Below are 60,948 nucleotides of genomic sequence, written 5' to 3'. Positions count from 1 at the left end.
ACCCACTGAGACGTCCAAAAAATTGTTTCAATAACGTTCAACACGCGTCCAACGATGGACGTTTGTTGAACGGTTATTTGTACGTTGTCCAAATTGGTCCAACGAACGTCCTCCCAGTAAAGTTCAGCTGGAAATGAACTGGAATTCTGGCTGGTTCCAGTTCGTCCACGGGCTCCAGTGACACATCCTCTAAGAACGGTTGGCTTCAAAATCGTCCAATGAAGCCCAGTTAAACTCAGCCGGAAATGAACTGGAATTCTGGCTGGTTCCAGTACGTATTCCGACGCGTGACAAAACCGATTCTAACTAGAATCGGTTGCGTCACTGGAGCCGGAATACGGACTGGATCCAGCCAGAATTCCGGTTGATTTCCGGCTGAACTTAACTGGGAAGTGTTGTGAGCGTTGTGTGTGAGGGTTTATTAAAAGTCAAAACCTGTCAAAACTGTCAAACGCGATCTTTCTTCCATCTTCTTCAATAGGTTATAGAATAATGAACAAAGAGTTCTGTCTTTGTCAACCCCTACTTGAACTCGACAGATTGTGATGTGATTTTCTACGTTCATGTATTCCAAAACTGCAAATTTATCGAGTGAAATGGAAGCCCACTGATACCAGTTTAACCTGATAAAATACTCACTGAATTAATGGAGAAGTAAGTGTTTTCGTGTGTTAGCGACGGTGTTTTTGATGAATTGTTCAAAAAGAAAATTCCAGTGAAGTTAGCTAAGGTGTTTAGCACAGGGAACAGGAAGAGAGGAAAATGTCAAGCCGTGTACGCAAGCAGAACGAGCCGATGAAGGCTTTTGTTCCGGTGAGTTCGCTGCTGGTTCGAGGTACCGGATCGCTGCAGTGTGCCACTTCCGGCGGCGGTGGTATAGGTTCGAAATCCCTATCCGCTACTTTGTCACCTCCTATCAGACACATTTCCCCGGAGCATGCAGTCTCCGGAAATCGAAGTCCTGGAGCTCTTACGTATAAAGGTGAGTTTGATATTGATGACGGCATAATTTGCGGTTCTCACTAATTTGCAAATGTATGCCATTCACTGTACATCCACAAAACAATCACATAGCCCAATAGCGACCATTTGTGAAATATTAGCAAAAAATATTCACAAAATCATTTTTTTTCATAGCAAAAATTGATTGACACCTTCCTCCGTGGGCTTGACGGTGAGACTCAGTCTAGAAATCTTTATGCTTAGAGATTTGTATAGCGATCTGCGTGATTCTGGCAGTCCCTAGAATCGAGTAGCCCAACGGCGCGTGCTTTAAGTAGCGGATAGAAGCTAAGGGATACCCTGACGTCTGGCTGATTGAATTATTTTGCTTCCGACATTCAACTAGATCCAGACCGATGCAGTATCCTAGAGATTTTGGTTCATTGTATTTAAGCTAAAACGTATTTTGCACAACATATTATATTTAAGTTATATTTAAGTTTTTTGCACAACATATATTTAAGTTAAGTTCAAAAATAAGCAACTACACACTCTCGATTGGTGAATGAGAGGTGTAGAGTCGAGTGAGTGCTGAGTTTTTTGATCTTCGAACTTCATAATTATTAGTGATCGGCAAGGGATGGATGGCTTCCACTTCCGAACGGAAGAATGACATGATAAGTCTTCCGGGCGATGATCCATATAAGCTTGGACACGATGATCGATTCATGAGGGGAGAAAATCAATGGACTATCATCTATAAGAGATGACCAGACTTTGGGTGTTATCTCTTAACTCACTCGAATTGTCGCCCTGACTCCTGAAAGTGGTAACACTTATCACTAACGGACCAGATTCGCGGCGTGTATCTATGTATACATGTATATACAGTTCACCGTATTATCTTTTTCCACAAACTGGTTACATAGGCATATTGTTCTATCAATAAAAAGTAATTTTCACAATTGGTATGATCATGATTCGCAGGTTGGTCTCTTTTTAGATGGACCGCTCTCTGGTTAAATCTCCACTACTTTGACCACTAGCCAACTGAAACCATATGAACATCATTAATTCACTTCAAACCCTTCGTTAACAATTAATTTCATAACAAGATTAAAAAAGAGCTAGCTAGAAATACTTCGAACAAGAGAACGATAAAGGGAGAGACCAAAATAGGAGTCTACAGTACAGAGAAGTATCACCACACCACCAACATTATTAATCAAAATGAAAATGTAATATTGTCGTAATCGATCATGATCACATAAAACAAATATTTAGATCAATTATTATGAAAAAACATTTTTATTTATGAACAGCCAAGAGAGTACTGTTCGATCTACTTTTTCACCACATTCTGCAGCGCAATCTTTTGTCGAGCATACACCAAGTCCTTAACCCTACCCCAATCCATACCCTGATCCTCTCCCATGGCGTTTTGGTGGTCTGCATGGACCATTCTGCCATTACCCCTCCTATCATCGGCCTTGGACTGACTTGCGCTCTTATTGCCCCACCAAACGCTGCAAAATGAAAATGAAAAATTAATTGACATGTTCCTAAAGATCGTTGTAAACAAAAATATCGACGCACATAATTAGAGCATAAAAAGGCATGTTTTTTACTGTTATCAATACTACAGTCGTGATTCGCTGGTTGGACATTTTTTAACCGAACCGCTTTTTAGTTGGACCTCCGCTAGTCCAACTAATGTCGTTTTCGCTTGAGGCAGAAACTAACTCAGTTTTGGACCTAACTGCTGTCAAACCGTTTGTTTAAAGCTAGTTTCGAACCTAGGTTATGCGCCACTGAACTGAAAACCGAGTTGGGTTCCAACCTGAAATATATTTCGGTTTCGCTCACACCACCGCTGTTTTGCGAGAACCCAACTCAGTTCCATTAAAAACGTTTGTTTGAAGCAACTAACCTGGGTTAGTGTCTAAGTTCTCAATCGAAAACGACATAAAAAGCATCTGAACGCCAAAATCTCATGTCATATTATTGCTTATTGCATTGAAAGTTGGATTTTTGATGCACTTCGCTATCTCAGCAGCGATGCCAGATTCTCGCGACATTAAATCCGTAGATTTTCTCTGCACTCAACAAAGAAACAAAAGTATTCCAAATTAGGTTTTACACCAACCGGCATAACCCCACAAAATGATGAACTTCGTTTGACAATTCTCGGTGGTTTGTTTACATAGGAGTTACGTGAGTTCGAATGTGACAGATGAGCACCCGTTGCACTCGAACTCACGCAACTGACAAAGTAAACAAACCACCGAGAATTGTCAAACGTGAACTTCATTCAGCAAGAGTTCATTCGTGTCGTCATCTTGCAGAACTCAATAGTTTTTTTCACCCCATTTAGGGACTGTGTGCCCAAACTCAATTCCAAGTTTAAGTTATATTCATTAATGAATTGATATTTAGTACTCTACAAATGCTTCTTACTAGTAGGCAGCATTTTCAATACACAACAGCAGTAAAAAGCATTTTAAAATAGCAGTCCAACCGACTTATTCAAGACGCACTGTTAAGGCCTATTTCTAACCTAAAAATTAGCAATGCTGAAAAGCTTCTTAAAATTACATTACACAATGGATGAAAAGTATGTTTTTAGTCCATATTGTCCTTGTAAAGCTCCAAAATTTTTATTTTACAATATCTATAGAATTGTTCAGTCTAGTCGAGGGTTCTAACGTCGCTCATGTTGTTCGTTCAGGAACCATTCTTGTTAGTTCTACAGTAAGAATACAAGTTTTCAAAATATTTTTTATGCCAGTAATTGTGAGATATCGTGATATTAGTTCCGTTCCTTTGCACAACAAATCCGTATCGCACCTTCGAGCGTTATATGGAACAACAAATTTGAAATCCCATCGCTTGGTTTCAACCTATTTAATGTGAGATATCTCTCTGATTATTCTTTTTTAACCATCGTTATCTGCCCTTTTCGTTTCGTTTCACTTAATCGTACGCTGCCTGGAAATTCACAATCGGATGGTGAGTCCGCTTGTCGTATTTTCGAAATTTGTCCAAGATATATCGCAGAGTAAACGTCTGGTCCATCGTAAATCGTCTGTTTTGGTATTCACCGTCACCCGATTCAGCCAACGGGCGCAGTCTTTTAAACAGAACAGGGTATTCATAGGCGATATTGAGAATTGTTATGCGATATTGAGGATCATGCAGTGGATTGCTTCGTCCTGCTTGTCACTCCCAAGTTTTAGATGTTCGAACGGGATTCTGTTATTGCCATCTGGCCACTTATTCTTAATACTTATTGGTGATTGTGCTATCCCAAATTTTTGTTATATTGTTCGTTTATATGACGCTATTCAATGCGGAGCCATTGCATTTTATATATTAACAACAAATAAAGATAAAGATTTTTTCAATAGGCTAGTAGTATTTCCCTCGCGCGCAATTAACTATTCCGCGCGGAGCTTTTTTGTGGGGGGCATTTGTAGCAATGCAATATCATTCAGTTTGCTCCTTTGATCGTCACTTCGTCCATGCTAACAACGCAGCAGTTGCTTAGAATTTAACGGTCGGTTGGCTTTGTATGCTTCTTCGATTTGCTGACTACGGTCGTGAAACCTTCCGAAATGTCCGCTGTAAAAAATTACCAAGTTTGTCCGATTCTTTTCAAACTTTCAGACAATGCAATATAATCCATTAGTAAGTTTTTGGCATATTTATTTTATTCAACTACAACACCACAACCTTACGCTCGCACATTACGCTTGGCTCCCCTCATTAGTTTCTGTACAACATCTAGCTTCAGCTTCTCCTGTACGGAAACCCATTTTTTCTTCATGTCTTCCTCAGATTTGACCTCCTTGGGATGCTTCCATAGTGCCTGCTGTATTTTTCGATGTGCCTTAGTTCCGGTTCATTTCCTTGGGTACGAAAGTAGCCCCGTTGGCTTCGTAGCATTCCAGGACAACATTTGAATAGTGGCTCGAAGCTAGATCCGGCCAGAAGATCGTAGGACCCTCGGGTTATTTCAACAGAGGAAACAGACGCTTCTGAAGACACTCCTCGAGATAGATCTCCCCGTTTACAGTCACCAAATTTTTCCGTTCGTCACGATTTGGAGCCTTCTGCACTTTGTACTTTGTTTCTCCCGGCCTTTGGCTCTCTGAACCAAAGACTTGGGCAGATTCAACTTTTTAGGCACACCCTGACCGAAGCATTGGATTACGCTTAAACTCTTTCACTACACGCTTGTGATCCTGACCACTAATAGAACATCCATTCAGATTGCATTTCTCCTTTCATTCGATGCTCACAGTTTAGAAGTACCTTTTAATCATACGACTCACGGTTGATTGCACGATTCCCAATTGTTTTCCGATGTCCCGATGGATGTCGCAAAATGAATTCGCGACGTTGCTTTTCGTTCCAATTTTCGAAAAACTGACAGCTAATGACGCTGAATTACTGAATAAAACCTCGCCATCTTATCCCAACTAAATGACACTGACAGGTTTCGTGCTCGATTGGAATGACACTGACAGATAAATGGTAAACAAACGATTGACGTGACGAGTCTTTATCCAGAGGGATTCAGCGTCGTTCTGACAACGATAAAAACACAATGTAATAAATACTTTCTAAACTACTTCTTCTCACATTTTCAAGAGAAAACATCCCGATGTGTTGTGCAGCGTTTTTTTTTTCATGATGCAATTTGATGAATCTTTATCTACCATTTGCATCTTGTTTGGCGGTGCTATTTGTTGCTATAAAAGTACTGGATGTAATCGTTGATGATTCAATATAAGATTCTGATTTAGCTGTCGTTGCTGGTTGGACCACTGCTTGCGTTTTTGCTTTCGGCGTTGAAGTCGAGATTTTTTTTTGGTTATGGCCAAATTCAATGTATGCCCGCCACGATGGAGGGAATATTGCAGTTGTTTGCATCGTCCTTAGTTCGTTTGAGGCAGCGCGTTCATTCAGTTATTTTCGATTCAAATTCAACTTCATATATTACACAATTCACTTTTTCTCGAAAATGTAACAGATGTCACCTTCTGCTTTTAATTTCACAGAGCTCATATAAAACACATAATGTTTTGGTGGGTGAATGCATTAATATTGCCTCCGAGCTGAAGGCTTTAGATTCTACTTTAAACTTCAGTCAAGATACAGATTAAAGAATGAATAAGGCGTTGAAACTGAATCCTGGTTGCGGTTAATGCAGCAGAAATGGGCAACAAAAGAAAGATTTTATACCACTGTTTTCCATAGTTGTTCGTAGAATTGAAACGTAACAGTTTGTTGGTTATATGTGCCAGTTGGTTACATTTTCCAGGGTAACGAAGAAAGGAATGGAGTGTTCTATCTGCATTCTCACAACCCGGACAGCGTAGGAAATGGGGAACAAATTCCTGAACACATCTTTATCGGCAACAACTTCGGCGTCTTGCGACTTGAATCTACGGATAACGCCATCAGGAGACAAATCATGTAGTCTTCCGTCGATTGCACCGCCCTCCTTGTAGACGGGGACCTTAATCTTAACTTAATCCTGTTCATAAAGATATGTCATGCTGTTATTGTAGATAAATTGATCTAGTGAGGTACGAGGTATTTATACCAGAGCCAAATTTCGAACATGTTGAAGCTGAATGAGATTAACGTTGTATCTGGCAATACACATATTCCCTTTTAACGTGACGTTGGTTGCTGGACAGATTTAGATAACTCTAATTGCTTTAGTAATAAAAGTTTTTCATTCTCGTGTTGTTGATCGCTTTCACGTGTCATTCATGGCAAAGCTTTCCTCATTTTTGTTGTACCCTCATTCGTACGATGTGGACGCTCCTTTTTGACGTATAACCGCTGTGAGCATTCGCCTTCTAGTTTGGTCAAGTACAAATCCCACATACCACCAGAACATGGTCAGAGGCGACGTTCGTTTCTCAGAAGGTCCTGACGTCAATGACATCGGAGAAATACCCAGCTGATTTTGGATCGAGTTGTGCTTCTTAATAGCATTTCGCCTTAAAAAGTGCTACAGATATTCATATTTTCATCGGGCCGCGCCGAGGTTGGTCAACCAATATTTCCAACTATCAAAGACAACTGTCACGATACTCAGTGTCCTTTTCGCTTTTACCTGAACCAGCGCCAATCGATCGACAAATCAGCTGTCAGGCTACGTGCACGAATCAAATATAGGGTGATGTGCCTATTATGGCAGTAGAGCCTATTGTGACCCTATTTCGTACCCCTTGGTTTCGAACCAAGCATATGAGATAATGACAATATCGATTTGGCTAAAACAGGTGTGCAAAAAAAGCTCAAGTTATATTCTTTATTTGTTGTGAACATACGTATTCAGAACTATCCACTAAATCCAACTTTTAATTAAAACAAAATCACCTTATTGAAATATCTGCTGATCCGCCTCACTCGCGTAGTGAACCGAAACAGGACGCAACGGCGCTTAGCAAAATAAACACTTTCGAGCCAGCATTTACCGCCTCATATCTCGTTATTCCGGCACAAATATATTAAATATTGCACTGATACATACCTTTATTTTAGCTGGAGAACCTTTTTACGATTATTTCACTTTAAAAGCACTCGTCAAACACTAGAATAGGCCTAGTGTTGTAATAGGATAAAACTAAATACGGGGGTTCCTATTATTGGCATGTTTTGCTGATACACTACCACAATCAAAACCAACTTTTTGCATCCATCATACAGAAAAGAATCACCAGTGAGGCCAAACCAAAACATGAACTTGAAAACATAATGTTATGCAATTTCAGGTATAAGTAATCAATTATTTCAAGTTATTCAACTAATTGTTGATCGCAGATATTTTATTTTCATCTGCACATACAATTTGGATCGGGAGGAAGTAATGTGTGATGTGAACTTTATATTCCAGTTGTTAACTTTCGCATGGTTATTTCCTGCATGCGCAGTTCTGGGCGCTCTTCTACTAACAGCTGATGAGTTTCTTTCGTGTGCGTAATGTTTACGTTTGTTTTGATCGGTTGAAAAAAGCCATAATAATTCGTTTTACAAATCACGCGTTGGCGTCCATGATCTGGATATCTAGTTAGAATCGACGCAAATGAAATATGAGGCATTGCGTTTCAACTAGATTGTTTTTCGATGAGGTGGAAATCGGCACACCCATGAGGCGATAATTGGAACGTTCAGGTGGGAATAGATGCACAGAATAGAACATTTATTTTCATTTATGCTGAAAATTGAGACAATTCTGCCAAATAAGCATTATACAGATGTTTAAGAAACAGTACACTGATACTTTATTCTGAAAAAGGTTATAGGTAATATGGCTTCTTTTTAAGTTATTCAAAAAATAGTGCGACCCTCTCCATAATGGTGCCAAAATAGGCTCATCACCCTACGAATTAAAACAGTTATCAGGATCCAAGATATCGATTCAGAGAGGAGAAAACGTTGCTCGAATTCTATGAAATAAACAATTTATCATTTGCAGATGAGACTATAGATTAAATTCTATTCAATACGACTTTTACTGGATTTATTGATTTGAACTACATATAATTTTCCCGACTCATTATCGCCGAAATGCGGTATAACTTTTGGAAGGCGTTTTATAAAGCAGGGTCCATATTCTCGAGTTGAATTTTCGATCGCTGGTATTTATTATCGCACAACGTGGTTTTGCGGATTCTCCATTTTGTTAAGATGATTTTCCAATAGAAAAAATAACTGTCGATCATTGGCAACCTTCTTTAAAAGTACACTGAGTTAAATCCGTAGATTTCCGTAGAAAACATTGCATTTCCGTAGATGTTATCTACGGATCCGTAGATCCGTAGAAAACCTCCAAATCCGTAGATCTACGGAGATTTCCGTAGATCTGACATCGCTGTATCTCAGTTTTTTCACGGTTGCCAAATGAAATGATATGAAATCGACAAAAAATTAACTTTTTCCATCAATTTATTGTAAAAATCGAGATACTGGCAGCCATGCTAATCTTCCAGCTACTAAAAGTAAGAAGAAGTTTGTTTTTAACACTTTTCTATGTCAATAATAGGTCTGTTCCAGTACCAGGAGAAACTGGAAGTACTCCGGAGAAAATCGTTCCTGTACTCTCTTATTCTTTTTTCTTCTTCTAGTAGCAAACCGGAGTAAAAAGGAGCAAAGATTTTTTGCCCCTGTTTACTCCGGAGTGACTTCCGTGTACTGGAACAAACCTAATTTGTCAGGTCGAAAGAGTTGCACTTTTCGACACAGATCTTTCATTAGGGCCTAAGTCGCAATGTACTCAAATGGAGAAAAATCAGTTTCAATATTCGGCGAAGGTTTTCTAAATGTAGTTTTTATTGTAGGTATAAATTACTTTATGACCGTGTTTTTCCGGAAGCATTTTTCGTTAAACCTTATGACAATATAACAAAGAATTTAATTCCTATGTGCTTTTAGTGGGTAGAAACTAAAAAAATGCTTACGCCCAATTTGCATCCCAGTCGTGATTTCGCCCTTCAGCAACCACCATTTGCGGAAGGGCTAAACCGTGTACATAATTTTCAGAAGGGCGCGGTAAATGGGCTAAACTGACTCTGTCTTGCTGGGTAGGGCTGGGTAAATGGGCGAGCTTGACAGTATACTTTTTAATAGGGCTCCAGCAAATGGGCGCATAGAAACCCAATATAAAAGAAAGGGCGCGTGAATCTTTTCTTCAAATTTCATGAAAATATCGAAATATTCGAATGTTTATGTGCAACAACTATCGAGTAGTCATGATCATAGTAGATATTGCTCATCATTTATATGACAGAATCGCCGTTTATTCTTTTATTTGTGAATAATAACCGTACGCCCGCTTCTGTCTAAAAATGTAAGCTTGGCCTTTATATTCCATATGAGAAGAAGGGCCTAAGTCGAAATCTCGAAGAAAATGCATGTTTCGCCGTTTTGTTTTCTTTAATTATACATCGAACTAAAAACCATTTTAACTAATTTTCACCTCAATCTTGTTATTTTTGTTGCATAATGTCGTAATAGCGAAAACGCAGTTTGTTTACATTTGCGATTTAAGCCCTAATGAAAAATCTATGTCGTTTTGATCACACTTTTGATTCATCACCTTCATCACACTTTCATACTGTGCAGTTCGATTTGGTGGGAACGTGGCCAGATAGAATTCCTTAATATCGGTAGGGTCACTGAAAGTTTATCGGTAGTTATCGGAAGGCCGGGTTGTTGTCCCAAAAACGTAGTATTGACATAGAATTGTAAAATACTGACAACACAGATCTCAGACCAAATCCAACCCAAAAAATGAATGTTGAGTAGGATGTGTCCAAAATTAATAAAAATCGGTAGTTTTCGGTAGGAATAACCTGGGACGGGACCTGCGGATTCGTGTTTTCTTATTCTTTCTTTTTGTTTGTTATATCTTACTACTTCGAGGCACACACACTAATACTTGGTGTAGTTCAAGAAATGACATGACTTTTTTAAAGAACAAACAAGAATTGAACTTTCATTTTTTTTGTGAATCCATTATCATGAAGTGCAAGGTCAAAAATTGCGGTCGTAGTAAAGCGAAAAATCCGGAGATGACATTTCACCATTTTCCGGTGAATCCCGATTTGTGAAAACAGTGGGAGAAGTTCACAAGATTTGACGATCTTGAAATTAATGAAAGCACTATCATCTCCACTATCATTATTGATCTAATGATTAATTTATTGAAACATTTGAAAAAAAAAAGTTAGCATTTACTTAATTTCAAATAGAATACTCCCCATATTAATCACTCTGAGGACAGCCGGTTCAATCTGACATTTGCGTGCTGGATCAATTTGACACGCGTTTTTTTCTTTCCGCAGGTCCCGTCCCAGGGAATAACAAAATATCGGTAGTTTTGCCTTGGTCGTCTGTGAATCGGTAGGGAAGACCAAAATCGGTAGGACTACCGATAAATCGGTAGGTCTGGCCACCCTGGTGGGGACTGTGCAATAACTATGACAATCAAAATCTCATGTCATATTAACTTTGACAATCAATCTGACAATATTTAGAGCTAGGATAAGATTTGCCAGCTGGCTTCTTCTTATATTTTACTAATCCCTGTTGAAAACGACATACCTCCACTCGACCAATGTTGCCAAAATATTTGTTTTGTTTCGGTCGTATTGAGATATCTGACGTTTAAAATACGCACACCGAGATCTCGCATTTTTATACTACCGCCCTCCCCTTAAGCCCACAAGCGGTTTGTTTTCCTCCCAATTCGCAGTGCAAATGATTTGTTTTCCTCCCAATTTAAACGTCAAAACGGCACAATACTAACGCAGCTGGATAAGTCTATATTTGTTCTGATTAAAATATTCTATATTATGTACCAATTTCATGCTTCTGGAAAAATCAAAGATTTAGTCTTTATATCCACATTCAAACGATCATAACGTCTTATTCCATCGGAATACAGCAAAACAAAATAATATATATTCGTTGTTGGACATTACGAAAAATATCTTCATGCCTCTTCATTTTTGTAAGTTGCTTTCTGAGTCAAGTAACCTCTGCCACAAGAATAATCTTCTCTGTTCGGATTTATTTTAAACATTCTAAAACTACTTTTCTGCAAGGTTTAATTTTTGTTTTGGAGAAATGTATAGGTTTGTTCCAGTACTACATGTGATCGTTTCGGAGAAAACAGCAGTAGAAAATACACGCTCCTATTTACACCGATGATCGATTCAGTTGAAAACTGTAAAATCCAACTGTATCAATAATACCAAAGGAAGAACAAGAAGCGACTTCCGTTCTCCCTGTTTGCTCAGTTTTTCCAATTTACTCGGTACTGGAACAAAGACAATTTTTACATGAAGTTCAAAATATTTTCATACTTACGCTACATAGCCTGTTGATTTCGAAAAGAGGCATTTCCGCATTATTCCGCACACAGAACAGAATCCATGATAACCGCGCTACCTGATCTCTCGGGAACTTCAGTTCTGGATAATATGTTTGATTTCGATGTTATAGAAAAAAGCGGTATCTCGAGAAAACAAAAAAAATCAACACAGTTAACAATCGTCGTTTTATGTTTGATATCACAATATGACAACACTTCCAAGCAGCCCTTTAGTACTTTTAGTTTCCAAGCCGAAGGTTTGCCTATGTCACTTTCGTCCAATCACGAGCTGGTTCAGAATTGGTTCAAAAACAGGGGACAGAGCTGGCGGATCCTATCCTAGATTTAGAGATGTGAATAGTTGCATTTACACTACCACCCAGTCACCGTGGCAAGAAGAAAGTTGACAAAAGTTGAGCAAAGCGAAATTGACGCTGGCAGCAGGGTTGCCACTATATTTCAAAAAAAAAATCTGGCAGTTCAACTAAAAATGTCTGGCAAAATCTGGCACTTGACAGCGACCTCAAAGTCATCGAAATTTGGCATACATTTTAGTATTCATAGAATGCATCAATCGATTTTTGTAAAATTTGGGACATAATTACCCAAATTTCCAAAATGTGTATGTAATAGCTTCTAAAACTTAAAAATCTGGCAGAATGAGAGATTTGTCTTTTTGTTGGGAAGCTGCCAAAACCACTCACACTTAAAATCCATTACCTACCAGTAGGTAATTTTAATTTGCTGTCCTTATTTCACTGCCGGAAAACAAGGGATAGGGAATGATTTTTTTACTCAAAATTAATGGGATGAAGTTTAGTCGGCTTTGGGGAATATCTCATTATTTTTGGGTAAATTTAGACTCCCTCTCTTTCGTTTTTCGTTGGAGGAAGTAGGATGCACAGATTTAAAATTACCTACTGCTAGGTAATGCAAGTTTTCTGTGCTGGCTGTGCCAGATAAATCTGGCATAATGGCATCCCTGGCTGGCAGAGTTTTTGCGAGCATATTGCGCGATTTGTGCGAGAATTCTGGCAAAGAATCCGCTTAAATGCAACAACCGTTTCTGACAGAAGCGATTAAACCAACCGATACTGCTCACTTTTATCCAGAATCCAGCCAGGAATGTACGGTCAAGATCCCCACTGAGACGTCCAAAAAATTGTTTCAAAATCGTTCAACACGGGTCCAACGATGGACGTTCGTTGAACGGTTATTTGGACGATGTCAAAATTGGTCCAACGAATGTCCTTCATTGGACGATTTTGAAACCAACCGTTCTTAGAGGGTCTCTGTACGCTTCCTGCCACATCTTTGTCCGATGTTTTGCTCGACTCGAGCTAAATTCTTTCAGTGAGGAATTTCCAGGATCTTTGCACAGTTTATTTCCGAGTTATTCCAGGGTTTTGCTCGGTTCCTGTCAAAATTTGCCAGAAAACGCGAGCGAAACCGAGTTCGCCCTAGCTCAACTAACTCGACAGGATCGCGCAGAAATCTGACAGGGCTGCCAAACCAAGACTTACAGAAATCTAGCAGAGCGGTCTCTGCCAGAAAATTTGGTGACTGGGCAACATCCCCTTTGGAGAGTTTCTGACATTTTTCAGTCGGTCCAACTAGCGAATCAAATTCGTTAGTTGGACAAGGCTGTGGCCCAACCAGCGAATCACGACTGTATTGCTTACCCAATCTATTAGGCAATCCATGAGACGTTTCTGATCAGCTGATTATTTCTTGTTTACTTATTCTGACGTTACTCCGAGGGGTGCGATGTCCGACAATATCGTTGATTTGATCTAACATCAAACGAATCGGACTAACGAAAGTTGTTTGACGGACGAGTTTTTCTGTTCGCAGGAGTAGACTTGTTGACAGAACCCACCGATGAATTGTCAAACAAACGTCTAACGGATTGCCTAATAGTAAAAATATAACGGGAATGCTGCATTTTTTGTAGTTTCGCAAGCAATCAGGGTGATACTTTTTCAACTAATAGCTCAGGGGTATAACTTCGAGTCACGGCTTTTTCGAGAAATGGGCGATTTTTTTGGAAATGATTCTAAATGGTCTCTTAGAGAGCTGTATCGGTAGAGAGGAGCGCAAGTTAGTTTTCAGAAAGCTAGGGCCGCTTTAAAACGGTTGATCAAGCTTAGCAAGTCAGATTGTTACATTCACCCGAATGTCATTCGCCCGAATGTCATTTACCCGAATGTCATTAACCAGAATGGATCATTTACCCAAATGCCATGAACCCGATTAGACCACTTGCCCGAATGCCATTAACCCGAATACCGCATTCACTCAAACAAAATATAAAACCATATCCAACGGAAGGTAACGTTATGCTTATAAGACCATTTACCATTGCTTCAAAGGAAAACAAAATAACAATACTAGTGTCCAACAAACAAGCATGCTTCTATAACCATTCTCTCAGGTTTCGTTGCTTTGGTCAGTTCATGAAATGTCGGATATTGAATCGATTTTTCGGAGTTTTACAAACGATGAATTGCATATCGAACCATGTATCAGTGCCACTAAAAATCAAACATCTCCATGCACCCATCTTCATCATACTACAGCAACCGTTCGGTAACCGGACTAAGACAGCAGCCCAGTTAGCGAATGCCGCTCGCTAACTGGGCTGATCTGTAGAATCACCAGGGGCGATTTCGATGCTACAGAGAAATCGGAAATTGATGTTATGGTTACGAAGTCGATTAATTAATAGGTTACCGAATAATATCGACAAATACCTTTAAATGTTTACTGTTAAGAGGTGAATAAATCGGCGAATCACTAATTTACGATCACCTAATTGATTGAGATTTCCCGGTTGCTGTCGGCTGAGAGCAAAAGTTCACTCCACCAGGCTCCGATGCGTTTGGAATAAGATTCATTCGCGGCATCAACATCAACAGCCGTTTGTCAGAAACATAAGGGTTGATTCCTTCTTTCAAACATGAGCAGTTCTTTGAATTTGTATACCAAATATCCCTCGCAAATAAACTGAGGATCCACTCGTTTGCCCGGTTTACTCAAACTTAGGGGTTGATTCCTTCTTTCAAAAATACTCAGTTCTTTAAATTTGCATGCCAAATAAGTTCGCAGGCAAATTGTTGCCCGGTTTACTCAAACTTAGAGGTTGATTACTTATTTCAAACATGAGCAGCTCTTTGAATCTCTATACCAAATTGGTTCGCATGTGTACTAATGATCCACTCATTTGCCCGGTTTACTCAAACATATGGGTTGCCTCCTTCTTTCAAGGGCAGTTCTTTGAATCTATAAACCAAAGAGCTCTCGCAATCAAACAGTTGATCCACTCGTTTGCCCGGCTTACTCTAACGTCGGGTTTGACTCCTTCGTTCAAACATTTTTATGAATCTGTACTGAAATCGAAATGAATGCACAATATGACAGAAGCTTTTTTCGTGCCATAAACTCATTGACCTTTATTCGAAACGAACTTTAAGCCAAATGTCTGTCAAAGCATAGAATATTCACTTAGGCCAATGGTCTTAGGTCAAATGGCCAACAACCGACTTTGCTCGGAACGTTTTACATACACTGCATGCGGAACCAACAGCTTAAAGATCCAAAGAACTCGCGAAAAGACCTAAAACTGGAGACACTATTTAAATTATACAAACCAAATGATATAATTCACTGTTTAACAGGTATAGCTTTAGTGTTAATTGCGGTTGTATACCATTCCCCCGAAAGCCATTTCCCAGAAAGCCATTCCCCAGAATTCCCTTCCCCAGAATGTACCATTCCCCAGAAAGACATTTCCCATAGTGTACCAGTCCCTAGAAAACCATTATCCAGAATGTCCCATCCCCCAGAAAGTCATTCCCCAGAATGCCCCATTCCCCAGAAAAGTTACTGTTTTTATTCATTATTTGTGGTTAAGCCAAATATTTGCGCATACCTTATTACAGGAACTTATGCGGTGTTAAGCTGCTGAGGATGTACCGTTGAAAGCGGCGGCCTTTCGCAAGCAAACCTGTTATCCTCTCGTAAAACCGGTTTACTCGAACATAGGACTTGGTTCCTTCTTTCAAACATGAGCAGTTCTTTGAATTTGTACGCCAAGTAACTCTTGCACGCAAACTTGTGATCTTTTCGTCTGCCCGGTTTATTTAAACATATATGTTGATTCCTTCTCTGGAGCTTTCCTTGAATCCATATTAAAATCGAAATGCATGCATGTTTTGACAAATGGTTTCGTGGGTTTTTAGAGCATTTATCTTTCTTTTGTATTGGGAATGTTTCGCACGCAAATGTACGATTCACCCGATTTCTCGGTTTACTTAAACAGGTTGCACTAAATACATTCGATAGTATTTTCATACCTTACACCAAATGGTACTCTTACCACAGAGTTACAGACATAATACTCGACAACAATTATTCGGCAATGTTGAATTGAATATATTTTTAGTTGGGACTGTTATCGCATTTGCGATTATGGCGCCACTGACATATGCGCAAGTATCCGGGGATATACCAATTGTTCCTGGGCCTGAGGGTTAACTAATTTGTAAATGAGAGGTTGGAACCGTGTATAAAAGGTGTGGCTAGTATTTTGGCCGAATTGGTGCAGCTATATTTTTGCGAGGAGCAATCACTGCATCAGTTTCTTGACTTAGGTAATGTACAAAGTTTTGGTTTCCCAACAAAACCTTACTTATATAACTCTGTTTTATTCTTTTGGATCCTAGGATCTACCGCTTTCTATGGTTGTTGCCAAATGGTACTGAATTTTGCAATTTGTCCTATATGTATGATTATATTATTTGTATTTGTATTTATTAATTACTTCAACTGACCTTCATGGTCTTATTGAAAACTTATAATTAAAAAACGCTTTTAATCCACCTAACAGTGTGATGAGACATTTCTTATAACTCTTATCACTCTCTTCGGATAATATATCGTTTGAGAACATTTAGAACTTGATGCTTCGCGATGTTTTTGATAACACATACTACATGGGATAGTGGCAGGACTCAGAGAATCGCTCAAATCAGCATAGGACAACATCAGTGCTAGAAATCTCAAACCAAATCAATGGGAAAGCGAAAAAATGGCCCATAAAATAAAATATCTAAATTGTGGTGGGAAAACTGAATTTTCCTAAAGGGGTTACACATTGTACTGAGCCAAAAAAATCGATTTTTTTTGAATCGATTTGAAGTTTATACTTTACTCAAATTTCCAACGCGACTGAGAACTAAGAAATCAACGCTTTTTCTTGAAAAGGGCGATACTAGCGATACTTGTTTTTTTTTTTCCTATTTAAGAACTGTTTTTTACATCCTAGATTGCATGATTCAGTGATCGAAACCCAAAACTTCATAAAGTATTTGAAATTATTAAATTAAAATTTGTTTTTGCTATTGAAATTGACAAAATGATAGTATCGCCCCTTTGGCGATTGTTTACTTTTTCGATCCCACCTATCAGCATTGAAGTATCGCTCTTACGTTTTTTTTGCAATAACTACCGTTCTACACCACCGATTTCGTCCGTGTTTTTTCAATAGCGATCATTGTTACTATTTACAGCTGGTATCAGCTTGATAATCCTAAAAAAATACGAAAATAACAGTTTCGCCTCTAAACTGCTAGCAAAAAAGTATCGCCCTGTTTGTTTGCATGGAGCGTGGAGGACGAAACTTTAAATAAACAAACAAAAATACAGTTTCGCCCGTTGTATTTTTTGCTGTAGTTTAAGAAAGCAATATCGTAGAATCAAAATTTTTAGGTTAATTTGTTGCGTTTCAAAGCCCTCATTCGCATGTATGAAAAAAGTCTTATGTTTACATTTGTAAGTATCGCCCTTTTCCCAAAAAAGCGTTGAAATGAAATCGCAGTTCCTGATCTCGCGCTATCTCTGAAGTGCATGCGTGCATAGTTTCAAATTTTACTTCGACATCGACTTTTTCTAAAGGTGACTTCCCAGTAGTATCCTTGATTTGAATTATTATCGCTAATCCTAATGCCAAAGAACAAATAAAAACCTCTCGAAAACGAACCGTTTAGGAAAATCATCATCATTACTGGAATTTTCATTTTCACGAATCTTTTCGATAACCTTCCGTCACTTGCGTTAATGCACTGGGTGCACAGTGCTCTGAAAATCTAGCGAAATCGTCTTAGGGCACCAGCGGGTCTAATTCAGAGCTATCTGCGCGGCGAGTTAAATCTGTAAAGAATACTAAAAATTAATTTCTATTCCATAATTTTCAGTTCAGCAATTCGAGTGATCGTGCTCACCGCAAGCCATGAAAAATCGACTACAGCGATGGTCACTATTTATTAACAAATCACGTTTAAATAAAAAACTAAACTATTAAAAAATTCAAATAGTTTATAATTTTCACAAACTTTTTAGGAAAAATTGTTTAATAAGCTTTCGTAATATTGTGTAGGAAAAAAGCTGAAAATTTCAGTATTTTCTCTATCTGCAACATATAAACCCTTAAGTATACCAATTAATTGGTATACGAATTGGAATAGGTTCGCCAAATTTTGGAAGAAGTCTATAAAATAACTCCTTGAAAGCTACCTAACAATTGTTGTTGTTCGATGCAATAAAAAATCCCCAACAATGAAATGTACCTATTAATGTGAAACACAGTGAATAATACATACAATAAAGACCCATTTTTATCAGTCTCATGGCGTATTTTAGGCTGACAAATTGGGGACATTGACTAAATCGGGCAATTTTTTTTCTTTATAATAAACTGAAGCTGTTAAAATATTCTTCCCGTCCCTTGATGTAGTCTGATAACTATTTCTGATTATGATGAACTTTTTATTTTTGCATATTTCCATATTCATGATAAGGAAAACATGCGCAAGCAAGGATTTACTCGAATTCAGTCTTGTTCGTGTGCTAGAGCCCATCAAACATATGTTCATATTTGGCTGATAAAATCGGGGTATCAATGTATTATAATAGATATTCAGCATTCGAAGAAGTTTCTTGTGAACGAGTGTAGAACGGCTTTGTTTCTACTTACTTGAAGTCAGCGGCGTAGCCAGAAATTCGGTTTGGTGGGGGTTTGGTGAAAATCGATCAAACGGCATAATTCCGAAACCGTAATTTTTGAAGTTTTAAAATTATGCAGAATTAATTTTTCAGAAAATAGTAACAGAGTTCGTGTCTTTAGCGAATTTGTTGAGACTTTATTGTAGTCATGAATATAACCTGAGAAAATTCACCATAAATACTTCTTGGACGATATACCGTCAAAATTATTTTATCGAATGATGCGCTGTTTAACGTTTGTAAAACTCATCGTAGATACTAAACCTCCGAAATTGGCGGTTTCAAAATGATGCTATCTAGACCTTAAATTACTGTTTTCAAACATTTGACCTATACATACAATGTGTCATACAACAAAAATCAAATGCTCATCAAAATCGATCAGAACCTGAACGAGAACGAATGGAAATCGTCATTTTTCATAAATTTCTCTCTACATTCGGAAAGTGTTATCCTCGTTATTAATCATATTACGTTGTCGACTCAACTCGACGCATTCCCAAAATAAAAACCTGTTTTAATCCACCTAGTGGTGCAATTGTGCTTGTCTCATTTGTCCAGACTACGATTCCATGGCTGGTTATGTTCAATACAATGGTGGAAATGAATATTACATGTTCAGTACGATTTGCACATACATACAATGGATCGACATCCACGATCTTAAGATACTATGTGATACTGAAACATCGCTTGAAACCAGCGGCGGATTTTCAACTTGCTAAGAAATTTTAAACTAGTTTTAATTTTAAAGTAGCAACCCCTCACTGCATACTCCCTCCGGGCCTGTATGATTGACGATTTTTAGAGTGATTGCATAACCTTTCTATATGAGAAAGGCAAAAATGTACCAAAGTCCAAAAAAGTCAATTTTTGTCAAACATCTCAATGTTTCATGCATTTTAAAGTCATTTGGCATCAAAAATACAAATTTGATTTTGAAAATTTTTCATTTCAGTTTATATGGGAATTTGCTGTGTGATTGCACTCTTCAACTCATAACTCCAGAACCAGAAGTCCAATCAATAAAAAAATCAATAGCAGCCGATGGGAAGGTACCTTTCCTTTGAGACTAACTTTGTGCAAATTGGTCCAGCCATCTCTGAGAAACAGAGGTCACATTTTTTCCACATACACACACATACATACACACAGACATTTTCCGATCTCGACGAACTGAGTCGATTGGCATATGACACTCGGCCCTCCGGGTCGGGATTAGATTGACGAATTTCAGAGTGAATGAGAAAGGCAAAAACATTTTTAGCAAATGTTGAAAGTTATGCATTTTTTGGTGAGCAGTTCTATGTTTCATAGACATTAAATCAATTTTAAATTCGCTTCCTATTAAATAAAGACCCTTATTACAGTACATCTCTACAAAAACAAGACCAATTTGAAAATAAATCTGAGGATTATGATTGATTACAGAACTCTGGAATTTTCCATTGTAATATTTTTAGGCAGGAATTTGACTTAGACAACTGTGAAATCAAGACCAATAGATAAGTTACATATCAGGACCCCATTCGGATAATTTATCATTGCTTTTCATTTTCCGATATGTTCCAGATCGATCCGATGGTCATAAGTTAGAAAAATTGCAGTCAGAAGGTTCGCACAAATGAACATTTTTGCACTGATAAGTTATCAAGTTCCTTCCAGACAACTTGGAAGTGTTCGGTGATTATTTCTAGCGGTTGTAGATAGAAAAATGAAATACAAAATTCGATTTATCGAAATAATGTTTGGCTTATTTCAATGGATTATTACTATATTGAACAATAAATAGGCGACAAAGAGTAATCCACAAACAACAAACCATAACTTTTAAAGTATTCAAAATAGATATTTGAAGTCTTCAGTAAAGTTATTCGCAAAAGTAAGAGCTACAAATTTGTTGAAGGCATCATTTCGATATAATCACTCCCAAGAAAATTTGTGAAAATATCTCACTCATAGGGGGATTAATCAGCAAAAGCACAATACCAAAAGAAAGGGCATATTGTCTCCATTAAATTCTCCGAAGATACTATTGACCCAAAATAATCCGCTTTGGCGTTAATAATAGATTACATGTTTTTGGTCATATTTCTGGCAATGGGAAATGATAAAAATCTTTCGTCCGCATTTAATGTTAAATATCTCTTTTGATAATAGTCCGATTTCAACAATCCATAGCTTATTCGAAAGGTATTCGTTAAGGCTGTCTAAAACATATAAATTGGTAATCTATATTGTCAATTTCGGCAGATAATTCAAAAAAACTGCAAAGAACGCCATTTTTACGCATTCAAACCTTCATATCTTGGAAACTAAACATCAGAATCAAAAACAAATTAATAGCGTTCTTACTGTTTTTTAGCTCTTTCATTTAAAATTGGTTTGGATAAGATCGGTTCAGCCATTGCTGAGAAACACGAATTGTCCGGTACATACACACACAGACACACACACAGACTTTGTCCCAAATCGTCGAACTGAGTCGATTGGTATATAAGACTCGGCCCTCCGGGCCTCGGAAAAAATCTTGAAAGTTTGAGCCATTTCTATACATTTCTTTTATAAGAGATGTAAAACATTACATATTGAACATATAATTATTATAATTATGTATTCTATCGACATCATACAGGGTCACAATTTTATTATTTATTTTCTTTTAAGTTAAGCTACATTGTGATCAAATTTAGTACTTACGTTGGCGACTTTTATTACTCACTTATGCCATAGTCGAAACAATGTACAATGTGGGTTTGGGGCAACTTTTCTCTGGAGGAACCCTCACTGGGCTTCGGTGATGAGCCTAATAATTAATGCTCAACTTGCCCAACATAATAAACTGCAACGCGTAGTTTTTTAAGAAATTTCATCCACGCGAGCCACATCACCAAATACCTAAAAGTAGTTTAGATGCATTTTATAACTATTTCTTTCCGTGGTTAACATATTTTTATGTACTCAATAGTATAGATAATCTATACTTCCTACTTTATAGATCAATTTACTCTACCTTAACATTAACCATTCATACTAAAAATAATCTATATTTGTGCTCTAACTCCATCTATCTTTGCTTGACTTATTTTTCCTTTTATTATTATATCTTAAATTAGATTCATACTAACACTCACTAACACAATAAATTGCATATTCTCATACACACTCGCAATCTCTCCCATTCTAAACATACAAATGCTCGTGATCTTCGCGATAACACAAACCTGATCACAAACGCGAACATGCAATTGCAATCATCCACACATTCTAATTCCCGCGATGTTGCCAACTTTAAAATACTCCGGTAATTTAGTGAATGTTTTAGCACTTACAAATGTACAATCGCGGTCTCAAGCGTCAACCCACCGCTCGCGCGATCATGAATCACTCTCGTCCGGAATTCTTTACCCTCGATTCTAGCCTCATGCCTTCTGTTGCACCAATAAAAAATGACGCTTATATACACAAACACGTTCCATGGCGACACTACCGAGAACTCTAGTGATAAGGGAGAACTCACTCTCTTCTAGCATATGAACCCGTACACTGAAAATTATGTATCAGATTCACGGTCCGCGCAATCATCTAAATGCACACGAATATGCTAATGGGCATACGATTATAGAATTTATACACGAGAAGTCACATGCACGCGACAAACACGTTAATATACGAATTCTCGAGCCTTTCGCGATCATCCACGTAACTTATACCCGCGATCTCGCAAACATTATAACACCTCGGTGGTAAGGTGAATGTCTCAGCATCGGGGTGTTTTAAAACGCGGTCTCAAACGTGTACGTACAAAATCCTGCGCTCGCGCGATCATGAATCGGTCCCTTCCGGAAGTTTTTATCCTTGGTATCTGCAGACTAGGTTCATGCCTTCAATTGCACCAATTAAAAAAGAAAGCTCTCATATCCACTGGACAATACATTCAATGGTAACATGGCCGGGAAATCTAGTGGTATGGGGTAACTCACTCCTTGTCAGAATGTGATCCGTACACCGAAATCTAAATATCAGAATGCCGGTTCGCGTGATAATCCAAGAAAGCACGCGATTATGTCAATGGCCACAGGGTTACAAAATCGAATTTACACACGCGAAGTCACGTACACGCGAGCACACGCGACAAACACGCTAACATACGAAGGCTTAAGCCCTTCGCGATCATCTACCTACGCCTGCGATCGCGTAACCTTGATAACACTCCGGTAATAAGGTGAACGTTGAAGTTCTTACGAAGTTACAAACGCGGTCTCAAATGCGAACCCGCAAATGTCCGTGTTCGTTCATGTCGGGAAATCTTTGCCCTCCGTTCTAGCAACTTAAGTCCATACATTCAGTTGGACCGATCCAAAAAAATCAAAAAATGACTGGGAGCTCTAGTGATATGGAAGAACCCACTTTTTTCTAGAATCTGAACCGTACACCAGAAATCAAGTATCAGATTTACGGCCCGCACGCGATCATTCCAGGATACACGAGAATATGCGAAAGACACACGGTTATAAAATAGAATTTATACACGTTATTTATATAGTTACGTACATGCGACATACAAACGCACACGCGATTGAACACGTTAACGTACAAATACTCGAGCTCTTCGCGATGATACACGCGATCGCGATGTCTGCGCCCACACATATCTGAATTGTACAATGAATATAACATTCCGAATCGCGGCCCGCTGCAATTGGTCTTATGCAGTGTTTTAGTAGGTGACATTGCCTGTCTCGGAGCCCTTCCGAGAACCTAGCTCTACAGCCCCAGCAGGACAATTTTCGAAAAAAAGATACATTATAATGTACAAAAGTTTTGATCAATTCGCTACACCCAAATTTCTAAAACAAATCCGCAAAAAAGTGTTTTTTTTCACGCTGAAACTCTTTACCTCCCCCCACCATAATGCATATTAAATTATTTAATCCACTACCCATCCTTTTCAAAAAATTATAAACAAAATGGAACAAATTGAAAAAATGGTTTTTCTTCAAAAATTCGATTTTAATTGCGTCAGAAAAATATTTACCGTTAGAATTTTCTGGGAAAGATGAATTAAAGACTAGATAAATTAATAAGCTTTGTTTGGAGAAAAACACAATTAAAGTGTTCACAACAGTTTCAACCAAAATTGATTTATTTTATCAACTTCAGGAGGGAGATCTAGTTGGGCTGGTACTGAAGATTTATTCCTTAAATGTTCATGTTTCAATATATGTGAAATGAAAGAAATCAATTTTTTCGAGAAAAGAAAACTCCTATGCTTTCTTAACCATATTGTGCCTAGTAGGCTCAACGGAAAAAAAACAAGTGTGTAAATGTTTGATCATTTTTGTGCGACTTAATTTAAGAATGATTCCAATAGTTTTTCTGGTAAGAAGTTTTGTGAAAAAGCGCTGTGCAAAATTTCAAAGCGAGTGCTCCAGCAGATGTTGAGTTATGTAGTACACCGCAAAACTTATTCACAAACTTATTTATTATGCCTTCGGAGATTCGCTGTCACACGCTCAATTTGAAATTTTCAATGCAAAGATTAAGAAAAAGATCATTCAGATGGTGTATTAGTATATGTAAATTGAATGAATACACTAATGTGCTCTGTATCCCCAAAAGAATTGCTTTTAAAAAGTACCTCGTTTTGATGATGGTGTTTAAGGTTAAAATTCTACGTCCTTTGAATTATCCGCAATACGTCAGACATTTGCCTCAACTCAACCAATTTCTCAAAAAATAAATTCGAATCTAGACCGGATTTTCGTTTCAGCGACATTTTCAATTAGGTTCGATGTACCAATAGTCGTATACTACAAAACCAATAAAATTATATTTTCTGAGTAGAATTAACAAGGCTTAATTTTGTCAGGGCTGCAAAAAAAATCATTTAATTAAAAATGTTGGTTGCAAAAACTTGGAACCTCTTCCAGACATTACGAGTAAAACCCACACCCATAGGAGTAAGATCAACATTCCCTCTAAATTTGTAGCTGATTACGTAGTAAAGGAAAGACAATTCGTAAGCGTATTTTCATAAAAAACCTAAGGTATAGGATTATTTCATGGTATTGATATTCTCAAGTAATCCGTCATCATTGCAACCATCAATGTAATTTCATTCAGTAAGAGAAGATACATATCGTCGCTGTTGTGCTATCTTATGACAAGCGCCATTTTGCACATTTCGATTTTTAAAGTTTAAGATTGAATATTTAGAAAAACTTTCAAATGGTATAACCAATTCGAAGAAGACAATTGATGCTTCTATCTATTCTGTATTAGTCTCTCAAATATTACGAAGATCAGTAGACTATGCTGCGAGTTTTTACTATAAATGTAAACAAAAGTCACACTCACACGTGTCATAGGTGTGTATTGATGACAAAATTTGTACGACGTGTCATAAACGTGCATGGGAAATTTTCTATAGAAAAAAATCATCAATTATAAACTTTTATTCATATCTTTGGTTACATTTGGTCTATAAATAATCGGTGAAATGCATTTTGAAGGAAATGAGTCAGGGAATCTAGAAAAAATAGTTGTTTTTGGTTACAGTGTTGCCAAATATGCTACATTTCCAGTTTAAAACTTAAATGGCATTTTTCTCATAATTCATGTACTTTTGTTTTGAAAATGATTATGTGTTTCTCAGATAGTTATACATATAAAAACATGAAGATAATTTGAGCCAATCTCCAGACGCAGCCATTTGAAGCAAAAAATTACAAATATCACAGCGCGTTTCTCGCTATATCTCAGTAACCAAGCAGAATGTCAAAATTCTGAAAACGCCACTTTGTAGAGAATTGTTAGACAAGTAATGTGGCATATCTAACTCAGTTTACCCCAAAATGGCGTTTTTCATAAGATAGCACAACTGCGACGATATACCAACAAAACCTAACACCCAGATGAGCATGAACGTTGCTGTTGTATATTTTGCTTATTTGTATGACATTTGACATGTGCCCTCAAATGCTCTACACACCGAACAATATGTCGCAGTTAAAAATAAAAATCAACTTAATCTACCTAGCAGTGAGATGAGACATTTCTTACACATATCACTATCATTCATTAGTTTCCAGAGCTCGTTCATTAGTTTGCAGCTCTTAGTTTTGCACGAATAAAACCTCGAAAAAACTGAATAAATTATAAAAAATTAATAAAACGAACAAAATAAAAAATTAAGCAAAAAATCAAAAACTTTAAATTCATAAAATGAGTACAATAATTAATATAGGGTAAAGTGCCTATTTTCACCATACTAAGGGTGCATCACTAATTCATTAAATACTCGGCCTACAATCAACGGAAAGCGTACAAATTGGCATCAACAGCTTTGCTTCGTTGTTAAGAACCAAGATAATAACACAAATGCGCTGAAAGCAGTGAAATTCTCGTGTTTGAGTGCAACGAAAACTCGAATCGAACGCCCCTATTGTTGCGCTACTCTAACCAACGCCTTCAAATGGGTAGGGTAATAATAGAAACATGGCGAAAATAGGCTCATCACCCTAAATCAAATTAATAAAATACATCAATCAAATTAGATTAGCTCATTAAAAGAAAAATTAGGCAATATTTAAAAATAGAATAAATTATGTTGACTCCACAAAAAAAAATTAATGAAAAAATAAGTGAAATGACTGATCATGAAACTAATAAAAATAAAGAAATGAACAAAATGAAACGAATGAATCATATGAATCAAATGAATCAAATGGATCGAATGAATTTATTGAATCCAGTGAATCAAATGAATAAAATAGATAAAATGAATAAAATGAACGTTCAATTTGTTTTTGGAACTCAAAGTTGTCTTTTGGTCACATATTCCAGAAAAAAATAGTACAGTACACGTAGATACGCGAAATTTGAAATAGTAAAGTGAAACAATGTCACATGCGGTTTCAAGCTCCTTAAACAGAGAGCGACAAGGAGAGAATCCGTTTCGTGAATGAGACAGGTAGATATTTCAAAATTTTCATTTGTATTGAATTAAATAGTGTGAAGCTATGCTATGTCGATAGCATAAAAGTCGTTCAGTTAATTATAATGCAGTCTCTTTTCAGTCATCCTTATAGCTTGCATATTGTTTTGTTTGGAATTTTCGTTCAGGAAATATGGGTAAATGAGTACTATACGAACCAATACTATGAAAAAGAAATGGTTCAAATTTTAAGGATTTAGTTTGTTGGAAACGTAAGTGGTCGTTGAAAGTGTCACTGGACATAAAAACTGCTTTTGATGGATGGTCATGCTTGAAATTACAAGTAGAGGTGCGCGCCACGCCGCGCCAATGATTGCATGTAAAAATAGTAAGTACATCGGCGCGACGCCGATTTTTACCTGAAATCGGCGGCGCAGCGCACACTTCTAATTACAAGTCTTAAGTTTCTGCTAATAAATATGTTTCTAATTGCATTATCATGAAAACGGTACCTTTAGAATCATATGTTGCTGCACAGTAATATGCATCGCAAAAATGTAGTCAGATCAAACGTTTACTGTTATTCAACGCCTCCCTACTAATTGTGACTGCCATTGAAACATCAATTGAATTGTACTCAGTATAGAGCAAAAATGAACAACGAAAAGTTAGAAAAAAACATTGTACATCGAGAATGGGAAACTTCTTTTCCCGGATCTAATTCGTGGATAGTTTTGGGTTTTGATTTACTATTCTTCATAGTAGTTCATACCAATACAACGAATATATATTCTGAATAACAATATCACAAAAAAGGTGTTCTTTCTTTTCACATGACATGTTTGAGCATGTTTCATTCAAAATTCAATAGAGATACGAAGTTTAAACAACGCACGTGGAACGTCTCTTTTCAAAATTTTCATCTTCGAACATCCATATTACCCAGTTAAGTTAAATATTTTTCTAGATAGCCATGAATTTCCTTAATTATAGTGTATATAAAAGCTCTGGAAAGAAACTGAATTAAATTGGAGTTGATGTCGTATTCGATTTTGGTCGCCTGCCTACCCAAAGCTCAATGTTTCGGAAGGATATTCCATTCATCTTGCGGGTGTGAATATAGTTATAGTTTTCTCATAATACAAACATTTTGCAAATTTTCTCAGGACTACAAATATTTTATTTATCAAGTAGGATGTACTATTAATCTTGTTATCACGAGTGGCTCTCTCCTACAACAAAATGCAAAAAAACTATGTACAGGGTAACGACAGACCAAAAATAGTTTTGTCTTCTCAAACATCCTCAATAACATCGCACACATGGTTGGACATTAATAAATATTTCATATTAGCAGATGATCTTATCACATAACGTTGAAATGGATAAAGAACACGAGCACGAAGGAAGAAAGAGACAAAGAGAGTGAGAGAGTGTGAGCAAGTAAGAAAATGTGTGAGAGAGAGAGTGAGAGCGAGAGACTGAGAGCAAGTGAGCAAGTGAGAGAGTGAGATAATTAGAGAGAGAGGGGTAACGTGTGAGAAATGGCAAATGGTGGTTAGTGCTGTGACCTTATATTTATGAGTATATTATGCAATATATTTATTCCTTTACACCCTTATTATAAATAACGCAACTAGTAATTTTTGCGCCATGACCTGTATAACCTAAATCTTGCAAAAGAAACCAAATTTTCGCTAGAATTTTGTGATTCAAAAATACAGTTGCTCTCGGTAATGCTACGAGTATAATTATATGAGAAATCTTTTATCTCACTACTAGGTAGATTACTTAATGATCTATGAATTAATACACCCTCCATCATCCACCTCACGGTTGAATACAACGCCTAATCCAAGAGATAAATACATGAACTCTAGAAAAATTTCGCTATGAAGTCAATTCACACATTATATTGTCTTTGAAGAAAACTTACATATTATTTTTGGGAAATATTTTATATATTAATGAAATAATTCAAAGAATTCCTTGAATCACATAGATGTGTTTCCGAACCCCGATATTCGAAATCGGTTTAGTTTCTCCTCTAAAACAGCAGTAAAGCAATACTATGTATGTAATAGGGTGGGGCATTGTTAAATGGAAAAACGTAATCATAACAACATCAACCGAGCACAGCAATTTTTTGGTTCCTTTTAGGGTTCCAAATAATTGTGCAAAATTTGGGGTCGATTGGTTTTGACCCGGCGTATTGCGTTTGAAATTTGTATGGAAATTAGTATGGGAAAACCTTTTTTGCATTTTCAATTCTTTCAATTTCATAATTAAACGAGTGCAGTTTTCTATCATAAACGGTTTAAGCGTTATTGACATTTTAATGCGTCTTTCACGTTACACAATTTTCGCAGTGAGTTTTGAGGTTACCCGACAAAATTGAAGTTTTTTTTCCCGCTGGCTCCCAAATTTGCGTGAACATAGTTCTAAATTGAAGCTTGGAAATCTAGGAAGAGTTAACCATGTCACTTTCCTGAATTTTTTTTTCTTTCGATTTTATGGGGTATTTTCAATGATCTGTCACGTTACAACCAAAATCTGTCACGTTACAGCTGTTTATTTTTTATTGAAGGAAAGATATCTGGGTATTTACATGAAATTTCATGATTATTTTGAAATACATGTTGTTCTTGTCGAAAAAACGTGAATAACATGTAATGAAAAAATGTAATTTCACTAAGTAATACTTTATGTTATGAAAATTATGAAAATCTAAAATAACTTTAAAACGACTGTATTTTGAACAACTTTTCATGAGCATTTTGAATCGAATTGACATTTTGAAGTACATTCTATAAGTAAATTATTTAAAGTTATTGCAAATTAGACGAATTTTAAAAATATCTTTAAAGTTTTTGTTAAAAAATCTTCTATTGATTTTCTCCAGAACACAATAGAAGGGGAAACTGGCTAATTCGGACCAAGTAAGGGTTTATGAGCTATAGAACTGGAACGTGTCAACCGATTCACAAATAAATGTTTTTCTTGAAAGCCTGATCAATTGCGCATATTTTATTCTAAAGCAACTTTTGCGATCTTTTACCACATTTTGTATAAACGGGTCTGCGCAAAAGTATATGAAAGGTTCGAATTACCCCAACCCTGTTCCAATTCGGACCACCTATTTCTTATCGATTTTTCGCAATAGAAATGAATTCCTTTTTTAGCCTAAGTTATTCCTATTTGATTTTCACTAAATTTCGAATTATGAAATGAAAATTCTCTTTGATATGTAAAACTTTGTAGTAAATATACAAGAAAAAGTAAGAGCTCAGGCCAAATTACCTAAAACAGGTTATGAATATAACGTCGAAATCTGTCAACCGATTTGCGACAACTTATGTTTTCCTGAAAGCTCGACCGACTGCGCACATAAAAATGTCTGAATTGGACCAATTCATATTCTAGTATTCACACACCGATTAAACGAAAGCAGATGATAGTCTCGCCCAAAACAAGATATTAAATAAAAGATATTATCCGGCAGATCCAAAATTACGACAATTAACTGTTGTTGCCAAAAAATATCTTGTTGTGTTTATATAGAAAGGTTATGCAATCGCTCTAATAATCGTTAACCTAATCCCGGCCCGGAGGGCCGAATGTCATATGCCATTCGACTCAATTCGTCGAGATCGGAAAATGTCTGTGTGTGTGTATGTGGAAAAAAATGTCACCTCTGTTTTTCAGAGATGGCAGGACCGATTTGCACAAACTTAGTCTCAAATGAAAGGTACAACCATCGGCTCATGCTATTGATTTTGTTGTTGATTGGACTTCTGGTTCCGGAGTTACGGGTTGAAGAGTGCGACCACACAGCAAATTCCCATATAAACTGAAATGAAAAATTCTCAAAGGGGGGGAGTAAGGGAAAATTTTAAAATCGAATTTGTACTTTGGATGCCAAATGACTTTAAAATGCATAAAACTTTGAGATTTGATGCAATCTAGAAATTTTTTTGACAGAAATGGACTTTTTTGACTTTGGCACATTTTTGCCTTTCTCATATATCTCTTATGCAATCGCTCTAAAAATCATCAACCTAATCCCGGCCAAATTTTTTTGGCTTGTATAGGCTTAGTTAGAAGCATGCAGTAAGGGGGCTACTTTAAAATTATAACTAGTTTAAAATTTCTGAACGGATCTTCCTCCTTGATTCGCCGCTGGTTTCAAGCGATGTTTCAGTGTCGACAAATATTTAGTATCTCAAAATCGTCGATCCATTGTATGTGCTATGTGCAAAACGTACTGAATATGTAATATACGTTTCCAACATTGTATTGAACATAATGAGCCATGAAATCGTAGTTTGGACAAATGAGAAAGGCACAAATGCACCACTAGGTGGATTAAAACAGGTTTTTTTGGCTTACACATCATTAAAGCCTCTAGCGTACGCACACGAAAACTGAATTTTTTTTAATTTGCAATTATATTAAAAATAATTCTTTTGTATGTTTGATAGTTGTGAATAATTTATGAAAAGGGCGTATTTTCATTACTTAATATTTTTGTTGAAAGGAAATATCAAAATATTTTGTAAGATTTTTCTTAAGAGTATTTTCCTTTGAAATGACATTTAGTATCGTATTGTATTAGAAAATTTTAATTATGCCTGGCTGTACTATGAAATTTAAATGCATAGTTAAAGTTGTTAAAAATATTTTTTTCCGATAGTTTCCTCATAATGCAATTTCAGGTCGTGCCATAATCATGAACAAGTTTTAATAAATGAAAGGCATGAAACATTTTTTGGACTTGTAGTATTAGAAGATATATACATGCGGGAAAAATCAGTTAGGCTCAAAAAGCGATAAAAAAAAATTTCGTCTGTAGTTGCCATCTTCGGAGGCTTGACCATTTATATATCCACTGTTAGCCATAAGAAATAAAAAGTTTTATATCAATTACTATCCTTTTTTGATTCGACTGTTTATGTTTTTGAAAATAACGATTTTGTATGTCGATACAAAACAATGCTTCTGGTAGAGATTTTTTTTATCGAGGCGCACGAAATGGAGATTTCTGCAGCAGAAGGAAGTTTACCGGGTTGTGTTTCATTTGTCATAAATATTTTCGGAATTTTTGGAAAGTAGGTATTTCAATAATTCATGCGTTATTTTTTCCTGTTGCCACCGAATCAATGCTGAAAGTTATTGAGTGGCAGGCAACGAATTGACTAATTTCCACCCCGTTTCTTATAAAACTGACCAAATTTGTTTTATTTTCATAGTTGAACGTAGAAGAAAACAGATTGATCAGAATAGTAAAATCTATCTCGATCCTAAACCTAATAATTTTTATACTTTTGGAGGAATCGATTCTCCACAACCACTCAAATGAATAGTATTCCTTGTGTATCTCGTCAATGCAGCAAACATTTACTTCGGCTAATTGCCTGAAGAATTTCGAAAAGAGTGCGCGTCGAAGTCAAAATGCGGGGTTATTGAAACTGAAATATAATGGCAAATGTCAGTGTAAATACAATTTTACATTTTACACAATTTTGCGTTCCAAAAGGAGGACCCCTGAAATAATTGTACTTCCATCTGATTGCTCATTCTCTGGCGTTCCGATAACACACAGTATATGGAATAGTATGGAACCAGGGTAATTTGGCGGCTTTTCTGCTTTACATAGTTTTGTCTTTAGAAATAAAGACAATGCAATAAATACCTTGATAAAATTCAGAGATGTTACCAACAGTATGCCTTTTGCATACGTGTTCTTTTTAATGATCTGCCTTATTCAATGCGGTAAAAAATGAAAACTGAAAACACTGCCAACACAGCCCCCTACTGGTTTCCATTTTTTTTGCAAATTTTGCAAAGAAATTCTAAAAATCATGTTACTGCATTTTCACAAAATTTATGTATTGAAAAAGCTCGTTCATCAGGATGACTACAATTTTATTTCATTGAAACTACAGGACCCAACAATATTTTTTTCTTATCTGTAACAATAAAATGCCTAGCATTATGGTAACATAATTTCTTAGGTTCTCATGTACAAGCATATTTCCTTTTTTCGTGAACACCATGACGCCCAATTAGTTTCACATTTAGTTTAATTTTTTTGAACCATTTTGCATCGCTAAGCATTGAATCCCAATGTTACAAGTGCAGCTTCAATTCAACCTTTTCAACACATCCCCGGAGCATCACCATGCACACGGCGACAGCTATTTATCAATGAACGTATTTCAGCCGCAGCATCGAGGGTATGTATCGGTGTGTACGCGTGTACGTTCAGTAGCGAATACATTTAGTAGAAGGATGACTGCTAGGAAAATGTTACGTGCGCACACATACAAACGGAGGGTGCCGTCTAGTCGCAGTATTTATCGAGTGCAATAGAAAAAAAAAACAATATTTGCATGAGGTATGAACAACATAATTTTTATATCAGAGTTGGTTTCACTCTGTTTTGGAATCACCACAGGCTTATGTTAGAGAGGTGCGAACAAAAGGCCCCAGATACACATATCCATTCAACTATTCCTGGTCATAGTGTCCTTGATCTTCAAATGAATGCAATCACGACATCGGCTCGCTCTTGTTCTCTATTTTTATCCACTTGTTCCATGTTTCTCTTTTTTTCAAATATATAGGATGGATTGCGCATACGCTCTTACACGTATTTATTCTGCTCTCTTCTCGTTTGGAAATATCCTTGTTGGTCCCAGTATCCGGCGCTGTATACAGCTACTCTACAACCTAAAATATGCAGCCCTCTCCCATTTAAACTCTACTAGAGCGCCACCGGCATTACTATTATACAACCCAGCGTTGCTCACACCTTCCATCATCGCTACTGTGATGACATTCGAAGGACAGGCGAGAAAATCACAGTGATAATCGATTGAACAGTTTTCCGCTTTCAACCAAGTGTAATACAGCCAGACTCTACGGTTTTGCTGGTTTCTGTTTTTCATACTTTCCTTCTTTAATTTCGCACATAAATTAGCAGTTGGCATCTTTTATACTAACACCTACATTTTACCCACCTAGATCATTCCTCATAGCAGCGTAATTCGAACTAGGATGCGGGACTGATTTTCGCCTGGAATGTGTTTGGTCATAGATAGAAATCCATTCCGGCTGGCATCTATTTCAATGGAACACATAGATTAAAAGGTTTTCCAAGCATAAAATTTTCTTAGAATCTGGGACTGTACAACTAATATAAATTAATTGTGAATGTAACTTTTGACAGTCAATAATTTTGTGTTCATATATTTTCGACAGGCAAATTGCTGACACTGAATGAAGGCTCGATGCGTCGAACGGCATCACTCGATGCGCTATATTTGCGACCGGTTCCAACGTGGAATCAAGCGGCTTCTACTCTGCTCCAGCTTGATAAGGCAACGCAAACAGACGAATCGTTTCTGGAACGCACGCGAGGCACCACATGGATGCCCAGCACTGGTACTGGAACTGGTCCTTCGGTGGATGCCTCACCGGTAATCACTCGTTCCGATGTCACGACACCGACTGATTTGAAAATGGAAAAAGTGATAAGACAAAGACTGCAACGCACACATCGCGGTGAACATTCAGTTAGTTCCCAGACACTTAGTCCTAATCATGGTATGTTAGCATAATTGATGTATGAAATGAAATCTCGCAGTCATGTAGTGATTGATTTTTTAAATTTATTTCACTCATTTGCAGCTAAGGCAAGTCCAGTTTCAATACCTTCACGTACCTGTCCACCTGTTCACATGCGACCGATGAGAAGTTCAGTAGAAGGATTGAATCAGGAAATAGAAAAGTTGGTTCTCTACACCGGTCAGTCGCACGCTTGCCGATCTGATCTCGAAATGGTGAGCGTACATTTCACATCGATTTCTGTACTATTTCACTATGATTACTACCAAATTCATCATTTACAGTATTCTCGTGGTACACCGGAAGGACATCGAGCTCCACTGGCAGAGTTGTTCCACGCCGCCAGCGGTGGATCAGCTACACTAACTAGCGATACACGTTCTGTGAATACTCAAACGCCATTGGGCGATACGCTGTCATCGGACGAAGGCAGCCAGAGTACATCACCTGACGAGGGTGCAGCCGTTACGAGTGCATCGCCAAGAATCAACAGATTTTTAGCCCGCGAACCGCCGGATGGTTGTGAAAAGGTTAGTGCACAAGGCTGCTTACAGAGTAGACGTGCGGATGGCATATTTGATAGATCGATAGTCTTGTACGCAAGCCCATTCGCGAGGAGTTCCGAAAAGAATAACTCTAAGATTATGTCATCTATAATCGAAACAAAAATAGATGATTGGGGAATGTCTGTGTAAAACTTTGTGTATCTTGTCAATGCAGGGGATATTTACTTCGACCAATCGCCTAAAGAATTTCGAAAATATGATTTTGAATATGGAATATGGAATACGCGTCAAAGTAAAAACTGAGACTGAAAGATATTTGCAATTGTCGGTTAATATACAATTTTATTAAAAAGACATTCAGTACGAACCGTTGAAGTAATTGAATCTACATTTTGTGGCGTATTTATACATACCGCCAGCTTACCCCGAATTGGCGGGTTTTCCGCGTCATAAATTTTTGTTTATAAAAACAAAGACAATGCAACAAACACTTTGATAAAATTCAGGGATTTTGGCACACCAATCAACATGGGGAACATGCCATTTGAGCCAGACGCTACAGATTCCTGGCAACAGCTGCACGTTATATTTTGCAAGATCTATCTACATCAAAGCGGTAAAAAATGGAAACGGAAAACACCGCAAACTAACCTCGGCCTCCCCTATACATTTTTGTTTAAAGTGAGTCAGCGTCTACTTTCGTGGTAGTCGTGGGATACGTGGTAAGTGAAATAAGAATGTAATTGACATTTCCACAATTCTATTGAAAAAAATTAGCTAATGAATCATAGTTTGGATAAATGAGAAAGGTGCAATTGTACCACCAGCACCACCAGCAAAAAGTTGCTAAATTATTGCTTGTTGCACTATACAACGCAGTTTTCCGTTATGCGTTATTTATTGTCGATTGTCGTTTCGGGAGATTTTAATTTAGAAAAATATAAAATGGTAAGCTTCGTCTTATATCTGATACTGAACAAGCAACACTTGAAAGTACATACATGCATTGGCCTCTTCCAGAGTAGCAATTACAAAAAACAAAACGTGGGTGTTTGCCGGTAGCCTTATGAAACGTGTCATAAAACTTCAAATCGCCATATCTCTCGTATCTCTCGATGGATCTTTTTGAAATTCACTGAGAAGGTGTTTGGATACTGTATCTTTCGAATGCCGTATGCAAATTTATGGTCATTTTTTTTAATAATGGTTTTAGACACACCGTGCACAGCTTCTAGTATGTAGTGGCCGGTTTTTTATTAGGGGAAATTTCGGCACTGCGACCACTATTCAGGTTATCTTTTGTGGCTGTCTCTGTTTGCTCTACATGTTACAAATTTCCTGAATCCAATGTAGTTAAAAGCGAGTTGTTTGTTTGTACATACAACTTTTTTTTCATTACAGTACAATACTTTTGTCAATACTCTCTAGTATTGACAAAAATATTGAACGTGTAAGGGCCGCTTTAGACGTGCATTACCTCACGGTGGCTCGCGAGCTGGTCTACGTAGAGGAACATAATCAGCCATGAAGGCTTAATCACAGCAGTGAAATATTCAACGGCAATATCTTCCGTATCCTTACGGCTCAAGTTACCTTTTTAGCATGAGTTAGAATTGAACGCACGGTAGTATGCGTAGGAAAAATGTGTTCAGCTTTGCCACCAGATTAGCCATATAAAACCTTAGCAATTGGGACCTTTGACCGATAAATTCTTTTACATCTACTCACCTAAACGAACGATTTGCTTAGGTAGATCCGAATTTTGTCCCGGGTTCCCCTACTAATTGATCTGTAAATGGCTTGTTAAACGTACTTCCCCTGTAAACAAACTTCAATATCATAACTACCATCATCGGGGGCTACTTTACGCCAAAAATAGGATTTTTTGTACATTACATTCAACAACTACAATCACGAAACTTCCAATTTGAAACTGTTTGATGTTTTACTTATGGCATAAGTACCTCCAAAGACAGTTAAAGGACTTAATCGGAAAATTATCTTGAAAACTCAACGTAGGGGTTAGGTACTTTAAACATAGAATGTGTATGCAAAGTTTGAAATAAGTCGATTTAGTAGTTTTTGAATAATAGTTAATAGCGCAGTTCTTCAATGCTGTCCCAAAAAACCTTCGTCACTGAGTCGCATGTCGATTTTTGCATGAAAAAATTACAGAATGTTATTGAAATGCACAAAAGTTTTGATCAATTTGCTTCTCCCGAATTTCTAAAAAAATCGCGAAAGGTGTTTTTTACGCTGTAACCCTTACACCTCACCCCCCCCTCAAAATCTAATCAAAAGATGCACTCACACGTGTGATAAGTGTGCATAGATGGCAAAATTTGTATGTGTCATAATTGAGCGACCGAAAACAAAAGTTGCAAGGACAGAACATGCTTCTTGAAACCCGCTTCAAATATATTAGAATATAAAAAACGGATAAAAACTTCAAGCATAAAAATCGGACTGGGACATTACTTTGTAAGAGTCGGATAAGAAAACCTTCAGCAAAAAAAACGGAAAAGAATATATCCGATTCTTACAAAGTAGTTTTTGATAGCCGACTTTTAATCTTGAACATCAAGATATAAGGATGCTCCTATGAACGATTTATTTATTTTTGAACGATTTTTATGCTGGAGGTTCATCCTTGCCGAGTTTTACGGGTGAGAGCTATACAGCGATTCTTATGCTGGAAGATTTCTGTCCGATTTTTATGCTTGAAGTTTATTTCCGATTTTTGTATTCTAATATGTTTGAAACGGGTTTTGCGAGGTATGTTCTATCTTTGCGACTTTTATTTTCGGTCGCTCAATTGTACATGGAAAATTTTCTATACAAATAAAGCATCAATTATTAACTTTTATTTATATCTTTGGTTTAATTTCATCTAGAAACAATCGGTTATATGCATTTTGAAGAAAATTGGTCAAGAAATCTAGAAAAATAGTAATTTTTGGTTATAGTTCTGTTTAAAACTAAAACTGCATTTTCCTTGCGAAACATGTATATATGCAATTGTGTTCTTTAGCCATTTTCAAACAGGAAAATACCTAAAACTTTAATATAACTTAAACCAATCCCAAAGTGATTTGATGATGATTTCTATATATATATATATATATATATATATATATATATATATATATATATATATATATATATATATATATATATATATATATATATATATATATATATATATATATATATATATATATATATATATATATATATATATATATATATATATATATATATATATATATATATATATATATATATATATATATATATATATATATATATATATATATATATATATATATATATATATATATATATATATATATACATATTTAACACCCCATCGTTGCACCCCCCCTTGTCCCAGTAAATTAAAAAAAAATTAATGGCGATATTAGTTATACCCCTTTAAAAAACCTACGTAGCATGACATGACATCCTACCCCCTGTCCTCACACATCATCACAAAATACAAAACTCCCCCCTCCTCCATATAATGCTAAGTCATTTATGGATGATCCCTTTTTTAATCTCACACAGAAATATCGTTCTGAAAACCTACTAATTGCATAACCTAAGGCTATTTAATGGCATTTAACGGGCGTTTAAAGATTTTGAAATCAGTGTGATTGCAAGGGAAATTTCAAACTGATTAACTCGAATAATATTGTTGTAGAAGTTTGACTACACTACTACTTAAACCACCACAATTAATAAATAAAAATAAAAAAACGATCTACTTATTGTTAAAAATCTGAAATTTTCTTGTTGACATGGTGGTTTAATGCTACTTTGACTATTTTTGAATTTTGAATGATCTATACATTTAATTGTCTAACTAGTGGTGATTTGTTTAATGAGATCAAACATATATCTGTGGTATTTTCGCGAACGTTCGGATGGCGCTTTTCATCGTGTTCCTTTTTTCTAGTCAAATAATTTATTGTCTTTTCTCTGTGGAAGTGTAATTGAGAGTGAATACCCGAGCAAAGTCGAACATCAAAATTACAACAAGTAGAAATCATATTTTGATAATAACATCAAATATAAATCTTATTTTGCTTTAGATTTTTTAAATATGGCATTAAATTTTGATCTCATTTTGCTATCCTTGTTTCTTAGAAGAATTTTCCATGTTTATAGGTAATTCTTTGGTGAAACATCAAAGTGAACACATATTTTGTGATCAAAAAAAATTTCAACATCTCAATGAGCTTTCAATTTACTCTCACTGATAGCAGAATTAGTTTTCTGTATGATGTCATAGCACAATTTTGCTGCTCTCCATTTTGATCTTTTAACCGTTAAAACGACCAAAACGACAACAACCGACCAAAACGACAACAACCTTAATCATTTGCCGAACATCACATCAAGTTTAGTTTTCAATTTATTGTAAGACTCTGCTTGGGTAGCGTGTGTGCTTTGCGGAAGTTAGCCGGATGACAGAAAACGCATAAACGAAACGCACAGCTGTCAAAGTGACAGACCGCCCCATTAGGAATATAGTTACTATATTCATACAGGGTGGCGATTCCTGGAAAAAACCTGGAAAATCAGGGAATTTCAGGGAATTCTATTTGACCTGGAAAAACCTGGAATTTTCAGGGAATTTGTAATCAAATCAGGAAAAAATTTCGACCGGGTGTTAATATTTTTTTATAAATGTGACTGGAAAGTACTGGCTCAAATATTCAGTTGAACGCACTTACTCCCCTCGACACATTTTATACTAGGGAGAATAACAATATTTGATCCATCTCATAATTACAACTTCTCACAACAATGGTTGTATGGGTCATTCCCTGTCAGATTTACAACCAAAATTTGAATTCCTTCGATTTTTTAAAATTGAAAAGTTTTCATACTCTTTTGATTGCATGTATATCTGTCTTAAAAGCAGTTGTCAGAAGATGCCGATTGGGTGGAGTATACATCACTGAATCATTTGATAACTCGTCACTCAGTTTGCATAACATCAGCTTCTATTAAAGATTTTTCTTGGGTATATGTACAACTTAAATTTGGTAATTAGGATTATAATTAGGACAATATACTAAACCCATCTGCTGGAGTTACTGTCCAAAATTGGAATGCGTATCAGAACATTTCGATGGAATGTTAACTTAATGCAAACCACCTTCTTTGGTAATCTTGAATGAAATGATTGAGCTGCTTCAGGGTAGTGTGCAATTATTTTCGATAAAATTAGAAAACATGATATATGGAATCCATTTCCGTCACATTAAGATCAGCATCATTGCGAATTAAGTATGAATCAAAATCAAGCAGATAATGGACGAAATGTGCAGCGACGGGTGAAGTCTACCATCGATTTCCTGTTACGAGCGAGTATCTGTCAGAATCTGAATTTATTGATTTTAAGGTCCTTCACAAATCCAGCGTGCGTCTTTGAAAGCGACTTTCAAAGAGTTTGAATGCGAATGATAGGACATGACATGACGGATTCAGCATTCTGTATGACTTTTTATACATCCAAAAATTTAAATATCCGGGCATGCAAAATTCACGATAAAGCAGATATTACAGTTCCGCTAAAACAAATTAGGGGAAAGAGGGTAACAGTGGAACTATGAAAACAATACGTTACGAAGTATGCATTCGATGAACCGACCAAATGTTTTTGCAGATGCTCTAGAAACATTTCTTATTTTAAATAGCGTTTGAGTTAAGCACCTCTACAAACAATTTTTAACACAAACAGTGATTGATTTTTTAAGAAAGTAACACTATTTCCATAACTAAGTTGTGTTTGCAGGCCCTTTAATTTAAGATCTAACCATTAAAATGAACTATTAAAAGAACGGTTAAAAAATCTGATCAGTCGGCTTATCGGTTGAAGAGATATCTTGCGCTCCGCTAACGCTACTGTAAGAAAATGCTTCGAAACAACGGCCAGCAAATTCATCCATTTTTGCATGAAAATACGCACATTCTTTAGCAGTGGCTTGAGTAAGACTTGGACTTAAAAAATTACAAAAAAACATCTGCGAGCTTAAGCTATATATTCCATTGATCTGAAAATCAGTTGAAAAAGCATAATTTGCAATCACTACGCACCCCAAATGTTTACCGGTCAAAATGTTTCCTACAGAATTTCATTTGCAGAACCTAAGCCTTTTGGAATAAATTAAAAATCTTTTTCCCGGGATTCCCGAATCGGGGGAATGAGAAAACATAATTTCCCGGGAAACGGGAATCCCGGGAAATCCAAAAATCCCGGGATTCCCGGGAAATAAATTCCCGGGATGGAAGCTCTATGAAGTACTTGGAGACCCATTCCGAAATTTCTACCGAATCTTTGCAATATAATTATAAATGATTTCAAAAAATAACGAAATATTTTTGACTCAACTTAAAAAAAAATTGCTTCTAGTATTTGCAGAATACATAAGTTACATAGCAAAAACAAATATGCATTGCGAAAACAATTTCGGTGAGCTCATGCGAAAAGGCAACTTTTATTATTTAATTTTTTATACAAATTGAATATTTTTTGAGTAGAAGATTCATTGATTCCAGCGGATACTGAGTAGGTGTAATTGCCTATGGGTCCGCTACCCCCCTTTTGGCCTTTCATACAGTGGTATGCTGAATGCAGAATTGTAACGAAATTTGAGCGTACTGTTAAGTGGAGCCGCATGCAGAGCAAGACTCGAGCTAGGATGGTGGCTACCAACATACATACATACAAATTGAATAGTTTCTGAGTTATCAGTGATTGAAAAATGTTCAATTCAATAAAATTCGAAATTTTACAAACTCATAAATTGAAAAAAAGAATCGTATTCATCAAAAACAAAACTTAGTGCGAACAATTTTCAGCTAAAGATCGCAAAAAAAATTGGTTGTAAATCTGACGTGGACTGACTCATATATAATATTTAATACGGATGCCAAATTGATTTATCGACGGACTTGTTGTGATTCTTCTGACTCTGTAAGGTAAATACATATAAGTACGTTTGGTGTGCACAGGCCGTTTACTTTGACACGGCTCAATGCATTAGCTTGGCCGAACCGTGGGTATTTTTTTATGTTTACAAATTGTAGACGAAAAAGATGGGTCAATAATGTTAGAGATACAGAGTGGTAGAGTAACTATGCCTATTAAATCGAACATATTGTTGATAATCTAGTTGCATTTCCAAAATAATAAAGCAATAAATTCTTTAAAAAAATTGCCGATTCTTGAAATAAGTCTTCATGACCTATAACAGTATATCGCATTGTAGCTGATCTCTTGTTTTGCGGCAGCTTATTTTTTGCTTATATGACCAATTTTGGGGTTTGTAATCAACTAATTCTCAACGGTGTAAACTTGTTTTATTCAAGTTCATTCAAGTACTAGCCATCGAGTTAATTCTAAGCGCAACCCAAGTAACCATAAGCATTAAGCCATTGCACTATATTGGCTATACATTTGCACTAATGTTGCATTGCAAGGTACCTCAGTTCGAGACTTACTAAAGGTAATTTTCGTAAACATTCATATCATGTGAGAACAAAAACCCATTAAGGATATTCATTACAATGCATTAGAACAGAGTCAATTACGGTTTTAAACAGAATATTTTATTTTAAATTTTTTTCTTTTTGCTCATCATACCGAAAGGAAACATAAGAAATGGTTTTAAAACCATGGCGGACAATGACAACCAACTGAAGCTTTTTAATAGCATTGGTAGTGCCAATATAAGGCTTTCAAATTTGGCATTTGTACGCTTTTGCTATATAATAGCATTAGTACTGCAGAAACCAGCTGTCAATCTCCGCACGGTAATAGCACTATATTTCACCTTTTCTGGCATAATATCGGCATTAAAGAAGTACTTAGGGCTTCACGGCTTTTTAGGACAGCTTTATGTGGTTCTAAAGCAGATATTAGGCTACGTTATAATGCTTATTGGTTACTTGGGAACTCAATTCCAATCGCGTTAAGTGCTAGTCCATAGCGGCATTAGGTAACGCACAGCTTTCATACCGTTTTTTGTCTGCAGCTAAAGTCATTTGTCTGCTCCGCTCACTGACAGACAGAATTATTAAGCAACTAAATAAAGTTGTGAAGACCGCTCCGGGGTCAAATTATCAGATAGTCCCATGACGGTTGTTAACAATCTCTGTGGCAAACCCAAGAATTTTGACATCCATATTGCTAGGATTCTTTGAAATTTACAAATAGTATTTCAAAGCTGGGACACACCTCCAGGACCGGTTGTCCGGAAACAAGATCTCATACGATTCCTTATAGCAGGTTTAAAAAAGTAGATGACTTCCTGATGCCAAACCATCTACAAATATTTGAATAAGTTTAAAATTATAACAGTAATGACCATTACCTTGCCAGTCTGCTTTGCGGTAGAAACGACCAAAACGTTCCCCTCAGGCACATTTACTACATCTTCAATTTTATCTCACTAAAATTTATGCCTAGTGATGTACTATGATGTCACCAAGTTTCAGGTTCTAGTTATGGAAAGCAAATTGTAATTTTAAATGAAATCTGGAAAGGTACTCGCGTACTATGTCGTTACCTAACGGTTAAACACTCAATTCCGCTTAAAAATTCAACGTTTTCGATATCGGATTCCGTATATAACAGAACTGTATGAAGATGACTTTCGCAAGCTCCAGTTTCAATATCACCTTCCTCTAACAGACGGGCGGATACGACAATATTTAAAATCAACAAATAGTGTATTTAACCGAAGTTCGCCTCCCTTTTGCTGCGAAGCTTCACTCATCTCACAACGTGCTGCTATTGCCAGATTGCATTAAAAATCGCTTTATTTATTTATTTGTTTGTATTTATTATATTCCAAGATGGAATTTCCAACTGACCTTTTCACTGCCGTTCAACGCATAATTGTCTTACGTATAGAGGGAATCTCATAGAACATGGGACGAATACGATCTCAACGGCAGGAAATGGCAGGCAAATGAGAGACTAAAAAACTGTTTGTCTCAAATCACAAGTAAACTTATCGAAAACCGGTTTCTATAATTTGTTTTTGTGATCATTCGACATTTTCTTGAATTATGCCCCTATTTTAAAGTTGTGAAAAAGTGCTGGATGATTTTGTATCAACAACGCAATCATTATTAACCCTCCGGAAGTCGCGCAAATGGCCCACTGAACGAGCAGCCGCTGGTGCGCTCAGACGATTTCGCTAGATTTTCAGAGCAGCGTGCACTCATTGCACTAGCATGACTTCCGGAAGGTTAAAAAGAAGAATCCAAATCTAACCAGAACATAAAAAGCGGATTTTTACTGCACAGTGATTAAACGGTTTTGTAAACAATCTTCTTAGTACATATTCTGCGATACCTTCCTGTTTGTATGAAGTTTTTGCTGGTTCACCCACTGTTGCAGAAGACCTACTTAACCAATTATTTCTTAAGAAACTTAGACTTCTCTATCGTTCAGAATTACTTTAATATTTCATTTCGTTACATGCCATGAAGCTTGGTTGAAGTCTTCTACGTCCAAGTTTTGTAATCCATTGCAACACAGGAAACATTGGTAGAATATCCACGTTACAATTTTCGAAGAAGTGTTTAGCCCTCATATTCTGCCTATAACTATAATTCGAAATAATCAATACCTTCAATGACTTCGTTCCTTAATGATGCTTCGAATTATGCACAAACACATTTGACGTTTTTATTTTATTATTATTTTATTAGTATACGAACAGAATGTTTGTCTCACTATCGACTCCATTTGGTCGTTTCTTAAGATTGTATTTTGCATTACTTTTATATGTAGCTGATGGCAATCGAGTATTAGACGTTTTGGAAACAATGTGAACAGAGCTTACCGATTAGCCAAGCTTTTTAGAACTGTTCCAATGAGATATCTCTTGATTTCCGTTTGGACCGCACATATTATTTCTAATACGCATTTCTTTCTACCCATTTTTGAAAGCGCATTTAACATGTCAACGAATTATGTATTCTTTAGATAAAAAAGACATACGTCCATATTTGTGAAAAATATTTCATTTTTGGTTGAATACATCAAAAGATCTATGTGTTTTTAGGTTTCCATATTTTGTCGCGAACAAACTTTACATTAAAAACTGACGTAAGAATGGGTTACGACGGTACCGCGCATATGGCCCACTGAATGAGCAGCCGCAGTTGCCCAAAGACAATGCTAGCTTTTCAAAGCAGCGTGCACTCAGTGCACCAGCGCGACTGCCAGAAGGTTAACGGAAGATCCCAGACTCATCACCATTTCCACACAGACTAAAATACATAACACTATGAGGAAATTCATCCCTAAAATGTCAATCCGCTAATTTTTCCAGAACACTAGCTCCTCCTTTTATACACGGTCCCATACACTCATTTGCTTGTCGGTCATCCCTCGGGCCTGGTAACAATTTTTCACTAGTGGTCTATCCTCAGCTTACTTGTGCATATGCCAGAGGCGGCCTTATCGCAAGTACGACCACAGCCCCAACCAAAACTATATTTAAAATAACCGTTATATTAGGCGAAGCATTGTTTTCGAGTGTTATGTCTGTTGGTCTGTGATTTCCATAAGCACTACGATGAGTATGCAATGCATTGATCCAAGATTTGTCACAATCAGGCCTCTAGAAAACATAATTTTATTTAAAATTTTAGAGGATGAAACTTGTTTAGATTTGGAAATATTTAAATTACATGGCATTTAAAAGACCAAAAAGTGGTTTGATTGAAATGGAAGATACAAAAGGTTTAAAACTAACTAAAAATGCAAAAATGGTGTAAGCTCAAACGATAGACATTGAAAAATGTGAATTTAATTTGATTTGTTTGAGCACTCTGGAAATTTTTTAAAAAGGTCTGGAAAAACCTGGAAAATCAGGGAATTTCATTTTCAGAAATGAGTCGACACCCTGTCAAAGTTAGGCAGAGACACTGAGCGGAGCCATATGAACATGTCAAATGCCGGAGCCAATCGAGCATGACGTCACAGAACGTTTTCTTTTTGGATGTATATGGAAGAGGTATTGTAATTATGGTCATAATTATTTTACTCTTTCCTTGTGTTACCGAGTGTAAAAAGGTGGGTGGGTAATGTCTGTGACATAACCGGAGCGTCGTGACTTCATTTCGAGACGTTCATTTAAATCTAATGATATTCAACGGAATCACGTTTGAATGGGAAATTTTCAAAGAATTCTCTTTGGTAATAATGGTGGTTCTGAAAAGAACCTTTGGTTTCGGCGTTGGTGTTGATGGTGATGCGCTAGATCGTTGGATGCTGCTGACTTCTGTTCACTATGCTGAGGCACATCTGTTGTTCATGAATGCGATTGTGATATGATTGGTGTAGGTCGTCAACCGGTTATAATTTTACTGTGTTGTATATTGCAGATTAAATCACTGGATCAATCAAACAAAGTGTTTGTCTGTGATATGAAAAGTACGAAATATATCTTCGGCTTTCTACATTAAAGTTTTTAACAAACACTAAATCAATCCATGTACCTCCAAGTGTAGTAGCTTGTGAGGGATCAGAGATAAGACGAATCTTGAGGCATTCATTCATGAAATGAACATATTTCATATTTTCCTGTTCTAAATGTCTATATTAAAATCTCTTGAAACAACAATCGGAATATTTTTCCGAGCATACGGAAATAAATTCCGAAAAATTGGTTTTCTTTAAATGTTGTATCTGGCGAAACCGAATAAAGGCGTGGTTTACGTTGCAAACTGAGTATTTTGGCGCGCTGCGAATAACCAATCAGAGCATCGATTTCTAAAGTTTTTATGAAATGCAATTACCTCTTTGCTAACTATGCATACTTTGGACGTAATTGCGATAATTAGCTCAAATTGTCTATCAAATAGTGCAAAATTCCATTATTCCGTTTAGTTTAGCTAGTTTAGTTATTATCATTTATCATTTAACACTGTCTTGATGTCAACAAAATTTCAATATAGGATTGTGCATTATTGAAGTTACGCAAAGAAAAATGCAAATTTCTGTTAAAAAACTAGTAGTGGGTAATGGCCGGGACATAAGCGCATTGTCGACGTAGGACTATTCGTTGGCGTATCATATTAAAATTCTGCTTGTATCTCTTTCGAATGGCTAAATTTACAGATTAAGTACGATTCACCGGGTTCAGTAAAAGTTTCCTGGGGATTTTAATAGTATCCTGTTCGGTAATTAATTCAGTAAAACAATTTTAATACCGCATTCTCCGTATAAAATATTACATAAATAAAATTAAATTTAGCGAAATACTAGTGAAAGTAGCAAGTTTTAGTCAGGATTTTTAAGGTAGTACAGAAAACTTTCACACAAAATAATTGTCCTAAATAAACTCCCCGGTTACGCTCAGGACATTAACTACAACTAGTTATAAGCAGAACTTTAATAATATGATACGCCAACGAATAGTTTTACATCGACACCGCGGTTATGTCCCGGACATTTCCCACCTCTAGTTTTTCCGTTATGTATTCGTCCTAATAAGTACGGTATGCAGATAACTATGGTGACACAAGACGAGAATCTTTTGAAACGATTCAAACCTTGCCGACGATTTGTTTCTACTGCGTAGACACATACGAATATTCCCCTAATACCGAATGAGCACGCTTTGCATCAAGGCGATCCCTTTTAATAACTTTTTGGTGCAGATGGAAGGCCATCCAAAATATTTTCATCGTTGGTTTTGGTGTAGCTTTCGCTTAGTGGCAGAGTTGCTACATTCACTGATTTTCTTGAAGGATTTGCAGAAACCTTCGGGTTTGTAGATTAATTTGAAAAATATTTTCTAATATAATTATTTTTAATTACACAAATTAATAAAAAAAACTTCCTAATAAAATTCTTTTTCCATTATATATTCATCCTATGGACGGTTTGCATATAACTATGACACAAATCCTTCCACAATTAACAGTGCTAACGGAATGTAAGCATTACTTATTCTTTACAAGTATTTTGTTAGTCCTGAGCAACATTAGCAACATTAGAAACGCGTGAATTTACTTACCTTCTTCGGGTAGCTTTCTTGGCAGGTTTGGCGGCCTTCTTTGGTTTTGGGGTCTTCGACTTGTTCGCTGCAGCCTTCGATGTTTTGATGGCATTTTTAGTGGCGGTAGGAACTGCCTTTTCAGTGACTGTGTTTCTGCAGCCTTTGGCTTTTTGGCCGATTTGATTGGTCGTCCGATGCAGCTTCTCAATGGATGATCTAACACCTAGCACGCATGTCCGTTATGCACTGCGTCTTACACACGTCTGGCTTTGAGAAAAGCTGCGAGGTTTTATCATTAATGTTGATTCTCATTTAAAGTAGTTTTTGAACTATATAAACAAGTTTTATATAGCAAACAACGTATCGATAGCAAGCATTGAACGTTTTCCGATTTTTGAAACAAGATTAGCAATCAGTTTAGTAGAAGGAAAGTTATTAAGGTTCAAAGTGTACGTAACGCTTTCGCTAATATGCGCTATTATCGCTTTCTTGCTCGTTCTCGTGCCTTGCATGAGCCTTTCCTTTCCGTTCGGCTTCTAATGGCATAACCAAAACGAATATGCCGTCTTTCCCTCACCAACTGCTCTCGTCAAGCAACCCAATACGAATAATCATAGGAACAAACTGTGGACCTATATTTAAAACTTTTCGTCATTTTATTGTTCGGTAAGTGTACCATATTGACGGTTCTGTGCGGGATGGGCCGAATTGGTTTTTCTATTCGTACATGTAAAGTTCTTACTCACGACGACAATGAAATTAAAAGCTAGAGCATGAACATTTGCATGGGATGCCAGTGTTTTCTTCCTGAAGTAAGAGCTGCCAGTTTCCCGGCTTCTGAGTCCGCCTAACTCTGAATATAGTAACTCTAATTAGGAAATGTCACAAAACTCAAAAAAGATATTTTCCAGTGGCAGGTGCATTTCGGCAGGGTTGTATCCAATGGATTGCTACATATCTAAATATACGCGTGAAACAACGTGCTGGGTTGTTTTATCCAAAAAGTACGTGTTTTCTGGGTTGAATTGAGTGGTCACCTAAATAGTAATTATATCAATAGTGTACTAGCTTCGAAGTGTCTTCATAAATACAGCGAGCTGAATCGACTATTATGTTGAACAGAACTCTCTTCAAATACCTTTTATAATTAGTAATACGGGAATAACAAAAAATCAGAGTCTAGGTAGACTTTCGCTAAAAACCCCTACCCCCTCGTTGGCAAACGTAGACATTTGTTAGAAACCCCCCCCCCCCCCCCCGGCCCGTCGCCCTCATGAGTACGTGGTTTATGAACGGCCCCTAAAGTTTCCGTTCGGTCGTACTTCTGTCCGTCGTCGGTGGATCCAAAATCGGTGGATCCGAAATCCCAAGTTCATCGGAAACCACGACCCTATCCCAGCATCGTCTGTTTCTTTTATATCTGATAAACCTGATTGAACCGTCACGATTGTACACCTTAACATCCCTTTGTTTCGCAGGTGAATCTTAAACTGACTGAGGCTGATACCAGTACAAATACAACACATTTCAAGCCATGCGTCGCATTCCAGCTGAGACCCTCGCTCGGATCTGCATTTCAACCATTACAACCAATGCCGACGCTTAAAACCACACCGGAAGACGACGGCAACGCCGAGGAAGGAGAAGCCACGCTCGGTCAGGAAACAGACAGTACGAAATGAACTTGATCTGTTCCCATGACGACTGCTATGAATGCATTGCAGATGAATATTGCACTCGCCTTGGGTCGGTAATAACGGTAGGTACAACTGAAATGTCGATTCAATATCATTTTTTAATAATAACTAAAACCGTTAATCTGTCGAGTGCAAACAGTTGAAACCAAACGACGAAGAGTCGATCAGTATCGAGATAACTAACGTAGGCGCTTTGTATGTTACGAAGAGAACATAACTATGCTTTTAATAATTTACATTACATAGTGATTATTACTTGTTTTGCATTGTAATAATCCACAACTGTTTGATTAATTATTGTTTGATCGCAAGAGCTTCAATTTTGCTATAGTTCTACCAGTCGGTAATTGTAGAATGTCAAAGTGTGTGTGTGTGAATATTGCTTACCTTCCAAGCAGTTTTAGACCGGTAGGCCTAGTGGGCAATTTTATATCGAAGACTAAATAACAATAAACATGAAGACATCAATCAGGAAAAGAAATGACTACATGCTTTTTGCATTGTGCAACAAAGATAGGAGAAGATAGAATTGAGAGACTTTACAAGGTAATATTTTGGTAACGTTTTAGTATCTATGTAGGTTGCGTGAAGAGGGTACAGTAATGTTTCGATTATATGACGCTTTTATAAATATATATGTATACATTTATATGTCTATATACATATGTATGTTAGGGTGGGGTAAAATGATCATTTATTCAGCACAGTTTTTTTGGCTCTATTTGGGCTCCCAAATAACTGCAACATTTGAGGTCGATTGGTTATGACTCGGCGTTGTGCATTGCATTTGAACTTTTTAAGATTTTCAATTCTAGAGGCATTTTTCCCGCAACTAATTAAACATAATCATAGTTAAGGATTTACCCAATAACGTTGCAGAAGGAAGTATGGTGCTAGAATGTCTCTGAATAAAGTTATAGTTGTTCATAATGGTTCCAATTAAGCCGCAAGTATCAGTTATTTGAACAACACTGCAGGTGTGCCATTGCAATGCAATTCATTGGTAGTTAGACTTGAAGTTGAAATAACTTCGTAGTTTTTTGTTTCACTGAATTGGTATGTCCGGATGAAAGATTCAAAAGTATCAACCCAATTTCACAAAGGTAGTTAGATGTTGATAGAGACGGAGAGTTGAGTGTGTGTTTATGGGGGAGGTGTATTAAAGAAATAAAGAGAAGTTGGGGTTCGAACTGAAATATTGCCGAGTCAGTTTGTTCAGGAGAATTCTTCAAACACGTTTGCTGAAGAAAGTACTGCAACATCCTTTCAACAAGAAATTCACAACACTCCATTGAAATTGTAACTTTTTTTCGGTGGTAGAGCAGCATCGAAACCATCATCCTAGCAAATCATAGAAGAACACATTTTTGAATAATTCACCTGAACATTCCAACTCCATAATAATTCATGCGACTGTGTACCCGCTCTTCCCCACTACGTCTATGAAATAAGGCTAATGCTTTTGAATAATTTATCTAAACGCACAAATTCGGCAGAATAAAAAGAAAACTACGCCGTTATTTCACTATGAAATCCACCTTCCATTGGTACACTGTGTTGTGAGATTTTGCATTCAACTTGAGCCATAGGATTTTGAGCAACTATAACATTTTTCAGAAACATTTTAGCACCATACTTCCTTCGGCAGAGTTGTTAAGCATATCCTGTACTATGGATATACATTATTGCATTCTTAAGGAGCATCTGGGGACTCTAGTAATGAAATTGCAAGAAGTATGTTTTCTCAATGGAATTTCTATACAAATTTCAAACGTATTAAACTACGCTGGGTCATAAGCAATCGACCTCAAATTTTGCACGTTTGTCGGTGACACCACATGGAACCAAACCAAAATTGTCCTGGCTTTATGCAGTTTTTCTATAAAACTGTGCTCCAGCCTTATATATCTATATATAAATATATAAATGGGTATTTACCTGTGCACATATATATATATATATATATATATATATATATATATATATATATATATATATATATATATATATATATATATATATATATATATATATATATATATATATATATATATATATATATATATATATATATATATATATATATATATATATATATATATATATATATATATATATATATATATATATATATATATATATATATATATATATATATATATATATATATATATATATATATATATATATATATATATATATATATATATATATATATATATATAAAGAAACATTACTGTGTTTAGAATAGCCCCACAATAAAGGGTGTCTGCGTTGGGTCACTTTTTATTAGCATTATTGCAAATATGTTCAGTTAGCAATGTTCAAACACTTCTTATTTGTGTGCTATAGCCGCTTTTAAAAATTGATTCAATTTACAACATATCTTTTCATTTGCACTAGAGTAAATATAATAATTAAAGTTTGAAGCCGAATTTTTCTTGATAAAGTACAATTATACAACATGATACAACATGATAAAGCACTTCACTTCGATTATTTTCCAGCATTGTAGTGCAGCGTTTATGTTCAGATCACTATTAGTTTCCACTGCTTAGGGTGCCTAGTTTTGAATGCTTCTAAAAGTTTGGAGGTAAGGTTAATTAGGTAAAAAAGCATGTTTTTTATATTTTTGGTGATACATAGAGTGTTAGTTTATTTAGTCAATTTTCATATAATATTGCAACATTTGTACAATATTTTCTTAAATGTTCATTTCGTGGAGCCTCAGGACTCACTGCAATTCGTTGCATTTTGCATTGTAAATTTAGGAAATAATCACTGGAGAGTTGCATTATTATATAAAAAATGATTGAAATATCACTGTATTGCCAAAAAATATTGAAGGCCTCCGTTTTTTCACCGAAATAACTTCCTCCGTACCTTGAAGTATGCTCAAAGACCTGCATTTTACTTAGGATGCGCGTTCATAGTTATTCTTCGTTGTAATTCAATTTGTTCAAAGCAGCTACACGAGCTAAGCTATTTAAAAAACCTCTACCAAATCCACGATTGATCATGCAAATGAAACCCAGAGATAACTGAACGAAACAAAAACAATAAAATCAAAAAAGGAAACGCTGCATTTCGCTATACTGAAATTCTAACAGCGGTAAGTTTAACAAGACTAACAAGGAGGATAGAAATAATATGGTTAAAAACAAACAATTTAAGTACATAGTACTCAGTGAGGTTTAATGATCGCTTTTTCGGTACACAAAACAGAAACAGAATTTTAGAACCGGACTAACTTTGTTTGGGTCTACGCTAATAAAGCTGCTGTTTCTAAATGCTCCTACTGCAAGTTTCGCTTAGAATCAACCAAGTGGCAATGATTAGAACGGATTTCCTGGAGGACTAATTTTAAGATGATACTCATTTCGTTTTTGTCTTGTGTTACATTCCCAATGTGGTTGAACCATTGCATAAATTCGTGATACAAATTAGAAAGCAGCAACCGAAAGCAGGAAAAACTGAGTAGAAATGTTATTTAATTCCAATATACAGCCCAGTATTAAAAATGGGAAGCTTTCTATGCTCAAAGCAAGTTAAAAAAACAGTTGTTATGCGTCATGAAGTGAAACAAAAACGAAAATTGTTGGGCTGTAGATATTGAACAGGAGCCCCAGATATAGCACCTATACTTTCACAAATGCGAGAAACATTTAGTATCGATTTGGTAAAAAAAAACATTGAAACGTAGTAGTTCATTGGTTTGACTAAAATATTGCTGCTATAATTATACCAACCTAATAATTCGCTGAAAAAAAATATTTCCAAATAATAAATGTACAAATCTATCATTTTAAGATTTTTGTTTATAATATGAATAACAATGCAGAGAACACGTTGAAAATATTTCTTTAAAACTACTATTCAAATTAATATAACCACCTAGTGAGTATAAAAAAGCATAACATATGCAGGAGTAAACAATTCAAAGGAAATCATACGAGAATATTAATCGCACAGTGAAAAAACACAAACGATAAGCTGCAAACTAGCGATGATCCAGTCGATAGATGGAAAATCGTCAGATATTCAAGTTGCATTCGAACCAATCCAAGTGTTATGGCAACAAGTAAACGTGTCGGTGTCATCCCATTTGAAAAATAGCAACAGTTGAAACTTCTTAATATTGCAAACAATATCCCTTTTGTGTGTTTTCCCGCTTGTTTCAAAAGTGCCAGCTACCTTGGTTTGTCTTTTCTGATCGTATTGGTTATGTTCGTTCGTAGTAGTTTAGTTCAAATGTTTTACTTTTGTTAAGTTCTACTCTGTTTACATAAAAATTTTGTTGTGTATTTTTCGTAAGTTTTTCAATTAAAATATTGTTTACTGTGTATTATTTCTATTATTTCAGATTTATATTCTAAAACTTTGTGATAATCCGAAAGAAACCCCGTTTGAAATTATGAAACTGTCATTGTTCACCCAATATTGGTGTTTTTGCTGTTTTATAAAGCTCAAGTCCAACATGCATTGTGCCATGACAAGATGAAGGTTTTTATTGAGCTACTATATAAAAATAGCATGATTTTCTTTCCGTTTTTTTTTCTTAATTTTCAGTTGTTGAGTTATGCTTCTGATATTCCAAAGGCGAACTCTTACATTTCAAACTGTGCTGCTACTTTTAACGTGCGTACAGTATCTTCTTTTTATTGTTTACTACCTTCTGGTTTTGCTTGATGTTTACTGATTTTTTAATTGGTAGACTTGAAGATTGCTATACTTGTCAACCTGTTTCCTGAGACGCATCGTTATGCGTCCTCTAGTAGTTCTCTTTTGTCGAAGCAGCACAACATACCGATTACACTATGAAAGATCAAACATTTATTTAATTTGCTTTTTAAGCCAACCAATGCAAATCGGTAACCAAATTATAATCTGGAAATAGCTTTTGCTTAAGATTTAAGAATAAATTTTAAAATAGGAGAACGTGTTCGGTTGTCGGCACACTTTTGTTTTTGGCTCACAACATTACTCCAATTGAACAATATATGGAAATAATCATACCAATGGAAAGCTAGAGGCCTTAGCTAACAACTTATGAAAGAATTTAATTTATTCTGTTAACTTGAAAAAAAAATATTAACAATTTAGTAAAATGATAATTTTTTACCATTTTGAAAAATGTGGTCGGTTGCCGGCACCCTAAGAAAATTTATTAAAAATAGAAAAATATGAATGATAATCATCAAGATTCAAAGGGAAAAGAAAATTTATTCATTTCAACAACCATCAAAGGCATTATGAACATCATTCTTTATCAGAATCACAATATGTGTATGTGAAAAACTAGTGCGAATATTACGCACTGCTAATGCACTGACGGATCGCATTCACTGCAATTGAGTTCGTTTCAGGCAGTCCATTTTTATACCAAAGCTTCAGATCAGATAGAAGTCTACCAAAGGTGAAGGGGGGCTATAGGGTAACCCCGCTCCTTCCCCCCAAATTGTCTGGTCGTGACAATCTGGTGTGTACAGTACTACCTAGCGGTGAATACACGACCAGGTGGGCTTTCTTCATGTAAAAGTAAAACGCTAAACCGGAATGGTGCCAAAGATCGATCTCTGGTATCTCTTCGTTAATCCCGTTCCTAAATACCCATATTGATTAGGTTATTGAGAGCATTTGCCACAAAAAGGGGTGCCAACAACCGACCATGTTTGGGTGCCGAAAACCGATTTTAGTAACCTTTTTGACAATTGATCAAACAAAATTTTGTGGCGAACATTTCAATGTTGAACAATGTTGAATCACAAAATAGAATAAATTCAGATCGTAAATATTCAATGCGCATACTTTTTCGATCGATTTACTTCTTTCTATAACACTAAGTAAATCATCAAAGAAAACTTTTAAGATATTCCACTTTTCACTTGCTCAAAAACTATATTGGTTGTAGAATAGAACATTCGAGTCTGTTTGCTTCAGCAATCGGCACAACAATATCGTGCTAATATAACACAAAAATAATATTTATCAGAATGTACATGTCTGGTTTCTGTCAAAAATTACATAGGGGTGCCGACAACCGACCAGTGCCGGCAAACCGAAAACTTTCCCCTACATTTTGCGTAATACAAGTGGCCATTTCAAAGCTATTGGTAACAAAAACTGAAAATTCTTTAAATTACAAATCATCCTTTCTGGTAAAATAACAATTTCAAGTATTTGGTCACATTGATCACCTTGGGGATTTCAGTACAACTGAGCGCCCCTTGTTGCTACACAGTAATGTTGTATGGCAAAAATGTAGTCAGATCAACTATCTTTCCAATGAATAGACCGTGGGGGTAATACGGACCCACTCGATTTCTTAGAAAATCATAAGACTTTCCGACTGTCGTACATATTTGTGGAATCGCTATTCTAAAACATTAATTTTGACAGCTGAATCTATTTCTTTGTTTTTTTTAGAAAGGAGCTACAACGTCTTTAATTTTTTTGCCAACCTCAAAACAAAAATTATTATAATGGTAAAACCGTGATTAAAGCAAAAAATAAAAGTAAAAAAATAACAGGTAAGTGTTTCTGGAAAGCTTAAGGCTACTATTTTATGGAATGATTTTTGTTTGGTGAAAACACAGATATTTTCAAGCCGGTTGCCACTTTTGTGCGAAATTACACCGTTCAGCGGCTTGCGGCTACGCATACGATTGCACGCGCCACAGCAAAGAAAATACATGATGCGCCAAACGACAGCTGTGACTAACCAGATTAAGTTTTTCTAACGCAACTTATGTTTTTTTCGCTTCTGATATTTCATAGGTAAACATAATTCCATTGTAAAAAAATTGACGGTCTGCATTACCTCGACAGTTCAGAGGGACTTTTTTCCAGATCCAATTTGTGGATATTCCAGGACTTCGAATGGTTATTTTTCATATAACTTCATACTAATACAACATAGGGTGATGAGCCCAATTTCCCCATGATTCTATTATCACTCTACCCATTAGAAGCCGTTGGTTAGAGCAGTGTCTTCCATCTTTGTTCAACGCATTGAGTCAAATGGCAGCGCAACAATAGGGGCACTCGATTCGAGTTTTCGTTGCGCTCAAACACGAGAATTTAACTGCTTTCAGCGCATTTGTTTTATTATACTCGTTCTTAACAACGAAGCAAAGCTGTTGATGTTAATTTTTACACATTCCATTGATCGTTAAATAATGAATTAGTGAGGCACCCTGCTTAGCATGCTGAAAATAGGCACTTTACCCTAAATACATTTCCAATAATATAATCCGAAGGCTCGTATTCTTAGTTTTAAAATGACATACATGAACAAATGCTTGATCTCAAATTCAGAAACAATATGAACAGTTGAGAAAACGCACGTAATATATCTTTTTTCACAAGTTTTATCGTTGGACATCCTTATTTTTCAGAGATACTCTGAATATATATATATATATATATATATATATATATATATATATATATATATATATATATATATATATATATATATATATATATATATATATATATATATATATATATATATATATATATATATATATATATATATATATATATATATATATATATATATATATATATATATATATATATATATATATATATATATATATATATATATATATATATATATATATATATATATATATATATATATATATATATATATATATATATATATATATATATATATATATATATATATATATATATATATATATATATATATATATATATATATATATATAAACATTCAGTTTAGAATTGAATTAAATTGCATCAACTCCAATTTACCATTTTCGATTTTTAGTCACATGCCTCCTCATAGTGGCAAGGGCGTTCGTCAGACATCATTCAACAGCTTTTGTTTATATAATCTGTTCTACACTGCCTACCTTTTTTCGTGTTTTTTGAGGTCCATCAATCAAATTTTAGGTTTTGATTCAAGTAAATGTCGCATTTATTTTTGTGACTATTATTTACGCTATCGTGCTATCAAAGTGGTAACTTCTACAAGGAAGTTAGGTAATTTGTCATTTATGGCGCCAAAAAATCAGTCTATAGTTTACTTTTTTGTTTTTAAAAATTCAATTCATTAAAACTTTGCAATACTAAGGTAATAGCCCGATTATAAGCAACGGTTTGACACAGAAAGCTTGTGTACGTCTACACTAAACTAGGGTATATTATCGCATCATTGGGTGCGAAAAGCTGCTATTGCTCGCTCAGCGTAGATACAACGAAGTGGAAAAGGATAATCCAAATCCAAACGCAGCAGCAAATGCAGATTAACCTATCCAGCACAGAATGAAAGATAACAATTATTAAGTCTCAAAATTTATATTTAGAGAAAAAATAACAAAAATTTATAATGGTATATTTTTTGGATACATAAGGAAAAATATAGAGAGAAGAAACTGAAAAATATGTGCCTCGCCTTTGGCTATTTTGTAAAAAAAAAACATTAGTTTTAATGTCATGTTAGTGGAAAGATATTTAACATCCATAAAAACGGAACCTTTTTGGAGCTTTAATGACTTAAAATTATCATTGTGGAAAGATTGAGATCGGTTGCGACGCTGAGCGAGTAGAGATAGCTGGATTCGGATGAGTTCTTGAATTCTGATGAATATATTCCAAGTTAATTTACTGCCTCGTGTTTTAAGTGATTCCACTGTGAGTACAGTTGTAATTCATACTTATTATTTCGCATCATGCGCAAAAGGACTAAACACCCTTTACTTTTCAGCGAAAACAATTGGAACTAATTGTACGTACATAAGAGTTCGAACACTAACTTTCAAGATGTATGAACACTTCAGCATTTTGTTGGATTTTGATTGCCGTAACAAAACAAATACCTACAAATTTGGTTTTTCGTTTTTAAATGTATACTGTACTTGTGGTACCGACATATCTATACTGTAGCGATTAATAATTCCCAACAGATGAGAATGCACAACTGTTATACAAGGTGTAAGTCCGAGTAATGAAATGTAAAATGATAATTAGAAATCACGAACTAAGGTTCACTGGTCAAAAATGACAGGAACTAGAACTGAAACGGCAAGATCGCATAATACGACTGAAGTTTGCCAAGAAATGTGTAAAGATTAAATAAACTGTCTGGAGTCCGGAAAACAGATCCACTGGTGTGGAAAAATATAACAAATATAAATATAAACCAAATACCGTTGAACATATCACCTCCCTCTAACGATAAAATAACAACCTATAAGTGTAAATATATTTACCAACCATCCGGTGAAAAATTGGTCATAACTGCAAATTAAAGTACACGGCAATTAGAAAAGATCAACTGATCTTAATTCTCCCACGAACTTGTCTAGTTTGACCTGTTTGCATCTACGGTCGAGTGTTCAGAGCAATTTTCTATCTAGAGCGTATGACAAATTGAGCCTTTACTGAACTTGCCACACCGTGCACTATATGAATATACCAGAAGACATCGTTCGATGCACCATAGCTAGCGAGACAGAACGTCGACATTCGCACCAGCAGGCTGCTGATCTGTTGTGGTACCTAGGCAACTTCCTATCGAACAGTAGCTTTGCTATGGTCCACAGTGTACATCACTGCCATTCTATAGCTACTCTGATGTATGCAGACCAATTAAGCTTACGACCAATAATCGAGCATCACAATCAGTCGATTCCGATCACACCAGACAATCGGACGCTGCATTGGGAATCGCCAGAGATGAATTCAGCACCCGACAGAGCTAGTAAGTATCCGAGCTTCGCTATTGCATGCCATCCCTGGTGAAAATTCCTCGCTCAATTCAAAGGAAACTCATGCTCTGCAGACTGATTAAGTCAATCGAACGATAGTATCGCCATGAATATCTATAGACCATTGTAGCATCATACATCCCGTGTGCGTGTGTGTTCTTGAATTAAGCATTTTGCTCCATTTGTTACTATTAATTGATGTCGGCGTGCTTGCGTTTGATTTCCCAGAAGTTCGATTTGCATTTCACAACGTTAGCGCGATACGCTCTGGAATGTCTCAGATATCATTTGAAGGAGAAATCTACAACTGATTGATTCCGAGCGTTGATTGGGTCAACTTGCGGATAAATTTATTTTTCTTGCTAGGACTGGAGTATTTCAACTAAAACAGGCACGTACCGGTTGTTTTCTACTACCTGCAGTATAAAAACATTTATACGGCGTACGAGAGCAGCTGGCAGTAGCATTGTATACAAGACATCAATAGGAATAGTTTTTTTCCATACATAATCATTTTGTCGTTCATTAGCACCAATCCTACCAAAAGATTAATGTACTATGATTTGAGTAAACGCAGTTTATGTCCAACCCCGAGATAATCTGTCGAGATAGTTCGATACGCGCTAGACACCCGCATGGCCGAGATGTGTTCCTCTTCGTCTGCAGTGCAGTTGCCTAAGCAGGTCCTGCGTGTCTGAGCACCGATGTGGAGGTAGTGTCGAGTAGGGCATCGCAATTTTTTTTCAGTTCTCAAACGCCCCCCCCCCCCCCTCTCATATTGTGACAAATATCAAAGTAAGCTCAGATGCCAAATTTCACATTATTTGGACAATTTTAGACCCCCGCCCACTTCGCTTGAATTTTTTTTGAAATTGGTAGGGTAGATGAGCCCTTATTCATCTCATTAGTCGAGATGTCACACTCTTTCTTCGATAACTCGACTTAGAGTGGCTGGATTGCACTCAAATAGGTATCATCATCTTTGCTTCGTTCCTAAGAAGCAGGAAAGTTAAAAATTTTGCCTGGGAAATGTAAAATGCTCGCGTTTGAGCGACGCGAAAAGTCGAGTACAACGTACCCTTATTCATCCTACCATTTGAGCTAATGCGTTGAATAGAGATAGCAGATACTGCTCTAACTAATGTGTTCAAATGGGTGGGATGAATAGAGGTGCTAAGATGAATTAGGGAGCAGTAACCCTAGTATGGGAAAATATGGAGGAAAAATACATTAAGGTGAAGATATGTGGAAGCCACGTTGCTAGGCCCCGACTCACTTGTTTATATTGAGAAAAACTGAAATCTGAAGTGAAAATTCAAACGCACAAATGATAGTTTCCGAACATTTCCCTTTGGTCATCTGCACATTGGCAGAAAATTTGATGTTTTGTTAGTAAACGATTAAAGTTTCGCGAGTGTTTTTGCAGTGGTGTTTGAATACCCCAGTAGCACACTTTGTTACTGTATAGTATTTGTAACTCTCTTGGTAATAACTAT

General features: G+C 36.2%; 1 protein-coding gene across 2 annotated transcripts; it reads left to right on the top strand.

The window, feature by feature from the left end:
- The first annotated feature begins 465 nt into the window (after positions 1-465).
- Positions 466-51,650, top strand: LOC131693704 (protein FAM117B-like). 2 transcript variants are annotated; one of them, XR_009306303.1, is made up of 6 exons: positions 466-982; positions 34,104-34,448; positions 34,533-34,684; positions 34,754-34,999; positions 49,491-49,771; positions 49,849-51,650. XR_009306303.1 is itself a non-coding variant. In XM_058981774.1 (6 exons), exons 2-6 carry the CDS (start codon positions 763-765, stop codon positions 49,692-49,694), a joined length of 1,167 nt encoding a protein of 388 aa, XP_058837757.1. In that variant the 5' UTR covers positions 466-654; positions 707-762; the 3' UTR covers positions 49,695-51,650. The 2 variants fall into 2 exon arrangements, 1 of the variants encoding a protein (XP_058837757.1); XM_058981774.1 differs by having other exon boundaries at positions 466-654; positions 707-982; positions 49,491-51,650.
- Positions 51,651-60,948: the final 9,298 nt, after the last annotated feature.

The sequence above is a fragment of the Topomyia yanbarensis genome, chromosome 3, assembly GCF_030247195.1.
Source record: "Topomyia yanbarensis strain Yona2022 chromosome 3, ASM3024719v1, whole genome shotgun sequence".
Classification (NCBI taxonomy): domain Eukaryota; kingdom Metazoa; phylum Arthropoda; class Insecta; order Diptera; family Culicidae; genus Topomyia; species Topomyia yanbarensis.
The sequence above is the reverse complement of the archived record's forward strand: the minus strand, read 5'-3'. Positions and strand labels throughout refer to the sequence as shown.

Excerpts from the sequence above, each read along its gene's own strand:
- LOC131693704 (XM_058981774.1), top strand. The coding sequence starts at position 763 with ATGTCAAGCCGTGTACGCAAGCAGAACGAGCCGATGAAGGCTTTTGTT. Across the intron at positions 983-34,103 it reads TGGAGCTCTTACGTATAAAG|GCAAATTGCTGACACTGAAT; the intron begins GTGAGTTTGATA and ends TATTTTCGACAG. Across the intron at positions 35,000-49,490 it reads CGCCGGATGGTTGTGAAAAG|GTGAATCTTAAACTGACTGA; the intron begins GTTAGTGCACAA and ends TTTGTTTCGCAG.